General features: G+C 35.9%; 3 protein-coding genes and 4 non-coding genes across 7 annotated transcripts in view; 1 reads left to right on the top strand and 6 right to left on the bottom strand.

Moving 5' to 3' along the window:
• Positions 1-26,044: 26,044 nt before the first annotated feature.
• On the bottom strand, positions 26,045-26,808 carry LOC143545953 (histone H3.3a-like). The gene is made up of 4 exons (XM_077037721.1): positions 26,710-26,808; positions 26,545-26,600; positions 26,268-26,360; positions 26,045-26,204 (listed from the first exon to the last, which is right to left on the bottom strand). The coding sequence occupies exons 1-4, from the start codon at positions 26,806-26,808 to the stop codon at positions 26,045-26,047; spliced, it is 408 nt and encodes a 135-aa protein (XP_076893836.1).
• An 8,655-nt stretch (positions 26,809-35,463) lies between these two features.
• On the bottom strand, positions 35,464-35,546 carry LOC143546658 (small nucleolar RNA R38). The gene has a single exon (XR_013137630.1). It is a non-coding gene; the product is annotated as a small nucleolar RNA R38 (small nucleolar RNA).
• A 96-nt stretch (positions 35,547-35,642) lies between these two features.
• LOC143546630 (small nucleolar RNA R38) lies at positions 35,643-35,726 on the bottom strand. Its single transcript, XR_013137621.1, has one exon. It is a non-coding gene; the product is annotated as a small nucleolar RNA R38 (small nucleolar RNA).
• A 42-nt stretch (positions 35,727-35,768) lies between these two features.
• LOC143546645 (small nucleolar RNA snoR20a) lies at positions 35,769-35,861 on the bottom strand. The gene has a single exon (XR_013137625.1). It is a non-coding gene; the product is annotated as a small nucleolar RNA snoR20a (small nucleolar RNA).
• Positions 35,862-35,939: 78 nt separating this feature from the next.
• LOC143546637 (small nucleolar RNA snoR64a) lies at positions 35,940-36,010 on the bottom strand. Its single transcript, XR_013137624.1, has one exon. It is a non-coding gene; the product is annotated as a small nucleolar RNA snoR64a (small nucleolar RNA).
• A 25,652-nt stretch (positions 36,011-61,662) lies between these two features.
• On the top strand, positions 61,663-63,436 carry LOC143545959 (uncharacterized). Its single transcript, XM_077037726.1, has 3 exons — positions 61,663-61,726; positions 61,806-62,254; positions 63,248-63,436. The coding sequence occupies exons 1-3, from the start codon at positions 61,663-61,665 to the stop codon at positions 63,434-63,436; spliced, it is 702 nt and encodes a 233-aa protein (XP_076893841.1).
• Positions 63,437-68,985: 5,549 nt separating this feature from the next.
• The window catches only part of LOC143545969 (uncharacterized), a 3,980-nt gene continuing 876 nt past the window's right edge, over positions 68,986-72,089 (bottom strand). Inside the window, exons 3-8 of the mRNA XM_077037735.1 lie at positions 71,909-72,089; positions 71,513-71,543; positions 71,260-71,415; positions 71,003-71,169; positions 70,182-70,481; positions 68,986-69,584 (exon numbers count right to left, since the gene is read on the bottom strand). The exon at positions 71,909-72,089 is cut by the window's right edge and continues 65 nt beyond it. Of these exons, the coding sequence (XP_076893850.1) occupies positions 68,986-69,584; positions 70,182-70,481; positions 71,003-71,169; positions 71,260-71,415; positions 71,513-71,543; positions 71,909-72,089 (1,434 nt within the window). The remainder of the gene's footprint in view (positions 69,585-70,181; positions 70,482-71,002; positions 71,170-71,259; positions 71,416-71,512; positions 71,544-71,908) is intronic.

Consider the following 72,089-nt stretch of genomic DNA (forward strand, 5'->3'; position numbering starts at 1 on the left):
ACGCCCAACATTGGTACCTGTTTGTAAATATATCAGAGTTTAGGGTTGTAAAGCGGAAGACTTTAATAAAATATTATTATAGTTAAAAGACGGGATTTTAAAACACCCGTTAATTTATACATAAGTGTTTGGATTACAAAACCATGTTTCACATTATTTTATTTATAAAACATCTATTGAACCATCAGATCGTCTAACGGCTACCCTTCTTCTCCAAACACCTATTCTCCATTACCTGTAAAACAGTTATAAAAATACGTCAGCAACACATGCTGGTGAACACACTGACACAAAACATTTAAGTTACTTAGTTATTCCCTCGGGTATCTTATGACCCGGCCCATCGTGGCTTAGGAAACAACTAAGTTAAATATACTATTATAAACCTCAAGTTATACTTGAAACCTCTCAGCGATACTGCAGCATCGAAGTCTTAGAAACTATTCAATATACATGAGATAATCCCCTCTCGAACATTACTTAGGTCCGACCCAACGTGGCGGAGGTATTAGCAAGTGTGGTGCGGTGTGCCCACCGTCTACCCACATATGTAAGGATCTAGACAAACGTATACAATAGCCTGAGGGCCAGCATTACTTTTGTTTATAAAGTTTTAGGGATATAATCCCATGCAAACATTCAAGACTTTATTTTATAAAAAGTTGGACGTGTTCACCTTTCTTCTTGGTTGGTGTTTCTCACCAATTTGTCTCGTTACCTCGGACCTATAGTACAAGAATAACATTTTATAAGTACTAGATCAACGATCTAGCTTCAGACCTTTAGTCCGATTGCATAACCTTTACCTTGACATTTTATCTCTTTATAAATATAAGGACCTCTAGTCCTTTCTTGTTAATCACTTATAAACCTTTGTTTACAATATAATAATCGGGAAAACCCCTACCTTGAATGGCTTATTACTCGAAATGCTTATACTCTACTTGAACCGCACTTCTATTTGGACCGTACTTCTACTTGGACCGCACTTTGGAAGAAGGTTGAGAGAGTATTTAGGTAGGGTTATGGCACGCATTTCGAAGTAAGACTTGTCGGGATATCACCATATCGGGGTCGTGGCACGCTTATCGAGGTAATGTAGGTGTTTTTGGAGTGCGTTGGATGAGTGACGACCACCCCCATGGCCGGCCTATTTATAGAAATTTTCCTATATCTTCGCGTATCGCGAAGATGCACTAGCTTCGCTGAGTCGCCACGTAGGCTTGCCACGTGTCGCCACGTATCGTTACGGTATCTCCACGTGTCCTGCATCTTCGCGTATCGCGAAGATGTAAAACGTGGATACTTCGCGTATCGCGAAGATGCAAAACTTTGAATCTGTTCATTTTTGGTCCCTGATCTTTTAGTAACTTGTCATATCTTGATTTCGTCTCATCATCCAAAAATACAAAGGCGACTCTTAAGCAGCGATGCGAAGTGCAAAGTGCGCCATCAAAGCGCCACATTACGCTCATCGCCCTTCACCCGAGCCCGTGCCCGTGCGCATGCGCGTCGGGTGCTTCGCACCCTCCGCTAGGACTAGGGAGAGTGGTTGACCACATAAGAACATTTCCATGGAATGTTCTCTCCTTATAAAATGCTTAATTTTTCTTTCTTTCTCCGATATGGGATGGAGTCTCCTTACTCCATTCCTTAACATAAGCTACTTCCATTCTTTGTCTTATTTTTCTCTTTACTTTTGCCATGAATATTTTTAGTCCTTAAGTTTTATTAGTTTGTCAAATTTGAACCAAAATTTTCGTCAGCTGACACATATGAGTCAGTATCTGAATCAGCGATGTCTTCAACAACGGGAATCTCAGTGATGTCTGCAGAGAGTTGCACGTTATTGACCGGGGCTGGTTGATTAGCCACGGGAGGTACATTAAGTACGGGTGCAGGAGCAGCTACATTTACATCTTCAAGACCTTTTAATACAGCTTGTATCAAGATAGATTGATCATCAGCAGGTTGAACTGGTGCAGAAGCAACAGGGGAAACCGTTGGTATTACTAGTGTCACATACATCCCACGAAACTGCTTGAACAGACTTTCATAATCAAACATCCAGTCAGGACCATTGTGTGCATCGGTAGGGTTCAATTCTTGCCAACCAATGTTGAAAGACTCCAAGATCACTCTAGTTTTCTTGTTGTACACCCGATAAGCACTTTTGTCAGCAGAATATCCAACAAAATAGCACTCATCCGCCTTTTCAGCAAACTTGGAATTTGTTCCAGCATTGGTTTGGAGTATGGTACAGGGACATCCAAACGTTCTGAAGAAATTCACCCTTGGCTTCGTTCCATTGAAGACTTCATACGGAGTCTTGTTCAGTCTTTTGTTCAAAAGCACACGATTCTGGGTAAAGCACGCAGCATTGATGGCTTCACCCCAGAAAAGCAATGGAAGTTTGGAGTATGACATCATTGTTAGAGTGGCATCAACCAACGTGCGGTTTCGTCGTTCAGCCACCCCATTTTGTTCGGGAGTGTAAGGTGCGCTGAATTGACGAAGGATTCCCTTGTTGTGGCAGAATTCATTCACGACTTTGTTGCAGAATTCTGTTCCATTGTCACTCCTGATACACTTCACTCTTTTGTCTGTTTGACTTTCAACCAACACAATAAATCTGAGCAGAAATTATGATGTCTCATCCTTGTGCCCTAACAGCAATGTCCAATTGAAACGCGAAAAATCGTCAGTAATAACCAAACAATAGGCTTTTCGACCTATTGCCAATGATTGAATTGGACCAAAGAGGTCCATGTGCAACAGTTGGAGAGTGGAATTTATGGAATTGACAGTCTTGGATCTGTGAGGGAGTTTGTGCTGTTTGCATTTAGAACAAGATAAACATTTTTCAGCACAATGAAAAGATTTTACAGGTAAACCCCTCATGTGGTCACCTTTAACTAACTTATTCAAGTTTTTAAAGTTGACGTGGCCCAATCGTCGATGCAGTAAGGATGAATCGTTCTTCGAGGCCTTGGACATCAAACAAGAAGCAGAACGCATGGAATAATTGCTTCTCATGTCCAGAATGTAGGCATCGTTGTGCCTCGGAGTACGCAACATGATCCACTCTTTAGGGACTTTGAAACCTGGTTTTAATATAAGATACTCATTTTCTGTGAATAGGGTTGAGAATTTCTTATCACAAATTTGGGAGACACTGAGCAGATCGTGGTTGAGCTGTTCCACCAAATTGACATCATCAAAGGTCAAAGTACCATTTGAGATGTTTCCTTGTTTCGTTATCTCTCCTCCTACGTCACCAGCAAAGGAAACATGTCCACCGTCGAATGGTTTGATGTCAAACAACAGGGACTCATCTCCTGTTAAGTGTCGGGTGCAGCCACTGTCTAAGTACCAAATACTATTAACAGGCCTTCCAAGCTGACCCTACACACACGAACAACTAGTTAGTGGAGGGTTTCCCGAGACGCACTTGTCTCGGGAAAATTAAACACAAAATCACCAAGTTTAATTTTATGATATCTAAAAATGTAGTCTATTGGTGAATCGAAATCAGAAGAACAATCCCTCGAGGAACTTGAATTATTATTTCCTCGGTTTTGAGATGGTTTTCTGGATTGTCTTCGTTTTCATTTGGGCTTAACCATAAAATCTTCTTGATTAGCTTTAGTAAAGATCTTTGAAAGGTTCTTGGGTTTTTCAGCTTCAGAACCCTTTGCTAACCTTTTTCTTTCTCTTTGGGTTAGCCAAAATGGTTTTCTTGGTTTTTGCACTTTTCAAATTTTGAATCTGTCTCACTGGAAGATGAATGACTTTGGTGAGTCATTTTCTTAGGTTTAGAATCAACCTTAGGAAATGCCTGACCAAACGCACTTCTTGAATCTCTTTGTTGCTTGTGCCAGTTCTTGCAATGTCTTGCAAGATGAGACGGATTGCCACAAACAAAGCAACATTTTCTTTGGTTGCAGTTATAGATATCTTGATCACTGAGATATGTGGGATAAGGTGATGTAGTCAGGTTAACATGTGTGTAACCTTTATCTGTCTGATAATTATGAACATTTGAAAATTTTGAAGCAAAATAATTTGAATGCCTAGGTTTCTGTTGAGAATAGTAATAGGCATTATCAAACTGATCATAATATTGAGAACTGTTGTTATAATTTGGATTCTAAGAAAATGAGGTTTTCTTAGGTGGCACATATTTACAGGAAGTGCTTGGTTTTTCATTATCAAAATTTGGTTTCTAATTTCTCAAGTTCTCAACATGATGATCAGTTGATGAGCAGCTATGAACACTCTATCCATCAACCTTAGCTTCAATTGTTTCATCAAAAACTGTTTCACATTCTGAATCCGATGAAGAATATTCACTTTTATTACAGACATCTTTACAACTTTCATCACTAGACGTTTCACAAAATACAACTTTTGACCCTGACATCAAACTTCCTAACATTGATTCACACACTTTATTACAAACAGGATTGTTAATTGATTTTGTTAGACCCACACAAGCCTCAAAATGGGGTTCTAACTCTCCATTTGGCTTACAACCATTGTTAACCTTCCTACAATCACCATTGATTACATCACCTGCTTCACAAGACACATTTAAGTTAGATTTATCAAATGATTGAACTGGAGCAGCAGTTGGTGGTACTGCAGGAACAAATTTCACAGGTTTTGGTATTCTGTCTACCCCATATGACATTTCTTCCTCAGGAAAAGTATTATGGCTAAAGTGGGGCAAACTAGTATAATTATCGTTCATCGGTGGGGGTACTGCTGAATAATCATATCCTAGCCCCGCTTTAACTTTAGTACTTCTCTGGGCTCCAATAAGATCATCCAATTTCTCAGATGATGCCTCAAATCTTTCAACTTGTTTTTCTTTTTCCCTTTTATTAGAAGCATCAATTTTCAATTTTTCAATTTCATCCTTAAATCATTAATTATGTTTTTGTAATATATAACGTCATACTCCTTTTGAAAAATTTTAAGTTTAAGATTTGCGACATCATCTTGATGAGTTTGAATCTTTTCAATGTAAATCTTGTCAGCCTTTACATATTCAGCATTTAATTGACAAAGCTTTACATTTTCTTTCAAAACTTCGTCTTGAAGATATCTGTAATATGTAACCTTATTTATGCAAGCTTGAGTGCAAAGATTGTGATTTACCTCATCGATGGGTGATGCTTCGGAACTTGCAGCTGAGGATGTAGACGCTTCATTCTTTGTCGTGAAAGCCATGACTGCCATGTTGAGAGGATTCTGCAGCTCTTGAAATTGATCATCCCAATCCATACCATTTTGGACCTCCATTTGGGAGACAAGGGCTCTTGTGTTTGAGCTTGAACTGCGCTTGTGTGGATGACCTCCAATTCTCGGAGCTGAGTTGTTTAGCTTCTGCACCTCATGCTTCTTTCCAGCAGCTCTACTATTTTCCTCCTCAGTCACCTTAGTCATACGAATATCATTGGCTGGCTTTGACGGATTCGTGCATTCTCGCGAAAAGCGACCCATCTCACCGCAGTTGTAACATCGCAGCTTTGACTTGTCGAAACCGATCCTCTTCCTGTCAGAATCCTTGAAGCTATCTTTCCCATACATCTTCATGAAGTTTGTAGCTATTTGCACTGCCATTGCCATCTGGTACTTGATATCCATCTTGTCTAGATCCTTTTGATTTATGTCTCTCATATCCCCAATCTCAAATTGTGGTGGCAATAGATTTCCTTGCATCAACTCTTCATGACTTGACAAAAATGCATGAACTAGTGAGACATTAGAGTCATTCACCATTGGGAGAACTTCACAATAACTTGAGCTTCTGCTTGGCTGAGGTTTTGAGGATGAGGTGATCCCATGTGCCTTCAATGCTTGTTCAACCGCACTATCGACCACCTTTTGAAATGAACTGGAACCAGATGAAGCAGATTGATTCCCGGTTGAGATAAATGTTGTTTCTTGTGGAATAACAGATGATGAGTACTTTGAAGTAGTCACTGGGTAAACATTTTGCTGAGTTTTGCTAATAAAAGCAGTTGGCATAGAAGATGCAGTACTCATCCCTGCTTGATTCAGAGAACTCAGATGATTGTTCATCCTCATTTGCTCGTCCATTTCAAACGACTTGATAGTGGAAATCAAATCAGTGTTTGGCATGGCATTCAGATTAGTGGTTCTCTTGATTGTAACTATGTTGGTGCTCCAACTGTACGGCAAAGAGTTCATTAACTTGTGATTGACCTCAGAGTTGGTGATGTTGACATTAGCAGCTCTGACTCTTACCATTAGCTTCTCAAACCTTTTAACTAAGTCCAACACAGCTTCACCTTGACGATGGTTGAACATATTGAATTCTTATTTCAAGAGGGCCTTTTTGTTTTCCCTAATCTCAGCATTTCCTTCAACCTTTTCAACAAGAGCATCCCATAAACCCTTGGCACTTCTGTTTTCACGTAAAGTCTCAGTAATCTCATTCGAAAGACAAACGGTTAATATGAGAAATGCTTTCTAGTCTTGTGCTAACAGGTCCCTATCATTTTGATCATAATTCTCAGGAGTCTTTAGTTGTTCCCCTGCTTGTGTAACAGTCATGGGAACATGAGGACCTTGTTCAAAACTTCTCATTAAGTCAGATTCAGTCAACGAGATATAGTTCATGAACCTCCATTTAAAATCGGCAAAGTTATCATCTAAGGTCATGTACTTTGAAGGTTTTGTTGGTGTTCCCACTTGGTTTTCTAGAAACAGATACCCCTTCAACAACTCAGAATCAGTGCTTGTCATGGTCTCAGCAGTCTTAAACACTTAACAATGCTTAAAAAGCTCAAAATTTTAACACAGACAAGAATTTCGCGCGAAAAAGTTTCAAGCGAAGCGAAACTAATTCTGATGAACAGTGATGTGAAGCGAAATCACTTATGCGAAGCGAAAAAAACTAAGCGAATCGAAACAGTGCTATGCGAAGCAAAATGCTATGCGAAGCGAAATGATATGCGAAGCGAAATGATATGCGAAGCGAAAAACTTGTAAGAAGCGAAAAACTCAAATCTTCCAGAAGCAATCTTTCTTGGGATCTGTCCACCTAATCTTGTCAGTTTTGGTCAAAGGTTGTTGCACTGATTTTTAAGTCATGCGAAGCGAAATCTTTAACTTATCATTTTTAACAAATTTTCAAACCCGTAACACCAATTTTAACACTTTTAAACCCAAAACTTTAGATCTGGAACAAGTACACTTGCTGTTTTTCACCAAGAACACATTCTAAAACATTTTATGAACTTTTCAAGCCGAATCTCTTTTTTTTTTTAGTTTTTGTGAATTTTCTTGTCAAGAACACTTCTTTTCTTTTCCCAAGATCAAAACCCAAGGTTGTGATCCAAAAACCCTCAACTAGTGAGCCAAAGCTCTGATACCAATTCTAGGTCCCTTGACGGGTGGATCTAACAACTATCTTTGGATCAACCGAACTTAGTGCTAGCGGAAATCACACTAAGTCACCTAAGTGGTCTCGGATCTTGAGAATGTTTATGTTCGGGTTTAGAGAGAGAGAGAGAGAAAGTAAGTAGTGTGTGTTAGAGAATTTTGGCAAAAGGTTGTTTCTCTCATGGCATGCTCCTTATTTGTAGAGGAGCATGCATGAGAAGTAGTTTTATTTCCAAATGCCTAATAGGCTTGTTTACATATCCCTTGGGCCATTTCCCTTGGGCTTCATACATACAAAAACAAACCTTAAAGCCCAAATACATCTATTCAATACAAAAGACTTTGTTATACAAAAAGGGGCCTAACACCATTTAGTTGAACTTGCAAAGATATTTTGGTTCTTTCCTTTTTGTCAACTATACCAGATCAGTGTTGTTTTTTCTTTAGAGAGGTGATGTTTGATTTTAATTCTAGAAAAAAAAATGAGGATAATCGGTAGGCAAGAAGAAACTTTTTCGTCAAATTTATTTTATTTATAATTGCCATGGCAAGACTTATGCTACCAAATGATGGCCTAAAAATTTCGCATGTGACGTACACGAATGATGGTTTGTTCGTTGGAGTGTGGTCCAAGATGAGGTTGAGGTTGCTTAACTTGCCTAGAATCCGTAAAATTTTTCACTTGATCATGGTTTTAAAGACTAATGTAAGAAAAAGCAAGCTTTTTGGTGTTTGTGTAGACTGTTATTGCTAGCTTGGCTAGTACTCTTAATTGTGAGCTGGCTAGCTTCGATTCCTTTCATGCATGTTCCGTAGCTTGCCTTCGAGAGAAAATATGAATTTAGTAAAGCATTGGATTTTTATAAACCAATCCAAAAACAAGCTAAACACGTGGAAAGAAAATTTCCTTTATTTTGGGGGTAGATTAATTTTACCCAAATTGGTTAGAACAAATTGGGTTTGGTGGGTTAAAAACCTGCTTGCGGTTGTGGAAAAATTGGTTCTAGAAGATCTTGAAAGTTTGGTAAGGTGTTTTAACTACTCGGATGAAAAAGACAGGTGGAAATGGAATAATTGACACTTATGGAGTATTTTCGGTCAAATCATTGAGAAGAATGTTGCATGACGAAGTCTTGAGGGTTTCACAGGTTAAAGGGTCCAATTATTTTAAGCGGATGCTGCTAAAAGTTTCATGCTTTATATGGAGATTATTGCAAGACCGAAGTCCTCTACCTAAGAACTTGTCGCATATAGGCTTCTGCAATCTGCTGGATGCATACTTTGTTCTTCGACTGAGGAAAAAAGTGATCATGTTTTTAGGTTATGCCTAGTTGTCAAAGGAAGAATGGGATTTGGTGGTCCAGTGATGTGGTATTGCAGATTTAACAAGGTGATTTATCGGGCATATTGTGATATGTGGATTGTATCCTGGTGGCGTTTGCTTTGAAAGCTAAGAGCATTCTCATTCCACCCCCTATCTCCAAACCAAAAATTACACTGAAACTCACTTTATTTTCTTTCTCCATTTCAATTAAATAATACTTTTTATACCTTTTATCATTACATTTTCTCTTTTCTTCACCCACAACCACTTTCAAAATATATTAAAAAATTATAGAGAATGAACAGTAACTTTTCAAATATACAGAAAAATCACTACTTTTTCTAAAATATAACTCATAACACCCTAAATCACTCTCTAAATTATAAAAGAACCCCTCACATAATATAAGGGGTTTGATGAGAATGCTCTAAAAGTCAAGCATGACTCTCTATTGCACATACATGCAAGTTGGTCTTTGTCGAAACGACATGGCGGCCAACAGTTTCAAGAAGTCGGGAGACAGTATCTTTGGTGACATCAAACTAGTTACGCTCAACTGGGTAAAGCATAGATCGAAGTGGAAATCCATTCTTAGGGATAAGTGCTGTGAAAACCCGCTTTTATACTTTTTGGTTGGAAGTTTTATTGGGGATGTTATCTTTGTTATTAATTGTGTAATTGGTTGTGTATGCATTTACACTTTTTTAGCAGCTCTTTGCTTATTTATACTTTTATATTCATAGCCATTAAAAATAAAGTAAAATCAAGCAACAAGACAACAGTCAATAGACGTAGACGTTTGGTATTCTCGATTCATGCTTGAGTGTCCGATTGATTGATTCATATCGTTCAAGATTCTAGCGGTTAGTTTCTTTTATGTTTTTGGGTCTGCTATACAACAGTACAACACATATGTTAAATTTTTTGGAGCCTAAAACTCTAGCATTTCTTTAGGCATTTGGGATAAGTGGCTAAATTTGATATTAGTGATTATTTATTAGTTTGTTCTCTCATTTTTTTATTTTTATTTTTGTCACCGCTTCTTGCTGGTTTGTATATATAGAAGTTGTGGTTTAAAAAAATATAAAAGGATAATAGTAGCTTGACAGTTGGATAGAATAAACCAAGACTATAAACGGATCTAACCATGACAGGGAAACAAGGTTTTGTTAAGATGGGAACTCTAATTAAAAGTTAAAACTAAAAAACTTTTAAATAGTAACATATCCTTGTTAGAGTGATTGTTATAGAAAATCCATGATTACAAATAAGGGTTTGGATCCAATACAGATAAAATTAATGTGCTAATTATGAGAATCAAGTAAAGTAATTATATATACAAGTAGAGTATTATGTAATTACATCATAGAGTAATTATGTAATTACGTTATAATTATTTAATTACTCTATGACGTAATTACATAATTAGTCTACTTGTATATATAATTCATGTACTTGATTCTCACAATTAGCACGTTAATTTCATTTGTACATTAACCTTCCCACACAAATAATATCTTAAGAAAATGCCGGTATATTTTTTAGGAAACTAATAATATGTGTGAAGACCAATAGTTATGCAAGATGTTTTATATGAAAAGATACAACTAAACAACATTAATATAATTATTTTCTTTCTTTTTAAAGTTTATATATATTAATGATGATATAGTCATATAGAAAATATAAAATGGAAAATGATCCAAATAGCCCATTTGACAAAATTAATTCCTTGACTAGCACATTAAATGGAAAAACGCTCAAAATGACTATTTTCAAAATGGTAGAATCCACCATAATAGAACTGACACCCGACCGATCTATCTGACACCTTCCGTTTTATAACCAACCACGTCTTGGCACGTATACATTTAAACGGTCAGGCCCGGCCATTTTTAAAAAATCGATCGTTTAGTTTTGGCACCGACCATTTATTAACCAGTCAGGTCGGAAGGTTAAAAACCTTTAAACGGTGGTCCAACGGTTTAATAAACGGTCGGCCAATGGATCTATTCCATCGGGCCTTCATATCTATTCCATCGGGACTTCATACATATTCCGTCGGGCCTTCATATCTACGACGTTGACCAACAGATCTCTTCCGGCGGCCTTCATATCTACTCCGTCGACCAACATATATTTTTTGGTGGCCTTCACATCTAGTCCGTCGGGCTTTCGCATCTATTCCGTCGGGCCTTCATCTCTCGGTTTTGTTTGCATCTTCAACCGCATGGTGTCAACTTGCCATGAAGTGGCGTGATTTAAGAACAAAAACGCCGACAGTTTTAGGTATTTACAACAACATTCTCACAAACGGCTACACTATAACATTTGTCAATTTTCGGACCCAAAAAACCAAATCCTTTAAAAAAATTCTTTTGTTTAATTACTCGAATCTTCGTTATTAAATAAAGAATGATAAATTAGTGTAATTATTTTATTTGGTCATTATATGTTTAGTTCGTTAAGCGAGTAATTATTATTTTAAATGATTTTATAAACTATCTAAGAAGTGCAATTTATACCCTTGTATTTAACTTTTGCAAATCATTGATCAAGCACTTGAACCCCAGGGACCTAATTACAATTTTTTTAAACTTAATTTTATTTTATTCTTTCTCTCCCTCCTCCCACCGTCGGCCTCCATACCCCCCCCCCCCCCCCCCACATTTAATTTTGATCCACAATACAAGTCGAAAATCACGTAATTTGCAATATCTATAAGTTAATTGGTCAAATACGCGTTCAATCACAAGTTTAATCCAGTAATGGATAACAATTGACAACCAACTTTCCTTAAACTCGTCTGCGGCTAACCTAGACCTCATAACACTATAAATACTCGTCCACAATTCAATTGAATCGTCTCACGCCATCCTCTCATCATTTCTAAGCTAAGCCCTAAGTCAATTGTATTTAAGAAACAGTTCTCATATCATTTTGATGTAAGTTCTTGGCCGTGAACCCTAGAGTACCGTTCTCTATGAATTTGTCATCTTAACAGGTAATTAACTTATGTCTCTTGGTTGGAATGGGGAGTCTAACGAAAGCCCTCTAACAATTAACAATGACAGACGCTCAATCTTTATTCAATTTGGGTTTTTTAACGTTAGGGTTTGGGGACGACTTGGAAGATTGTATTAAAATTATCGTTTTCTTTCTTAACTTAGGTGAGCCACTGGCCCAGTTGGCCGGTGCACGTCTTCATAAAAATCAGAACATCCATAGACCCGGGTTCGAGCCCCTAGGTGACCCTTTTTTTTATATTTCTTTAGTTTTAGTTAAATGTTATTATTTAAACTATATATATAATAAAAATTAATATTTATTCAACTCTTACAAAATTAATATAATATGTTTTAACTCCTTATCGATCCCAAATCCGTTATAAATCTTAGTTTCATATCTTGTTTCGTGTATGACGCTAGATAATTCATTTAATTATACTTTAAACAAGGAGAGTTCGTCAGAAATCTTTAAAGGACTAATTAACTAATGTCTTAATGTCACCGTTGTCTTGTCGTCGTGAGTAATCACTCTTTTATCTATTTTGTTTTGGGGGCATTATGCGCACTAGAAACTACTATTATTATATTATTTTACTTAAACACAATTCCATTTATTGCGTATTGGTGCTACTGTTCGATTAATTGTTGATTGCTAAATGATTTATGTGTTTACCACTTTTATGGTTGGTTGATATCTTATCCTCATCCTCGTCTATGATCATATGTCGTCCGAATAGACATGTCCGAATTTAGTGGAATGCTCAAAAAAGACAATTTTCCATAGAGGCATTCTCAAAACAAATCAATGAGAGTATATGGGTTAACTATAAAACAGATCACAGTCATATTTGTAAACATGAATAGATTCATATCCTAACTTAATCTACATCAGCTTCTTCTTAGCTTCATAGTGTGATGTTGGAACTTGATTTTCTTTAGAATGCATACTTTAAAATCTCTAAAAGTTGGTCTAACGAGCTATTCGTCCTTTTGTTGATAACTTTAATATGTATCAACTTTGCTAGAAAGTCTATGGAAGACATCCTACTACAACTAGGATACAACTTGAAACTGAGCTCCTTAGACAATGCATCAAATTCTGAATCTAAATGATTTGCATCCATTTTTTTTATACACCATTTTTTTAAAGAAAGTTAAATTAAATATCTTACCTATAGTGACAACATGTTTCCTCACTATAAGTGAATCGTCCTTTTTAAGTTTTTTAATTTATAAAATCAGTATTTTAATGTAAATCAAAATAAAAATTAATTTACCTATACTGAAAATGTGTGGTCACGATAAGTTAATCGTCCCATTTAAGTTTTTTTTATTTATAAATCACTATAGCGATGAAAAATAACATCAAAATTAATTTACCTATAGTGACAATGTGTCCTCACTACACGTGAATCGTCCTTTTCAAGTTTTTATTGAGAAAAAATAACATCACAATTAATTTACCTATAATAACTTCAAAATTAATTTACAAACAAATTGTTACCAAATCTCTATATTGAGGACATGTTGTCGTTACAAGTTAACTGATAGCGATGACTTCTGTTCTCATTATAGGTGTCCTTGCTATAGGGTAAAATTCTTGTAGTGATATGTCGATTCTATTCTTTGACAAAGACCATATAGAGACTCACCCTTTACTTTTAACTTTCAAAGCAAAAGCCGCCAGGATACAATCCACATATCACAATGTGCCCAATATATAGAACACCTTGTTAAACCTGCAATACCACACCACCGGCCAACTAAACCCCTGACTTCCTTGGCAACTGGGCATGCATAACCTAAACACTTGACCACTCGATTGAAGAATTACTCTTCTATTGATAAAGTTCTTAGCTGGAGGAATTCGGTCTTGCAATAATCTCCATACGAAGCACAAACATTTAATGGTATCCACTTAAACCAATAGAACTCCTAATTAACCTGCATGTGAAGCCCTCAAGCCTTCAAATGGCTTCAATATGTAACATTTATTTTAATGATTTGACTGAAAATACGTCATGAGCGTCCTTGTTCCACTTCCAACTGTCTTCATTATCCAAGTAGATAAAACACCTGACCAAACTTTCAAGATCTTCAAGAACCAATTTTGCCTCAAACACTAAGGTTTTTAACCCTCTAAAAGAAAGGCTATAAAAAAAGCTATGTAAAAAGACAAACTCGTTTTTCTAATAAAATGTTTTTGGTACCTTAAGAAGTGTAACAAGCTATGTAAAAAGATAAAAATGCACGAATTCACACCATTAACTCTATTCCCATGTCTAGTGAGTTTTGGGCCTATGTGAACATTTCGAATCCCCTATTATTTAATCCATGCTCGCATTTACGTTTTTTTGAGTGTTTTCCATAATGTTGCATCTATTTTAGAACTTCTGTTTACAACTTTGCATTGCCTTTTAATTAGATCATAAAACTTGAGTTTGGCATGCAAAGAGGCACTTGGATACCTTTTTGTTAAGCCTTTGTTTCTTTGTTTTTACCCACTTTGTCATTATCAGTTAGTTATAACTACTTTGAGCTTATCCGTTTCAACTGCATTACCCTGTTTGGTGGCAATTTATGTTGGCTTTGATTCTTTCTTCTCAAACCTGTGTGTTGGCTTCTGGTCTTAGTTGGTGTCTAATTCATGTTATGGGGTTTGTTTATTTAAGTTTGTTCTTCTAGCAAAGTATCCACGTAACTTCAGTAGTTTAGTGATAGAGTAGAGATATGTTTGATATAAAAAATTTTATATAAGAGCATTTATAATGGGTTCTTCATATTATGTGAGCGTGTTCTCTATTGTCTAGGGTGTGTTGGAGTGGTTATTAGTGAAGGAAAGAAAAAAAATGTTACTTTTAATGGTTAAATTTGGAGAAACACTATTCACCTTTAAAACTGTTTAAATTTTTTTGAAAGTGTTTGTGAGTGGAGGAAAGAAAATGTAATGATAAAATTATAAAAATTATAATTTAATTGAAAAAAATAAAAAAAAAGTAATTTTTAGTGTAATTTTAAATCTAGAAATATAGAATCGATTGGGGAAAAATGCATGTAATATTTATGATGTTAATAAACTTAATGAAATTATTTCTTGACATCTTGAACTAATAAAAATATTAAAATTCATTAATGTATACATTCTTATTGGTATATAGGAATTTTTAATTTACGATAGAATTATATTTTAGTTAACAATAAACAATAACAAACAAGAAAAGAAACACAAAATTGTTGATCCTAAATGTTTGCAACGAATCAAAGTCCTCCAACAAGATCAAGGGTTGTGATTCCCGTATTACGAGGGTTGTTTTACATTATTCGTTTTTAATATTTATATGTATATATTCCACAATTGTTCAAATTAAAAATCCAATTATCCAAAGGTTTGTTTGCCATTTTCTGAACATACAGTAATACAAAATTTAAAGAACGTAAATACATATAATAATTAAAAAGGCTTCGAATCACTATGAATATATCAAAATTTCTTAGTAATAGCTAATGTCTGCTTGCGTTATTTGGAATAGAGTACTATTACTCATGACCCGCTTATATTTTTTACTATAAAATTGTTTATTAATTATAAATAATATTTTTTTTCTTTTTAAATTGGATATTAAATTTTAGTATATCCCTATTTTATAGGATTTTCATATTAAATAATTGGTAAGATTAATTTTTAATTTAATAAGATGTTATAACCCGTTTAAGAACTATCTGGTTTTGGTAAGACTCATACTCATGAATTTGGGTTAAATCAATGAGAGGACAAGCAATCTGGTGGGTTCCATAAAAAGAGGGAGCGACCACATCACGACACGTAGAATTTTAGGGTCTTCTTTTATATATATTATAGATTCAATATTAGTAAATACTAATAGTACTACACAACAATAAATAAATATAAATACAATATAGATAACAATATAACAAAAGAAACACAACGTGTTCCAAAAGAAAAATAAGAAAATTTTTCTTTTTCATTTTTGAATTTTTATTTTAAAAGAAAAGAAAGAGAATGGAAAGAAAAGTGAAATCTTTTTTCCTCCAAAAGTTTTCTACCAAATATGGCCGGATTGTGAATGAAAGTTTATAGCCCATTATAATATTACTAATTTACTATATTTTAATTCTCTTTTCTATTTGACTATGAGGACATAATTGTAAAGTTATAATTTTTTTTCCTATCTTTGTAATTGTAAACCTTGATTACAAAGACTGTCTCAAAAACCATAACTTGGTTATGAGATCTTATAATAATAATCCTTGCTAACCCTAACTTAGTCAACAAGAAATTACAATTAATATAACCCAATCCATTTAGAATTTGGCCTCATCGGCTTCTTCCCTCGGGCCGACCCCACACGGGCCGTAAACAGAAATTAAACCCAACATAAAATACAAGCATTTAGAAGCAAAGCTATATATTAAACGGTAAACTCATTGACCTTCCAACATCGGTAGAGGCTTCCAACCGATGCATGTGCAAGAAGAATCAAATGCGTAATAGGCAGATTTAGGTTATTTAATAGAGAAGACACGGTCAATTTAGGTTTAAACTCAAGTTTGTATATATTAAAAGTATAGTTAGATTAAGCTTTTATAGACTTTCTATGAAGATTGATAAATTAGAAGGTATATATATACTTTCTAGCTTCCTGGTGTTTAGGTTCACTATGTGTTTTTCTTCATAATCGCGTCGCGTAATAGTAAGATTGAATTTCGTGTTAAAATGCAGTGATGAAGAATTTAAATAAATTACTGGAAAAACAGTGTTATTATTTGTAAAAAAAAGTGCAAGTGGTAAAGTAGTAACACAAGTTAACTGGATTTTACTATTAGTATTATTTGTGTCTTTTAATAAACCAAGACAAGGTTTCAGCTTTCAAGTTTTTTCAAACAGTCGTAATCGATTAAAGTTTCATAATCTGACTCTGATTTGGTTATTTATTTTTCTTTTAAAGGATTCCATCAGAGAACTTACTTTCCTGTCATTGATGCAAGCAGTTGGATCTGTGATGACCAGTGAAGGGTACCCTGGTGCCAGATACTATGGTGGAAATGAGTAAGCGTTTTTCTTTACTGAATCATGGTGTTTGTTAGCCTTTGATGGCTTTAGGTTGGACCCTGCAAAATGGGGAGGGAGTTGCAATTCACTTAAGAATGCATATTGCTAATACCAATTTATATTCACTAAACTTACAAAATGTTTAATTATCATTTATGATGCAGTGGTTGTGCAGCCTCTTTCAGGTTCACCATCTAACTTCCAGGTCTACACTGCGTTGGTCATCTGTCACATGGTTATCAGGTGTTAAAATATTCTTTCATTGTTATCTAGAACAGTGTTCGTTTTACTATAATCTGATTTTCATACTTTCAACAGTTTCAGACTGATACAAAGAAAATATTTGCGGCATCCATATTTTTCGAGACCATGCCTTACAGATTGAACGACAGCACTGGCTTAATTGATTATGACCAGGTACTTTTGACACTGTACCATTTGGATCTCTTCAGAACTCGAAAAAATGAAACTAAACCTAAACGAACCCAAAAATCGAAACATAAACCGGAACCAAAAACAAGAATGAAACAGAAACCAAAAACGAGAACGAATCCGATACCAAAAACCAAAAAACAGAAACTAAACATAAACGAAACCAAAACCTAAAAATAAACCTAAACGAAATATAAAACTGAATAAACTGAAAAATGAAACTAAAACCTAAAGGAAACAAGAAATCGAAACCAAAACCAAAACCAAAACCAAAACCAAAACCCAAACCCAAAAAAATGAAGCTAAACCTAAACGAAACCAAAAATCAAAACATAAACCGAAACCAAAAACAAGAATGAAACCGAAACCAAAAACGGGAACGAATCCGGAACCAAAAACCAAAAAACTCAAATTAAACATAAACAAAACCAAAAATCAAAGCCGAAAACAAAAATTGAAAATAAACCTAAACGAAATATAAAACTGAATAAACTGAAAAAAAAATAGAAACAAAAACCTAAAGGAAACCAAAACTAAAAACGAATACCGAAACCAAAACCCAAAAAAATGAAACTAAACGTAAACGAAACCAAAATCTAAACATAAACCGAAACCAAAAACAAGAATGAAACCGAAACCAAAAACGAGAACGAATCTAAAACCAAATACCAAAAAACTGAAACTAAACATAAACGAAGCCAAAATTCGAAACCGAAACCAAAAACTGAAAATAAACCTAAACAAAATATAAAACTGAATGAACTCAAACCGAACAAAAAACAAAACAAAACTTATAAAACCAAAATCAAACCGAAACCAAAAACATATAGCTGAAACTGAACTTAAACAAATCTAAAAATACCGAATCGTAACAAAAAACCAAACAAACTAAAACCAAAACAAAACCTAAAACACTGAAAGCAATCTACACGAAACCAACAACTGAAAATATCTAACCCACACGAAACCAAAAGTCTTACCAAAAAAAATAATAAACCTAAAACCTAATTATCATCCAAAAAAAAAAAGCAATCTAGCATCAAAAGCTAAACGTGCAAGTTCGGTTATTTGGTTTACTTTATAAAAAATCTTATAATTATTAACAACTCAACAGGATCTTCTTGTGACATTCGACATTTTTTTTTGTTTCAATAAATGTATTTGTTTCTCCATACTTATTAGACGTCAAAGTATTTATTTTGTCTTTCGGTTTTGTCCGTAATGTATTAATAAATCATTAAGGAATCAAGTAATTGCACTTTTGGACCCTAAATTTCAGTTTAATCAATTTCTGGACCCAGCCCAAACCACAAGGACTATATTGCAAAATAACCAAAATCTTTTCCCCACTTTCTTCCCCTCTCCCCGTCGATCTCGCAGCCCGCCCCCCAATGAGTTTTGCTTCATTTAAGCCGATTATCAAGCCAATTAAACGAATCCGTAATCTCTGCGAATCATAATCGTCATTTACATGGTGTAACAGTCCGTCAATCAAGTTAATATAATCAAAATCGCATAAACATAGGCCGCGGATCAGTTTTGATCTTGTTAGCCTATAAATACAAGACTAAATCCAATTCACAAGCACCACACCATCGCCTCACTATCAACAAACTAAGCCCTGTACTAATTGCAATCACTAAATCAGTTCTTGGACTCGTTTGAATTCTTCCTCTGGCCGAAACCCTAACTCGTTGTATCTTGATCAATTATTAACCATTCCAGGTAATTAAGATATCGTTTAAGTTCGGATCTGGGTGATTGTTAAAACCCCTCTGTCAATTTTAATCGACAGAGGGTATAGAATCAGTAATTTGAGGGTTTTGATAATTAGGGTTTATGTTAATTTGGGAACTATTGTGCTTTACTGAATATAAACAATCGAAATCAAACTTATAACAAATATCTGTTTAGTTTAGTTGGCCAGTGCACATTACATATAACACAGGACACGGTCAGGGGAGCAGGTTCGAACCCCACCCCCCGGTTCTGGTTTTGTATTATTTTTATTAGGTGTTTGTTTTTATTAATATAAAAACTATATTTATATTAAACCCATATTTTGTAACACTTGTTTAAACGAACCGAACTCCGATCAGTGTTCTGAACTAAATTTCATATACATATAAATATATAAACACACATAATCATTTATATATATATATATATATTTACATAAAAAATAACAATCATAATAGTAATAATAATAATAATAATAATAATAAGAGAACCATAATAATAATAAATGCGTTTCTTATCTTTCTTTCCTTGATTAACTAAATTGAATCCCGTTAAAAATTATTACATAAAGCATTTTCATATGTCGGTGTATATATAAAGGGTTTTCTTTAATAACCAAATATGACTTATTAATTATTTTCTAATGATTTAAAATTTATAAAATTTAATTACATCTTTATCAATATTCTATGAACTACAACTAATGCATAAACCCCAAATCCGTTGCAAACCCATCTCCTTTTTGTCTTGCCCGTTACCTTAGTTTAAGTAGTTATTTTATTTGTGCTTTAATAATTAGGACAAATTGTCGGAAATTCTCGCGGGACCACTTACTCTAATCTTTACTGAGTTCTCAATACCGTATTCCTCATTCCAAGTGAGTTCTTCATAACCCCATTTTAACGTTTTATAATATTTTGGGGGTAGCACGTCACAAGTTTTCTTCCGTTAGTTATGTGATTGTTTACAAACCGATTCACTTATATTGTACATGTTAATATTATTCGTGTATGTTGTTTATGATTATACGTGAACCTGCTTGCAATGTGTTTATTGTTTTTATGGTGGAAGTTACACAAACGCATGCACATAGAGGGAGGGTCCGACGGGACGTACCCGCGCCGTCTAATGTTACGACTTCGGTTGTTTACGTAAAGTGGTTCTCATTTCCCCGACTTCAACGGCTTCGGCTAAATGAACGGGAGGACGACACTATTTGATTTCATTTACTTTACGCTTGAATACTTATTGCATGACGATTGTTGAATCGCGAGTTTTCTATATATATATATATATACGCAAAAAACTTATAAAAACTCACCAACTTAATTGTTGACAAAATATATTATTTTCAACATGTTACAGGTTGAATCGATGGTGTGCTAAGGACGAAGATCATTAGTATGTCTTAGGATATTGAAATAAAGAACTTGTTTATTTTCCCGATGAAGTGTTATTGTTTTTCTTTTATTTATGAACAATGTGTGCGCTTTTGATGATATGAAATGAATTAATTATAATTAATGTCGCTTTAATAGCGTTACGAGCTTATGAATGATCTGTACGTTACACCCAGGCTTATTCTGCTTAAAGCCGGGGTGTTACACTTCTCCCTCAAATCAAACCGCAGGAGAACAAAAATAAAAATAAGGTTATTTGTTCATTGTGAGTCAAGTTGAAACTAAAGGGCGCATTCGGTAATAATGGAGTTTTTTTTACAACCTCATTATGATCTATTGCAAGATTTAATAGGTCATTTCGGTTCGTTTTGATTCAACGCAATATTTAAGGTTTATAAATGTTTTTATAGGCATGCAGCAAATACATAATTGCATTATTTACATTGAACACCACAAGTGGCAGGTTGCAGAAGTAACTTGTTTAACTTTGATTTCTAGGTGTGGCCATCCCAATATAATTCAGTGTTATTTCTGCTCACTTCAAAACATTTTTTTATGTAACAGCCGACTGGTTGTCTTTGGACAACACAACAGCTTGCAGGCAAACCTGCTGGAATATTTTACAGTATTGGTTCTCATGGTGGCGGCCAAGAAACCACCTCATAAGTACCTTATAGCTCGCGTAGAGGTGTATACATCAGTTAATGAGTTGAAACCGGTACACTTTACTCACGGAGCAGTTTAGTTAGCGACTGGTGAAAACAAATTTGGCCCAAGTCAGTTCGGGTTATAAACCAGTTTAGGAGGAAATATGATTGAACAAACCTATCAAATTGATTTTGTTCGGTTTAAAAACTGGTTTGGGGCAAAAGGGATAAATTTGTAGATTTAATTTATGCAACATTTTCCCTCTTTTCTGTTAGGTTCTCATGTCATATAGTTTGTGCAGTTTGACCAAGTAAAGTAAAACTGCAAGTCAAAATCATTAACAACTCTTTTAGTGAAGGGCAGGCGGCTGGCCAAACATTGGTTTTGGGTTTGGTTGGGTTCGGTTACATGCCGGTTATTTCAGTTCGGTGAAAACTACGGGTTTTACTTGGCCCCATTGGTTACATGTCGGTTATTAATGGGTCCCGGTAAATTTTTCGGTAACAGGTTCTCACAGCTATTTTTATGATTTGGTCTGTGATAAGAGTGAACAAAATGTATGGGAGGATCATCGACCGTATATGGAAAGGTAGTAATGGTGGTGAACTTATTTCCATAAGTGGTTGTAATGATGATAAAACATCTAATACATCTGTAACTTTCCTCTTTGCACACCCTTTATTATTATCGTTATCTTATAATCTATTATTATTGTTATTATATAATTTAAACATAGATGAATGTCGAAAGTGACAAATTATTTGTGGGAGTCAACTCTGTCAAAGATCACATCACAGTGTCCATGAAAATGCCATTCGTAACGCAAGAACCGGAGGTGGCGATAGTGGCAGCCATGTAGTGGTTAATTCTCTCCTTGCTATGTTACTGGCGACAGCCTTGTTGGTTTGGTGTATTAACTAGAGGTGGACTTAGCCTGGTATGCACGTTGTTGGTTGACTTTTGACTTGTTGGTCAACGTTGTCATATACATATTAGAAGAGTTATCAAACCAAACCAATAGCCATATAATGGTGAATGTTATTGTAACTGTGTTGTGAAAAAAGCATGTTCAATGACAAACAAAAATCCCCTTCAATCTTCAAATATTAAATAATACAACTCATTTATGCTCAACTAACTACGCCACAATATTTATATGCTTACAAAAGTTTATTTTTACACTGATCTTCTTGATTATTATAGTTAGGACTTTCAATTATTTATACGTCTTGTAATTGGTTAACATGTTCTTGAACAAATGTTTGATTAAAATACAAAATTTGATACCTTAATGAAACATGAAACACAGTTAAACAAAAATAATTAAATACGTATATTGCTCCTTAAATTATTTTCTTTCAGTGTAATATTGTTTTATAAAATTTCAATTTTTGGTATCGTAAACTATATTACTATACCGAATAAAAATTTTACTATAGCAAATGTCGCTAACAGAACGAGCCGCTACTGACCGAATCACAGTCGTGTCCCCCGTAGCAACGCTCGGGCACTCTTACTAGTATATCTTAAATTAAAAAGAAAAGGTTTAAACCCACCTTTACATGGTTATTATCTCCGATTAAATGAAAACAACGATTTATTGTTAGAATCTATTTGTGTCCATGGATAGATACCTGGTTCTTACAAATACTATAATACATATATGATAAGTACACTTGTCTATTTGGGTGTGGTTTAGTCTTAGTAGAAATTATTTTTATAAATTTAAAACACAGTTTTGTGTGAATCAACAAAAGCTCTTAATATCACTAATAACATCACGCATACACACACACCAGCGGCCGACATCTTACCCCGATAATATCCCTTTAAATGTAAGGTAGCTCTCGCGATCCATGGGGATGAAATAACCACTCTACAACAGTATCAAGGTTAGTGGCCTTTGACCGTGCAATGTATCGTGGGGGGTCATTGATTGAAGTTACTCTCCTAAATATTAGATACATCAATGTTCAATTTATCTTTTATTTGCCCTCGAATTTGTTTTACCGAATAAGCAATGTCTGCTCGAATTGTTAGTCTGATGTGTGATGTTCGGGTATTTTGTATATATATTAGTGTGTTAGTTATGTAGTTTTGTTTAGTATATTGTTAGAACTTTGGTACTTCATACGTGCTTTTGTATTTAAGGTCATTGATTGTTAAAGATGCTAAATTTGAGACTTATATGAGCATGGAATGATATCTAGGGATGACCGGAGCATAACTTGAAGTCTTAGGAAGTGCTAGAAAGATTCAGGAAGAGTTTGGATGAGGAACCTAAAGCCGATGCTAAAACTGAACAAGATGGGTTCACAAAAAGCGACCAGGAAGTAAAACGAGCATATCCTAGGCTAGAAAATGAGTTACGGGACCCATAATATATGAATTTTGGGTTTCTCAACGAGAGGAATCCAAATATAAGGTTATCTTCCATCGCGTAGCGCGATGGAATGGTCATATGGCCATCGCGCTACGCGATTGTCCCCATAGTCGGGAAAGTTAGGGTTTGATGTTTTATTTCGTTTTGACGACCCTAGAGAGGGGAATTCACTTTCTAGGCGATTTTCAGAGCAGCAAGGAGGGCCACCATCACTTCCAATCATCTCAAGGCATCATACATGTTCTACCACATCATAACCGAAGCCCGAGAGATGCCGAGACGCGGCTAGATCCTTCGAGTCATACCCGGGATGTAGAGTATTGTATCTTTCAGTTTTTCTCATGTATTAAGAACGAATTGATTACTATCTTTGATGTTAATCTATGAGTATTGATGTCTAGTATGATTTTGCACAACGTCAGTTTAGGTTTATTTCGATCAGAACGATTAGTGTGCCAGTTGCTATGATAATTGCTTGTAGGATTGTTTTGACCTGTTAATTGCAAGAAAGCATACGTTTGCCCTTAGTTGAGTCACACTGGTAGGGACCGTTTGATAACCAGTGCCGTGTGTTAGCGAGCGTGGATGCCTAAGGTTTAACCGGTTAGTCAGTCTCTAGTTGACACAGGATAGTTTATCTGTTAAGTTGCATGAGTTTGCTGTTAGGTTACGTACTTGGATTCCCGGGTGTGATTTGCTTTGTTTGATTGATTGGATACTTGATTAATTGTTCGTTTATATAAAACACAAACTATTTGCTAGTGTGATCAGCACTTTAATTGAATTACTTCATAATGATAGGAATCGTTTACACTTTACATTGACCACATACTCCCCGTGGTTCGACACCCTACTTACCCTAGCTTGCTTAGGTGATTAGGATACTGATTTACTTGTTTTTGACTAGATAGCGAGAGTCTAGCATCAATGTGTCCTGCAATATCCTTCGGCTTTAGGCATCTGCTGTTGTTTGCTATGAGTGTTCCATAACAATTTTGAGCATCTACCCATCTAGTAATTTTCCAATAATGTTGATTCTTCCTCTTGGATGTCGTGACGTGTCATTCACACGAGAGGGGTGTTTGGACATGAAGAAACACTAGATCAAATTGGATAGTCCGATCTGATGAATCCCCAACTGTGGATATTCTGAAGCGCTATGAGAACAGATCCAAGCTAGTGCCTACAAAATAGAGCACCGTTGAGTCTCGTTACGGGAAGGACAGAGTGGGGGGTCTTCCCGTAACCACCCTCCGGCGTGAGAATAAGTATCGTATTCTGATCAGAATAAAGTAAGATACCGTATGTAATTGCTTGAGGCTTGAGAGTGTGAATGAATACCTTGAAGAGATGATCTTCGTATTTATAGCCGAAGGTGGAGGGAAGGTGATTGGTGGAGTTGTCACTATCGAGTTATTCCCTCTCTACCTGAGTGAACACGCGTCGAACATTTACTGGATGTGACAGCCTGGACCCGTTTATGGTGTAGCCACTATCTGTACACATCATGGTATAGCCATTATGTGTCCAGGTGTCCTCTTTCCGTTGGACGATGTCGTTATCAGGAGGTATTGGGGGAATCTTCTAGAAATAGTTTGTTGCAACCTGTTCTTCCATATCATGTGGGAATCATGCGTTTGATGAGTCCCTTGAATTGTTTGTGGATTCCTTCCGCGGATGATCGCGTGGCAGTCCGCGAGTTGTGGTGGAGATCCACAAAGCGTGTCTTGGATTGTGGATGGCTTTACCAGTCCACGTGTTCCTTGCGCGGATATCTTTCGATGATCCGCGGATTGGATAAGGGATCCGTGGGTGGCGGATGTCTTCTGACGATCCGCGGGTCGGATAAGGGGTCCGTGGGTAGCTTTGCTACCCTCCCTCAGCCTTTTTTTATTTATTTTGCTTTTCTTGTAGCATTTTGCTTTCCATGCTATCCAACACTATTAGTTCCTTGGTGCCTGATATATTCCAATTTCTACAACACTCATCATATCTTCTTTTTTAGCAAAAAAAAAAAAAGAAAACCATGCCCACGCGAATTTCGAGCGAATTTCATTTGCTATAGCATGGTATGTATCTGTGTGATCATCTTCAAAATTAGGAAGCTCATTTTCTATTAATTGGTCATTATTGCAACATCATTGTCACGCCATCGAATCCTTTATAAATACCGGCATTGTATCGTTCCGCTGATGAGGTGAGTATATAACCACTTCTTCATGTTAGTCTTTCGGTAACTTGAGCTTCTTCCGATCTACAATCTCCAGAGTTATCAACTTGAACATGATTGTAAACTATATCAAGAAATTCTGTGTATTGACACTCGATGTTGGATAGTAGTGCTACAGATATGTGTAAATTTAGTGTTTAGTAATCGAGATCACTTTAAACAAGAAGATCTATAAATCTTTAACAAAATACATAAAATAATTATCATTATAAAGATAGCGACAAAGATCACATGCAATTATATAAAACCTCAATCCATTCTTTACCAAACATTAATATAATACAAGCGTTTCCGGACTAGAACTTAAACAAATTGAATAAAAAAAGAAGGGAAGTAAGAAAGAAAAGTTTGAGCATTTAGACGAAATATAAACTTGATTATTAAGATTTGAATTAAGCACGGATCCGAAGGGCCAACTGGATGTCTTTAACCATAATTGTGACTCTCTTGGCATGAATGGCACACAAGTTGGTATCCTCAAACGGACCCATTAGGTAAGCTTCAGCCGCCTCCTGAAGGGCAAACACAGCATGACTTTGGAACCTCAAGTCAGTTACAACCAAACATATATCATCAATTGAGTGCATAGACAATATATATGAAGCAAGTAATAATACCATGTAATCCTGAGCAATTTCACGCACAAGCCTCTGGAATGGCGATTTACTTATTAGGAGCTCGCTGGTTTTCTGATACTTGCGAATTTCACTGTGGGTATTCATTAACATAACCAATAACTTTTAAAGTAATTAAACCAACATCAATCCTCCCATACTAACGGAAAAACTGGTAGGTCAGGTTTTTTATTTCAATTATTACAGTCAATTACATTAAAAATTCTTATAAAATAGCAATTTGAAGTTATAGGGTTCAGGATTAATAAGCAACTGACCGAAGTGCAACAGTTCCCGGACGATAATGATGAGGCTTCTTCAGAGCACTAGCAGCCTGCCATAATTTTAAAACTAGCCATTATAACAATATGCAGCAAAAATGAAACCAAAATCTGAATAATAATTTCAACAAATATTAAACAATAGTAATCGAATAAACTTGCGAGAGAATATCTTCTGCTTCCGCATGAACAGTGGCCCAGATGTCTTTTGGGAGCTTTTTCAAGTGTAGACTTGCGAGCAGTTTGCTTCGTACGAGCCATTGCCTTTCACTTCAGAAGCTGAAAACACGTATATGCATTAGACCTAAAACAGATACTAACAATTAAACCCTAGAAAGTAAAACTTTATTCCATACCTAGATATGGATTTACGTAAGATAATATTGTGTTCTATTATGGAATTAATGTACGTATGCATATATATAGTCGGTTCCGGTTGACTTGGTTTGTGAATATGTAGAGAGATTTTCGATGTGTGTGTTTTTTATGATTGGTTAATTGCTAGTGTTATTGGAAGATTTTGAGTGGTTAAAATCATTTAATGAGGATTATTACACTTTTTGTGTGTTAGTTATAGACTTATAGGTGTTTAGGTTTACTAAAATCAAATCTTATTAAATATTATATATAACAATAACAATTAGAAATTAAAACAATGAATTTTTTATTTTTGAGCATAGTTTGTGTTCATAAACTTTTTAAATACCGCGTTCTATAAAATTCTCACTATGTTATCCCAACGTGTCTCCTATATTTTCTATTGAGCACATTTTGTTTTTCTTATGTAACTCTGACGTGTGTCTAAGTATACATATTTAATTTTCAAATTATCCACTCATTTGTCGTTATTTTGCCTCGAATGTGTTAGGTTGTGGTACGTAATTGCTTGTTTTGTGAATTCGTAGGTAAGCTAGCATGCAAGACACATTGAGTTTGGATCATTAGAGTGGAATTAGAGTGAGAAATGGTTGAAAATCTAAAGATGAAAGATATAAATATGTTCAGGAGACCCATATAGTCCGCTTCGATGATAGCTGCCATGAAATGATGATGTGGAATTCTAGTGACATCTTCAAATGAATGTGTCGTTGACTAATCACTTGTGATTGAAAGAGTCTTACGAAAGAAACTTGTAATCGAAATTGATAAAAGCTAACAGAGTGCTAAAATTAGCCACAAATTCTCTTACTGAAAAGACAAACAGCTTCTAAGCATTTTTACTATTGGGTTCTTAACAAATTAGCCAGGAGCCCAACATGATTATAAATTTATAATGTTTAAACCTTTAAAACAAGTCAGAAACTCTAGCCTAAATTATCAATTATTTACCTAAAATAGCCATCTAACTTCTAACTATACTAATAATTAGAAGAAAATAATAAACATAATGTGATAATCTCACATTCATTCTTGACCTAATCTCTCTTCTCATTCATCTACCTACCTATCCATGGGATATGGGAAAAACCCATTTTGACAAATGGGCTATAATTTCTTTTAATTCTTTAATATTTCATCTCATTCATCCTAGCTATTCATGGGCAATAGGTCAAAACAATTTTGGCAAATGAGTTATAGTTTCTTTTCTAATTCTCTAATTTCTCATCTTATATATCCTACCCATTCATGGGTCATGGGTAAAGGGTCAAAACAATTTTGACAAATGAGTTATAATTTCCCTTCTAATTCTCTAATCTATCATACTTATTATACTTATCCATGGGTAATAGATCAAAACAACTATGGAAAATATTGTATATAAATAGATTTTTTCGAATTTGTAAAATTTGAAACTTTAGATTTCTTATTGTTTGTACTATATATTTTATTTTATTTTTATCTTTAATTTTTTTCGTTTCTTTCAAATAACGAATCTTATTTATTTTTATTATTTGACAAATCTCGTGTAATACACGGGTTCAAAAGCTAGTAAATCTTATAACAAATCCATAGTGCAGCTATGCAAGAGCATCCACAGCTTGTAACTCCAAAAACCTTCACAAAGTGACATTAGAACTCTAAACTCTTCTAGAAACCCTGACTTTTCCCACAATGTACAAGCCTCCACAAACACCACCTTAGCGTCTAACTTTACATTTAATTTAATATATATATCAAACTATTTTTATTAATTTCATGAAAGATCCCTATGGTAGATTAATATTACTAATTATGTTCTATCAGCTTACATAAAAAGTCTCGAAGGTGGATAAGGCTAACTTGATTCATTAAATAATGTGCAAAGCACATGTAAGGTCGTAATGGTAATTTTGTATCTTTTGAACAAAAAAAATCTTTCAAATATTTTATTGTTAAAATTGAACCAAATCAAAATCGCCGCCACTATCTTCGACCGCCTTCAACCTCACCTCACAAACACCATCAAAACACATTAATCAAACCATCATCTTCAAAACAAAATAAACACCACTAAATAGATCCAACCCCCAATTTGAAATACAACAAAGTTTTTAAAATATATAACTTCAATTCAATAGGGGAAAGTGAATACGGTACTGTCACACGCCTAAACTTAGACGAAAAGCTCCTTAAAACTACATCGTTTTGATTAAATACAATTAAAGCCCAATTAAATCCTTCCTTTTAATTAGGTATCGTCTCCATTAAATTTGCAAGTTACATTTCATCTATATATATCTATTAAAACAACATGTTTTGCCCCTTTTCTATTGGTCTATTTGATTAGTTTTCATAAATATAAAGCATTCTTAGAATTTCTTGATAATATAATAATTCAAAAATAAATTTAAAAATCACCAATATCATTTTGAAACTTAATTTGCATTTATGTCTATTAACCATATGTTACTTTGTAATTTTGAATTCATTTTGAAAGCTAATTTGCATTTATGTCTATTAACCATATATTACATTGTAATTTTGAATAAATGAAAAGAAAGGACAACATGGATTTCTATCTATTTAACTTTAATTTTTAAATGTCCTTCAATCAACAGAAAATTTTCAAACGGATTAATCCCAACAAGTAGGTTATATATTTCTTTCTATGTGTGTCTAATTTCATTAACTTAACTCATAGAAATTATTTTCTGTCTTTTTCTTTTACCATATTCAAGGCATTAAATAAACAACTAAGAAAGCTACACGTCTTTTTTCCTCTCATACACAATATACACCAATGCAAACTTCTTTTATTTTATTTTGGCTTTGTTTTCATTTATATTTCTATCATGACTATATGCTAAAAGTTCAACTTTGTATACATATATTTCTAAAAGAATAAAGATGTCTTTCAACTATAATTAGTTAATGTTCTTCAATCTAGATGGAATTTTATAGATAAACTTTATGTAAAATTCAACACTTTATTACATAGGATATTAATTTTTTAATTATTGGTATATGGTTATGTAAGTGCACGGATTTGGTGTCCGCAGCTGTTCGAATAGGATAGGGGTAGTTTAGTCTTTATATTAATGTATAAAGGCACATTCGCCAAGCATGTTTAGCGAATGAAGCCTCATTCGTATAAGACTAGGCTATTCGTTAATGTAAAAGCCCATTCGTTACTACAGTGTAACGAATGGACGCTCAATCGTTAATGTATACCCATTCGCTAAGGGTGTTTAGCGAATGGGGCTATGGAAATAATTATTCGTTAGGAATGTTAACGAATGAGAAGTCTCGTTCGTTACTATAGTGTAACGAATGAGTCCAGCCTATAAATAGGCCTTCCATAGTGTTATTGCATAGAGATCTGTGATTATTTATGTTTATGTGACGTTATGCTGCCGGATTCTCTCCAGGCTTAATATATCAATCTCCATTAACGTATAGAACACGAATTAACATATCGACTTGTGACTAGATCTTGGCTCGTAAACGTTCGTATAACGTTTTCACAATTGGTATCAGAGCCGGAAGTTGCTCGTGATACGTATAATTACGTGTTTATCGTGTTCATCATCTGTTTGATCGGATTTTTGATCGATTCGGGAATGAATGTTGAAATTGATGATAGTTTCGTGTTCATGATGTGATTCCGAGTCTATGTAATGTATTTTGAAGGTTGATTAAGGTGTATTCATGAATCTGCCATGGTTAACCATGGAAAAAGCTTTGAAGTTGCAGTTTATAATTAACATTGTTTAAGTTAATTTGTGATGAAATTGATGATTTCATCAAGTTTATAATGTATTTTCGAGCCTTTATTGAAGATCTGAGTGATAATTTGAAGATATGATGAAGATTTGAGTTTTTCGATGAAGATTAGCGTTTTTCCGGCGACTGTAACTGTTTTTTCCGGCAAAATACGGTTTTCCGGCTACAGTAACCGCTCTAACGGCTCATTCGTTAATTTAAACTCATTCGTTAACGGAGTTTTAACGAATGAGCTCATTCGCTAAAGGGTTTAACGAATGTAACCTTCATTAGTTATGTGCTTATTCGCTACGGAAATGGACTCATTCGCTATCAATACTCATTCGTTATTTTTTTTCTGACATCCGTCAGTTCCATAACGAATATGTATTAACGAATGTGTTCCTATTCGTTCAAGATTTAACGAATGAGGAAGGCTTGTTATTTATAATGAATGTGATTCATTCATTCAAGGGTAACGAATGAGGAGTGTCATTCGTTGATCTTAAAGTATTAAACCTCATTCGTTAACTGTTCAAACGAATGAAGGGTAAAAAAATAGTATTTTCAGAAAATTTTCTTAAACGAAATTTTTTGGGGATATTTTAAATATGCGGGATACTCTTCTGGCAAATTTTGGTGATATATTTTCCGGCCAACTTTTCACGCATATCGAGGGGCCGAGGGGGAGTAACCGACTAAGTTAACGAGAATTTTATTGAAGTATTTCGAAGAATTGTTCAAGACCTTGCCTAATTTGTCAAGAAATGGGGGAGATAAAAATTTCAAAGAGGTTATTCGATTAGTATCTTCCTACGTTTGCAAGGATTTCATGAAAAATTACTGCAATTCGGGTGGTAATTCATGATTGCAAAGCTACGTTTTGAACTGAGTTCGATTGTGGATTGATTTGTTCGAGATTGAAACCTGACTATGTGGGATACGAGTGTCTGTCAGATTACTTCTTTCTAAGGGACTTTGATCCTGACAATGTTGGCTACGAGTATTCGGCGGATTGCTTCTGTTGAAGGGGACAATTATTGAATGGGTTGATCTGATTGAGGAATGTACGGGTCTTGTTATTGGATTGAAAAATTTGATTGTTCAGTGTTGATTAACGAAGGTTGGAACTCTAAATCATATGTCCAAAACAGTAGTGCATCCAAGTGTATTGGTTGCTGAAGAGCTTCAAAGAGTTATATTTTGGGATAGATGTTATCGAGAGAGTGAAAACCGAAGTGAAAGATGTTGAGTGATCGGGTTGTTCATGAAGATGTGTGACGAGGTTGAACGTAAAGACATTTGTACTTTACCGGTGCGACAGATAGCTGTTGACTTGCTGCTAATTGATTTGTTTGATCGAACCATATCATATGCCAGTTGGATGATCGGAATGATCACCTAGAGATGCTGATTTGAGGGGGAGATCTGATACGAGTAGCTACAAGTTGGTGGTTTGCTTACAAAGAGTTATATTTTGTCTAATTACACAAGCCAGAGAATCATCAACCAAGGGGGAGGTTGGCTGTACGGCTGATGATATGCAGTTAAAGTATTCACGGTTAAAGTATTCAACGCTAACGTATTCGACATTAACGTATTGGAGGCTAAAGTATTGAAGACTAAAGTAGTGGAAAACATTCGACAGCTACGGAAAAGGGGGAGTCTGTAAGTGCACGGATTTGGTGTCCGCAGCTGTTCGAATAGGATAGGGGTAGTTTAGTCGTTATATTAATGTATAAAGGCACATTCGCTAAGCATGTTTAACGAATGAAGCCTCATTCGTATAAGACTAGGATATTAGTTAATGTAAAAGCCCATTCATTACTACAGTGTAACGAATGGACGCTCAATCGTTAATGTATACCCATTCGCTAAGGGTGTTTAGCGAATGGGGCTGTGGAAATAATTATTCGTTAGGAATGTTAACGAATGAGAAGTTTCATTCGTTACTACAGTGTAACGAATGCGTCCAACCTATAAATAGGCCTTCCATGGTGTTATTGCATAGAGATCTGTGCTTATTTATGTTTATGTAACATTATGCTGCCAGATTATCTCCAGGCTTAATGTATCAATCTCCATTAACGTATTGAACACGAATTAACGTATCGACTTGCGACTAGATCTTGGCTCGTAAACGTTCGTATAACGTTTTCACAGGTTAAATGCTTTCTAATATGCCAACAATCAAGCAACATCAGAGAAGATGAGGACAGAGTCAAAAAATAAAAATCTTGGTTTATTATTTCAAAAATTAAGAAACTAGACAAGAAAGTTGGATTATATACATCATATATATATTTTTTTTTTGTTCTTTTTTCTTTTCAAAATTATTCAATCACATTATAACTTACTATTTTCCCTTTCTTATTTTTCATAGTAAACTTTGCATTATAACACTAAATATTAGTTTCAAACTTTTCTTGAAACGTGATTTGTGAGTAGCGGTAATGTATATTGAATGTTATTTAAAAGTTCTTTATAAGCATTCTACTATGTTATGTAATCTTTTATAAGTCTATATATTTCAATTTTATGTTTCTGTTTGAATGATTTGCATTTATAAATCATGTTTCCGTCCCAACAAACAAATAAAAAATATATTGTCGTTTGAAATTATATATGTTTAATTGACGATTTTTATATTTCCACCCGTGTAATACACGGGTCAATAACCTAGTTAACCATTCTACAAATCCATTTTAAGGCAACTGTTCTTATAAATGGCAAAAATAAGAATTGATTTTTACGGATTCAACTTAACATAGCAGCTTCTTGCAAATTGATTTAATCATTTATGTGTTATATTAATCACTTTATAACTAAGAACCCTAAAAGTGTAAAATAAAAATACTTTTTTTTATTTTAGCTTGTTGAGAAGTTTTTGAAACCCCTTATTTCTAAGAACATACAAAACAATTTTACTCAAATACATGTTCTTCGAACCTAAAAATTAATCAAACTTAAACGAGTTAAAAATGAAAAAAAAAAATAGGTGAAAGAAGAGGAGATTGCAGTTGTAGATGAAGGAATGATGAAAAGATAACTTCAGAAGAGGAAATTTACAGAACTAGCCGTACATCACAAGTTCAGCAACAACAAAAACCAAAAATCTATTTTTAATTTACTTTTTGTGAATAAGTTTCAGATTTAGGTAGTTAAAATGAATAAAATGAAATAGCGAACAAAAGTTACCTACAAATGGATTTGGAGAAAGATGAAATGTATTCGTGGAATTGATGTCCATAACCCCAAAATAAAATGATCTGCTGGGTTTAAGATGGATTTTAATCAAGACGACATAATTTTGAGGAGATTTTCGTCTAAATTTTGGCGTGTGACAGCACTGTATTTATTTTCCCCATTCAAATATTAAATGTTTCTTTTCTAATGATCATTAATTTTATATCTTTCATGTAGTTATTGGGCGTGGATGAAATAAATGGGCTTGCACTTGGAGTTGGCCAACTGATGATGGGGGGTCTAAAAGTTGGGCTTCCCTTGGAGGTTTATGTGGTTAAAAAAGTTAGTATTTTTTTTTTTTCACATGGTTGGAGACTTGGAGTAGAGGTCTAACTTGGTATTTTCAGAAACTAGATAGGAACCGGTTTCGGCTATGTCAACGAAAGTCAAGATCCGAATCGGGTAGTAACCGGTTCTGGGTATGGTCGGTTATTTAAGTAGGCTTGCCAGGCTTTTTCGAAGGTTTCGGGTCGGGTAGCGGGTCCAGGTCGGTTCCAAAGAGAAACCCAAAACCCGGTTCGTACCTGCGGGTTGGGTAGGGTTCAGGGTAGGAACCACGGAGCCGGAACCCTTTTTTTCGTGCACCTCTTGTAGCATATAAAGAAATTGAGAGACGGTTTTTGGGTGTGCAAGTGTTTTGTTAGTTTTCATCATCAAATAATCTTTTAACATGATGTTCGACTGATTTCATCTTTCAGTCTCCAAAATTAATACCTGTCATGCGATTATATCCGATTAGTGTTGATATTGTTGTGTTCTTAGCTAGCATATCATCTTATTAATGATTGTGTTGTGTATTTCTTTGTATGTACTTGAGAGTGATCAGTATTATTTCATCTGGATTTCCTATTGTAATTAAGCATTCTTATAATTATTCATCTAAGAATAATAAAGGTTAATATGTATTTTGTGACAAAAATCGACCAACACCCTAAGGTTTCTATGATGTTGGTGTTTACCATTGCGAGAGGTCTAAATCGTTGCCAACAAACTGAGTGATATAGTGTGTATGCCTGTTAGTATGATGATGATGATATATAAATAAACCAACTCTATGAAATACATCAAAATTTCTTCGTTAATTTGATTCCAACAATAAACCCCAAGCTACAAAAACTATGAAGCCCAACATATCCAAAAACTAAAATTAAGAAACCTTGATGTACAAAGATTAATTAGCTACTCACATCAATCAATCACTTTGTTAATAAAATACCACGCCAGCAATACTACCGTTGCCAAGCCACACATTTATATCAAAATGAGTCCATGAAATCAGACCACTCGAGCAGACTTGATCATCATAGCTCCAAAATATCCGGAACTCCATGCTTGCCAACTTCATGCCAATGTTATGTGACCAACAAACACCAATATCTTTTGAGAATTATCTTAAATCAAACTAGTACACAACTTGGTGTGTTATTTTAGTTAATATTTGTGATCAAATCTGGAATATCTTAAATTGGTACATCACCAAATAATTTAAAAACAATCAAACAGCCAGCCATCAAAGAGACAAAACAACCATTACCAATGGGTATGCCTGTATGAGTCAGATCATATGCAAACATCAAGAATTATCAGGCAGGGATAACTGTTTTAGACGTAAGTTATCATCATACACATCCCCCATTAAAAAAAATTAAAAACCATTAAAGCTAACAAAAATTCATAACTTTAATATAAAGTATAAACACAAGTCATGCAAATAAAATATAATATGGGTATGAGTCAGATCACTTGTAATACATCAAGACTTATCAGACAGGGATAACTGTATTGAACATATGATGTCATCATACACAACCCACATGACAAAAAAAAACTTTACAAAATCCCAAGTCAGAATAGCCTCAGACCGTCCTAGTTCAAGATTTTCAACAACTTTGCAAGTTGAAAAACTTGCATATCAGTCAACCATTTTTTAAACTGTCATCATTGGCTAACAAATCTTGAAATTTAATAACATTTAACAAAAAGAAAACAAGCTAAGAGTTTTGAAAATTGATTTAAAGTAAAAGGCATCAGATCTTCCTATTCAGAGTTAGAATCATAACACCCACATAGACATGGGTATTCAACTCGATAATAAACACATCATTTGGCCTCTTTTAAAGCAGATTTCAGAATATTAAGGATTAAACTTGTTAAGCAAAAGAAAGGAAAATGAAAAGCCACAAAGTGATGAACATCAGGGAAAACAAGATTAAAACGGCGCTTGGTAGATTAGGGTTTTGAGGTGGATAAAAGGTTTAGAAGTCGTTGGATGTTTTATAGAGGTATATGTTCTTAGGCAATATTTTGATGCGGCCCAGTTAGACTATGGGCTATTTTGCAGGACTTTTATTGGGCTTGTGTAGAGAATGTGTTGACAAAGAAAATATGTTAGTTATTTTTATTTTTTACTAGTATTAATAGTTTTAGAGCCCGTATAACACATGTTACATCCCGCCTCGGCAGAATCACGAGGGGTGACAAACATGGTTGTCAAAGCATATGATTATTGCAAACACAAACACACAATTGGGTACATAATTTAAATTCAGAGTTTACATCCCAAAATCAAGTTTAACTATTAAAACTTTATGAAAAGACATTGTTTCTAAGATTTCACTTATATGACCTAACACGTTGGGTCATGCAAGTAAAATCCTTCAAAATGTGTATCCGACTCTTGTGTGCATGTTTTCCTACGATGTTTTTCACATGTATGGTTGTGCGCTAATTACCTGAAAAACATACTAAAAATGTCAACACGAGGTTGGTGAGTTCACAGGTTTGTAGTCATAATGTAAAGTCGATTTCTCTCAAAAACATTTAAAAGTGTATACGTAGTCTTAATACGAAACCGTTTTCCTTGAAGACATAATGTAAACACGGCCATAATGTGTAATCATTTCCTTGAAAACGTAATATAAACGTGGCCATGTGAGACCGTATCCTTGGAAACTTAATGTAGACCTCATGGTCAACACGAGGTTGGTGAGTTCACAGGTTTGTAGTCATAATGTAAAGTCGATTTCTCTCAAAAACATTTAAAAGTGTATACGTAGTCTTAGTACGAAACCGTTTTCCTTGAAGACATAATGTAAACACAGCCATAATGTGTAATCATTTTCCTTGAAAACGTAATATAAACGTGGCCATAATGTGTGAGACCGTATCCTTGGAAACTTAATGTAGACCTCATGGTCATAAGTGAAAGCGTTTTTCTAATGAAAACCTTTTTAATGAATTTGTGTTCGTGTTAAGCCCTCTTTAATGAAAACGATGATGATAAGCACGATAACCAATACAAGTAGCAATGATCATCCATAGACTAGCTAAATCTAGGAATTAATATGCTGACTCGTGAGCTTATAACCAAGCCTAAACCTGTCAAATGATTTGCCCAACACCGTGCCATCACGGTAAATGTTAGATTACACTGCACCGAGACGACCAACCCTAAGTGGGGAGGTCGGTCCCAATAGTACTATTCACATAATCCTCGGCTAAGTCCATAGTTAATGGTTATAGTATGTGTGTGGTCCAAAACCACCTGAGGGCTGCATTCACTCATGTTCACATAAAGATCAAATGTCTTGTTCTCTAGTTATCGTCTTAATGAGTTCGAGCATGTTAAACAAATACGTTTATCCCAGAGATAGCAAAAATATGTTTTCCTTATAAATGATACTCATTGAGTTGATATGAAAATGTTTCTTGTGAATTCGGTGCATAACATTTTCATAAAGTTTGTCATAAATAAGATTATCACAAAGTCGTTTGGGAACATATATCATGAAGATTTATAAAATGTTTGTCATAATGTTAATATGAAAACATTTATCTTGAAACAAGAGTGAAAAATGTTTAATGGAAATATAAGATTTATCGTTTCGAATATCGAATAATATTTATCATAAAGATGGCATAAATATATTTGAAATCTTATAAGCAATAGGTAGTATGTTTCTCCCCCGAGTTTTATAAGCCATAAAAAGAGTAAAGAAGGGCCGTGAAACTCACCTGAAATGCCCTTAAATAGTATGCTAGACAAAGGAAAGCCCGGTTTGTATGCCGACCTACTCATGCCCTAAAACGCGTAAAGACATGCTAAGGTCTAATGAAATATTTCTAACATGTATGTTGATGTATGCAAAACATTCACCCAACTAGTTAGACAAGAATAAACCATGTGTTGTGTTTCGAACGTTTGACTTGAGGACCGGCTGGTGATATGTTCATTTTTCTTGAGATATATATATATATATATATATATATAATACTAATGATGTAAATATCTTAACTCGTTCTTGTATAAAGAAATCGTGTTCGGGTTTTTAAAATAAGTAGTCGTTCCGACTTTAGTCGTAGCTTGTTTTGTACGGTAAATAAACATATGTGAAGTTATATATTTAATTTGCATAAATACGCCATGAAATGCGTTCTGCATTACATATAGAGACATACAAAAACTTTATATTTTTATGTTTTTGTTATAGGGAATTACTCGTCAATTATCAAACATTTTATGTAAAACGAAACTCAATATATTTCTAAACATATATTCCCAATATTTGTTATAGTATTTTAAGACCATATTTATTTAAGTAGAGCATATACTTGTTATTAAGAATATATATTTTCACCAAAATATATAATGTTATTCGTTTGTCTTTAAAATGTTATATATAACTTATAAAGCATGTATGACTTTTGTAACAAAATACAACTTTTCATGTATATTTTAACTAGAACATGCACCAAGTTTATATTAACCCGAACTTGTTTAAATCACACAGAATCCATATTTTACACATCCATGTGAAATACATACATGTTTAGGTTACTAACTTAAACTTGTCTATTTAAACATAACTACCAGTATAATATTTAAAATTTTATTATGAAATCATTGTAGAAAATTTGTAAGGACCATAAATATTATCAAGTGGGTATTTTAGGAACCACCAAATTTTTTGTTAGGTTCCTATAGTTATAAATTTTTAGGCAGCTAATACTACTCGGGTGAATGATTTATACATCACAACCTTTAAGCGATAAAAAGAAGTTATAAATTTAAAGAAAGAGCACTCACGTAAAGCGAGCAAAGATGAGTCTTTAGAGCTTGATGGTTTTCCGGCTTGGATGGGTCTTGGGTTTCGGTAAGATTATAACCGATCGAGAGAAGAGAAATATTAAGAGAAAGTACAGAATAAAAAGTGCTATGGAGATTATTGTTGGGAGAGGCTACATGCAAAAACAAGAAAGAGTGTGATATGGAGTCTATTTATGGGAGGCTTGTAATAGGTTTTAAAAGAAACTAGAATTTTGATTAAACTAGAAACTTGACTAAGCTTTTGGAATATTGGACTTGATCTGCAAGCTAGTCGGTTTGCACCACAACCAATGGAAGGGAAGAAGAAGACAAAAAAAATGAGTAGGACCAGTTGAGACTTGCATAGAAAGAACATTAGTATGGTCTTTAGATAATATAAATCAAGCACTTGCTCATATGGATAACATGCAAGTCCTTTTGTCTGGTTTTTCTTCTTATTGCTACTGCCGATTTGACAGAAAGTAAAAGGCAAGAAATGTGTTGACCAAGTCTTAAAATGTTGTGTATTCAAATTCACACAACCAAAGCGAGAACAGATTATGCAATAACTAAGACTTGCTTTTATTCTATTTGACTCTTGTTTGGTGGACCCACAAATGCTACTGCTCTCATCTAAACCAAACAGACCCTTTGTTTCTTGTCTTACTGTAGCAACTAGGATGAAAATAAAATCATTTCGATGATAATAGTATACTTTCCCATATATTCAAACAGAGGGGTAAAGGATGGTAGTTTAGAGACTAAGTGCATAGGCATTCGGACTATGAACTGAGGGAAAAGGAAGGATCGGAGTGGGACCGGAGCACTAGTTGGTAGAAGGACAACATAATGAGTATGCATGCAAGATGGAGGTGGTTTAAGTCCATACCAAGCTGCATATAATATTATGGCCGGGTGGTTTAAGTTCACAAAGAGCTGTGGTGGTGTGAATACTTTTGAAGCTTTTGCCATGACATCACATTTGACATGCATATTTAGCAAATTAATGGCAATAACTTGGTTGATGTGGGAGGCACTTCGTGATGTCAAAACCCAACTCGCAACAAAAATATATAATTCTTGTGTTGTCAAAACCCATCTTAAAAAAATTCGTGCACTATAAGTAAACCCAATATGTTTAGCCACCTTCAGAAAATATATCAACTTAGAAGCATTAATTGAGAAACTATTTGTTGATGATTGCCCATTTAACCCCTTGTGTTGTATTTCATTTGCAACTACAATCCAACCAGGTGGATGTTTTGGATTTGTGTGCGTCAAGGACTTCAACAAGAAACTAGCGTTCTTCATATCTAGCCTTTCAGTTGCTATAACACCAATAGCACATATGTAATAGCAAAAATAATGCTTAGTGAAACCAATTATTCTCCTCGATTGTACAATCGAACTGCTTGGCCAACCTGGTTTCCATTCAAATTCTGTGATAACTAGTGAATATGAATTGAATAGACAGTTGTCCGCCCCTTGGAGCAAAATAATCTCAACAACAATATACGTTTTCCAAAACTTCCAAATTGGTTCAAGCAAATCAACATCCCCATAAAAAGGAAGCTGAATAGAGGCTGAAGTATACTGGTAGGGTGGGTCCGAGTCCTTATAAGACTCAAGCGAAGTCGTGATAGGAATAAACATGCTGGTGATAGGAATAGAAGAAGCCGCCTTTATAATAATCGGACCATGATCTAAACTGAAGTTGAAGTTCTTCCCTAACCATGCAGCCCCAAAATTCGAACCATAATCGACAAGAAAATTAATAAAACTACCATTTACAGGGCCTATGTAACAGGGCTTTTTGCAAACAGCTGTAACAATGGTATTGGTGGAAGATACCTGAATAGGGTCTGTTGAAATGCACAGGTTAGGCTCGAGATTGTCGGCATCGGACCGGTTAAGTTGTGGATTTCCCTGTTTAGATGTCAAACTAACAGGCATAGCAGGGAACTCCGAAAGTGAATCCAAATTTGAAATCGGTGATAATGTTGTTGAAGTCTTGACATGAACAGCAATATCAGCAGCATGTAACAGAAGAGAATCAGCTACAGATCCAATTGTTGAGTCAAATAGAACAGGTACCAAGTGTCGGTTTACTTCCAGAAGCCTGTAACGTGCTTCAAGCATATTTAAGTGAAAATCGTGGCAAGGTAGAACCACACCCAAGACAAAAGGAGGTAAACAAGCAGGACCAATGTGAGGCGAACTATCATATCTCACTTTTGTGTCTGCATTTTCCTCTTGGACATTCCTTGCTATTATATGTTGCAGTGTCATGCGAATTGCACAAGTGCTAGGACTGAAAAAACAAAAACATTCTACTATGTTTCTGTTGCTGCATAGTCTGCTTATTCCATAGATTATTCCCTACAATAATAAGATTTATAAAGACAACATTAAGGTGTATGTTAGGTTGCAAAGTTATAGCCGTGACCCATAGAAATGTCGACCGATCGCAGTGGCGATGAACTCAGTCTCGATGTCTCGAAAGCTGTCATGAACCTGAACATGATTTACAGTAAAACCTGGCTTCCATGCAAATGAGTGAATAACTAATGAATCCACATAAGAGTCAATATCACAAGTGGTTTCTCCCCTATCATTCCTCTTAGAATCATTTGCCAAAACTAGATTTAGACCAAGGGTTCCACATGCAAGCACAAAATTATAATCTAATATATCCATTTGAGCATCCGCTACTCCGAGTGACTCATGAACATCAACTATGGAGTCAGTTTGAATTTCTATATGGTTTCATGAACTGCACTGATAGTTTTAGTTTCAACACGATCAGGCATTTCATCAAAAACCTGGAGAGCATTCCTAGAATAACCAAATCGCTGCACAAGAGACTCTATGAAATCTGACCATTCCGTGAAATGATAAAAACTTAACCACATTGCTGCCTCATCGTAGAAATGATTAAGCACATAAGGAAACCGTTCGGTGTTATGAATCATTACCTTTCAGCATACGCGAGCCATTTATTTGGATGTGCACCGGTGAATCGAGGTAAAAGCGGTGCTGGATCATACATACTTAATTCCAGAGCAGATAGCACATCATCTGGTAAATCGTTAAGCTCAATTGAAGGTGGAATCAGAAAATGAGCTAGTTGATTGTAGATCTCCTCAAGCAGAGCATGGCGTTCAATTGCAATTCACCATCCAAAGCCATCTGTGCTTAGGAGCAATGAAAGCACCAATGTTGTGTATTCAAATTCACACAACCAAAGCGAGAACATTATGCAATAACTAGCATGCATTGCTTATAGCCTCCTCACAAACTCTTTTGTTGGGCCTCTAATACTCTTTGTTGGTTACTTTATTAGGCCCACTATGATGAGGTTGCTATTAAATGGCTTAGGCCCAATAGTATCACAACATAAAAGTTTTCGTAAGAACTAGTATAATAATACTACACATGAAAAAATAACACTTGGGTAAACATGCTGCTAAAATGGGTGAAAAAGGGGCTGTGAAAACCACCGGCTTTTGTGTGGAAAGGAGGACAAATATTGAATATGACGAGTAAATTAATTCGTTTGTTGACCATATTGTCTACTTCGTAATATAACTCATTATAATAAGGGAAAATTTCCAAAATAAACATTTGTGAAAACAAAATTCTAGTTTTAGGTATCATATGTAAAAAATTTCAAAAATAGGTATTATAAACTAGTCGTGACGAGTAGTTTGTAGAAACCAATTCGAACTTGCCACGTGTCCTTAAACTAACCGTAACGAGCACGTTCACTAATCAATTACTCTTCACGACTAAATAAGTTTCATGCCTCGTAATCAACGCCCACGAGTAATTCATAAGTCATTTAGTCGTGACGAGTAGATTATAAGGTTAAACTAGTCGCGACGAGTAGATTATAAGGTTAAACTAGTCGCGACGAGTTAACTACTAATAAACTACTCGTGTAGGGAATGTAAACCAGGTAAACTAGTCGTCGCGATTAAAGGATTTATAAATAACTCGTGGGTGTTGATTACGAGGCATAAAACTTATTTAGCCGTGACGAGTAAATGATCAGTGAACGTGCTTGTTACGATTAGTTTCAGGACACGTGGCAACTTTTTATTTGGTTTTAAAACTACTCGCCACAACTAGTTTATAATACCTATTTCTGGAATTTTTTACAAATAATACCTAAAACTAGAACTTTGTTTTCATAAATGCTTATTTTGGGATGTTTCTCTTATAATAAAATGAGATATTAGGAATTTAAATATGTCATGGATTAGATATATATAACAATTAGTTTTGTAGGATTATGGGGACCCGATTTTGAGATTATGATTGGGTCTTGAAGTTAATAAATAAGAGGTTCGGTGGATAAAAATTTAATAAAAACTCAGCTCAGATTCAATCTATATGTTCTAAGATAGTTTATGTAAATGTACACCTTTAGACTTAATAAAATCGTATACAAGTAGTAGTAAATACGTGCCATGTGTATATTTATAAATATATACTTTCGGGTGTGCTCGTAATCTCGAACTCGCTAGAAAAATGCGTCTATTTGTATTAGCGCCAAAAGATTATATAAAATTATGATATATAAAATGAATAGAAATAATCTTATGCAATATATATATATAGAATATATATATATAGGGTTATGTTTGAATAAAAACCCACTTAAGTTGTGAAAACTCTAAAAACTCATTCTCAACCACATGTTTTTAATTAAAGATTAAATCTTGTGGCCCACAATTAAAGTTAATAAAAAATATAAAAGTTTATTTACATTTTCTCTCTCATGAAAACATATATAAAAATTACTAAAAAATGTAAAAAAAATAGTAAAATATTTTTTTTTATGTTTACTATGTTTTGTATTAAATGTAACAACATATATTACATGTAACAAAAAAAAAACGATGTTACATAGAGTTTTCATGGGTTTTCTCAACTCAAGAAGGTTTTCAAACTATACTTCTCCTATATATATATCGCATCTGAAATTCTGACTGTCTTATCACCAATGTTCGTGTTTGTCAAACTAGCCCTTATGTAACTCTGTAATTCCTATAATTACCTAGTAAGTATGATGTGCATGATCGATCTTACTAGATCTATTGTTGATTGACCTGCTTTTTACCTAGCGCAATTAACGTAATCTAATCGTCTTTAAGGATTGTTCCAAATTGTGGCTTGTCACAACACACGAGATGATCTAAATAATAAAGTTATAAATAAAACGAATAAGTACATACTGTACATGAAAAAATGATTACATCTATGCTTATATCTATACTATGTGTACATAAATTGATTTCATTTATATCAGAAAATGATTTTTTCAAACAATAAATTAACTTAACAAAAATAATAATAATAATAATAATAATAATAATGCAAGTGCAAAAACATACCTGAGAACGGTCCATGTATTGGAAATTTGATTCTCAGTATCATATATATATATATATATATAGGGGAGGGATATTTTGAGAACCATGGTGAGTTTTAAGAACTTAAGAACTCAATTCTAAGCCACACATTTAATTAATTTGATTGAAATATGTGGTTGAGATTAAATCTGGCAAAAAAGTCAAAGTATGAGAGAGAATAAAGATGTAAGTGGTTACACTAACTTTTACGTTTTCGAAAAAAAATTGTTACACTGAGTTCTTTCGAGTTCTTAAAACTCAAAGGGGTTCTCATTTGAAATCACACACACACACACACACACACATATATATATATATATATATATATATATAGGGGTGGGATCAAGTGAAAACTCCTCTTAAAGAGAAAACTTAAAAACTCCTAAAAAACTATTTTTAACCTTTTAAAAATATCTTTTTTTAAGTTTCTTTTTTTCCCTCGTCGGTGTAGTGCACATATGTAATAGCGTGCATTGCTATTTATGCAATATCAGACTAATACGCACATCGTATACACATTTGTACGTATGTGTAATACAACATTAACGCACATGTGCACCACATCAACTTTTATTATTTTTTTTTTCATATAATACAATACTACTATACATATACAATACACAAATATTAAATATATGCAATTAAACACTATTAAACTTAGAAATACATAGTAATACACGTGTGTAATACAACGGTATCGCACAGTAATACGTAAGTGCATTATAGCGGATTTTTTTATTTTTTTTTATTTTTTTCGAGCAAAGGGTAAGAAAATATAAGAGTAAAGTGCCAAAATGGTTATTGAGGTTTGCTTAATAATGCGATTTTCATCCAAAAAGTTTATTTTTTGCATATGGACCATCAAAATTTCCCACTTCTTGTCAATTACCTCTAAATCGTTAACTCCATTAATTTACATCATTAACTCAAGGGTAATGTTGTCTTATCACTAAAGTATGACCGGGCATTTTAGTCTTTTTACATAAATATAAATTGATGTTAAAAAGAAATATTATATATGTATACACACACTGCTAGCTACCATGACATATTCACATGTTCCACCTCAGGTTACCACCACCGCTGCATCACCGCCGGCCACCGCCACTGCATCACCGCCGGCCTTCCCCACCACCTACACCATCACAACTCTCTCTCTCTCTCTCTCTCTCTCTGCGTCCTTTACGCTGTGTTTCCGAGTTCATTTATGAAAAGAAAGGGAAGGAAAAGAAAACTTTCTTTTCTTATCTTTTCTTTTGACATCACCTCTTTCTCTTTAATTTTCTTTCCTTCCTAATCTTTCTAATTTGAAAAGATATAATTTTTCTTATTTTACTCTTTATTTTCTCTCCCCTCCCCTCCTTTTCTTTCCTTTAATGAAACTTGGGAACACCCTTTTTATATTTTCCTTCCCTTTTGTAAGTGCACGGATTTGGTGTCCGCAGCTGTTCGAATAGGCTAGGGATAGTTTAGTCTTTACACTTAATGTATAAAGACCCATTCGCTAAGGATGTTTAGCGAATGAGGCCTCATTCGTTAGAGACTAGGCTATTAGTTAATGTAAGAGCCCATTCGTTACTACAATGTAACGAATGATGGCTCAATTCGTTAAGGTATACCCATTCGCTAAGTGTGTTTAGCGAATGGGGCTATGAAAAGACCTTATTCGTTAACCTTGTTAACGAATGGGAGGTCTCATTCGTTACTACAGTTATAACGAATGAGCCTAGCCTATAAATAGGCCTTCCATAGTTAGAATGCAGAGAGATCTGTGCTTATTTATGTTTATGTAACGTTATGCTGTCGGATTCTCTCTAGGCTTAATGTATCGATCTCCATTAACGTATTGAATGAACACGAGTTAACGTATCGATTTGCAACTAGATCCCTGGCTCGTAAACGTTTCTATGACGTTTTTACGACTGGTATAAGAGCCAGAGGTTGCTCGTGATACGCTACAGTTCGTGTTCTTCGTGTTCAGCAAACATTGATCTGAGTTTGGATTAATCAGTGAATAATTGATTGAATTGATGACTGATTCATGTTCCTAATGCAAATCTGAGCATTCGTAATGTATTCTGATGGTTAATTGGTTGTTGGATCGGAATCCACCATGGATGCCATGGTTGACGCTTCGATGTTTCAGAATTAAAATTAACATCAGTTAAGTGTATTTGGAATGAAATTGATGATTTAGTAAATTGATAATGTATTTCCGAGTATTCGTTGAATTTATGGGATGATAATATGAAGATTGGATGAAGATTTGCGTTTTTCCGATGGCTGTAACCATTTTTTCCGGTGATATTCCGTTTTCCGGCTACAGTAACCGTTTAACGACTCATTCGTTAACTTAAGTACTCATTCGTTACAGAAGTTTAGCGAATGAGTGATTCGTTAAAGGTTTAACGAATGTGACCTTCATTCTTTATGTGCTTATTCTCTATGAAGATGGACTCATTAGCTATCAATACTCATTCGTTATTTTTTTCTAATATCCGTCAGTTCCATAACGAATGTGTTCCTATTCGTTCAAGATTTAACGAATGTGGAAGATTTGGGTATTTATAATGAATGTAACTCATTCGTTCAATGGTAACGAATAAGGAGTGCCATTGGGTGTACACTGTTCTAACGAATGAAGACCAGGATAACGTATGAGATTCTTAAAAAAAACAAAGTATTTTCGGAAAATTTTCTTAAACGAAATTTTTTGGGGATATTTTAAATATACGGGATACTCTTCTGGCAAATTTTGGTGATATATTTTCCTGCCGACTTTTTACACATATCGAGGGGCCGAGGGGGAGTAACCGATTAAGTTAACGAGAATTTTATTGAAGATTTTCGAAGAATTGTTCAAGACCTTGCCTAATTTGTCAAGAAAAGGGGGAGATAAAACTTTCAAAGAGCTTATTCGATCATTATCTTTCTACCTTCGCAAGGGTTTCTTGAAAAATTATTGAAAAATTACTGCAATTCAGGTGGTAATGTGTGATTGCAAAGCTGCGTTTGACTGAGTTCAAGACTACAATTGTTCTTCGATCGTGGATTGATTTGTTCAAGATTGAAACCTGACTATGTGGGATACGAGTGTCTGTCCGTTTACTTCTTTCTAAGGGACTTTGATTCTGACTATGTTGGCTACGAGTATTCGACGGATTGCTTCTGTTGAAGGGGATGATTCTTGAATAGGTTGATCTGATTGAGGAATATACGAGTCTTGTCATCTGATTGAAGAATATGATTGTCCGGATTGATTAACGAAGGTTGGAACTCTGAATCATATGCCCAAAACAGTAGTGCATTCAGGTGTATTGGTTGCCGAAGAGCTTCAAAGAGTTATATTTTGGGATGGACGTTATCGAGAGAGTGAAAACCAAAGTGAAAGATGCTGAATGATTTGGTTGTTCATGAAGATGCATGACGAGGTTAAACGTAAAGACATTTTTGCTTTACCAGTGTGACAGATAGCCGATGATTTGTTGCTCATTGATTTGTTTGATCGAACCATATCATATGCCAGTTGGATGATCGGAATGATCACCTGGACATACTTATTTGAGGGGTAGATCTGATACGAGTAGCTAAAAGTGTTGGTTTGCTTACGAAGAGATATATTTTGTCTGTTCGCATAAGCCCGAGAATCATAAGTCAAGGGGGAGGTTGGCTGTATGGCTGATGATATGCAGTTAAAGTATTAGCAGTTAAAGTATTCAACTTTAGCGTATTCAACGCTAAAGTATTCGACGCTAAAGTATTGGATGCTAAAGTATTGGAAAGCATTCGACAGCTACGGACAAAGGGGAGTCTGTAAGTGCATGGATTTGGTGTACGCAGCTGTTCGAATAGGCTAGGGATAGATTAGTCTTTACACTTAATGTATAAAGGCTCATTCGCTAAGGATGTTTAGTGAATGAGGCCTCATTCGTTAGGGACTAGGCTATTCGTTAATGTAAGATCCCATTCGTTACTACAGTGTAACGAATGGTGGCTCAATTCGTTAAGATATACCCATTCGCTAAGGATGTTTAGCGAATGGGGCTATGGAAAGACCTTATTCGTTAACCTTGTTAACGAATGAGAGGTCTCATTCGTTACTAAAGTTATAACGAATGAGCTGTAAGGCCCCGTTACCGGTAACCCTACTTACGTGTTGGATTTACTCATAAACACAGTTCTAAATATCAGAGTTAATTAACACATTTACGCGGAATATAAAACTTTCATAAAACTTTACATAATTCATAACTTGTCTCAAAACATTCATTGTCTTTCACATTAAAGCATTAAAATTAACACATCATAGGTCTTCAGATGCCAGATTCTTGTTCAGTGCCATGTGTCTCCTCAAGCGAGCTGCCTCATCCTACTCACCTACGTGCATACTAAAAGTCAGCTACGCTGAGTGAGTTCTAGATAATCACATAATCATACCATTCACATAACATTATAATCTTTCATTCATACTTTTATACTTTCATACTTTCATACTTTCTTACATTCATACTTTCTTACTTTCATACTTTCTTACTTTCTTTTGTATTAACTTACTTTCATATCTTATGTTATAAAGAGCATTACGCCCTACATTCCTCGAGTATTATTAGGGCTCGGTACCCTCTTTCCTCGAGTATTATTAGGGCTCGGTACCCTCTTTCCTCGAGTATTATTAGGGCTCGGTACCCTCTTTCCTCGAGTATTATTAGGGCTCGGTACCCTTCTTCCTCGAATATTAGTAGGGTTCGGTTCCCTAGTTCTCGAATATTAGTAGGGTTCGATTCCCTCTTCGTTACCATACAACCATACATCATACCTCGAGTATTATTAGAGCTCGGTACCCTTTTCGTAACCATACAACCATACATTATCATTTCTTTCTTCTGTTATCTCTATCATGTTCATACACATAAACATACATAACATACTTACCTTATACATAGCGTTACAACCTGACAGTACGTGCAATATCCGAAGATCGTTCACGTACCATCAAGCAATCATTCATACAATCCACATTATCCACATAAGGCATACACTTATCTCTTAGGATAAGTGTATTAACAAACATGTTGAGTATGCACACAGCCCCGAAAACATAACACATAAATGGGGCTAGAAACTCACCTGAACACGGTTACGTTCTCCGTTGATCGTAATCCCTTTCTTCAGTTGTGCACGGCTGACTGTATAACAAGTATACATATCAATTTAACTATCACTACTTATAACATCTTTCTAGTCTTAATTACTACCCACAACGAACGGGGGTCCGGAGGCAGCGCCCCTGGCAGCAGGGTCTAGGGGCGGCAGCCCCTAGCAGGGTCCAAGGGGCAGAGCCCCTGGCTGGGGTCGAGCTGCCAGGTCAGCTTGAAAAAATTTTATTTCCATTAACTGTCTTAACACATTTTTCATTAGATTTTAAATTTATTTTCTAAACGAACTTGGCTTTAGGCGAAGTTAAACCTCAGGCGAACTTAGCTTTAGTCGAAGTTAAGCCTCAGGCGAACTTAGCTTTAGGCGAAGTTAAACCTCAGGCGAACTTAGCTTTAGGCGAAGTTAAACCTCAGGCGAACTTAGCTTTAGGCGAAGTTAAACCTCAGGCGAACTTATCATCAGGCGAACTTAAACCTCAGGCGAACTTGTCATCAGGCGAACTTAGCTTGCAGGCGAAGTTCATCGCTTGAAGGCGAAGTTGCCCAGATGAAGGCGAAGTTGCCCAGATGAAGGCGAAGTTGCCCAGATGTCCGCTGTTTCGGTTTCTGATCAACATTTCGGGCGATTTTAACACCCTTGTTAAGGTTCAATACTACCCACTACACTTCCCGACCATTTTCGGTCGTTTATATACTAAAAGCTCGGATCTTTAAACTTCCAAGATCAAGAATCATACCTTTTGAGCTTGTTTGGATCTCGTTTATCTTGGTATCACCACTAATCTTTCTCTCTTACCCGGACCTCGCTCGATCCTTCCTTCCTTCTTTCTCGGCCCGGCCGGCGGCGGTTTTGGGTGTGCTTGGTGTGTATGTATGTGTGTGTTTAGGAGAGTGGGGGAAGATGAAGATATTTTGGGATTTTGGGGGTATTTATATCCCTGAAATCCCATTCTCACTTAACCCATCTCAATTAATCCAAGTCCAAGACCCGCTCCTTCCCCGACATTAATCAATTACGCGAAATCACTAAACATAACTTCATTTATTCATCATTAAAATTTTAGGATGTTACATGAGCCCAGCCTATAAATAGGCCTTCCATAGTTAGAATGCAGAGAGATCTGTGCTTATTTATGTTTATGTTAAGTTATGCTGCCGGATTCTCTCTAGGCTTAATGTATCGATCTCCATTAACGTATTGAATGAACACGAGTTAACGTATTGATTTGCGACTAGATCCCTGGCTCGTAAACGTTTCTATAACTTTTTTACAACTTTTCTTCCTTAAATGAAACTCGGGAACACAATAAATTTTTTCCATCCCTCCTTTTCCTTTCATTTCCTCCTTTAAATGAAACTCGAGAACACATTGTTAGAGAATATACCCACCGCTGCCACTCAGTTTCCGGAAATCACACCCCAACAACCTAACCTATCTCAGGCCGAATCCACCACCGTCACTTAACTCCCACCCACCGATGGCGTCTGAAATCTCCATCACTAAAACCTAGGTCTAGCTCAAAAGCGCAAATCGTACCACATGTGATAGTGGTTTCAGACGCCATCATCGGAAAAACGAGCTTGAATCGCACCACTAGTGATGACCAAACTCATTTGCAGGTGAAGAACATAGATGGCTGGATAGTCGAAGGTTTTAATTAGATTATTTGGTTCAATTTGCAGCTTAATAGATTTCTGGAAATGAAGGTTAAGGAAATTTGGGTATTATTAGGGCTCGGTACCCTCTTTCCTCGAGTATTATTAGGGCTCGGTACCCTCTTTCCTCGAGTATTATTAGGGCCCGGTACCCTTCTTCCTCGACTATTAGTAGGGTTCGGTTCCCTAGTTCTCGAATATTAGTAGGGTTCGATTCCCTCTTCGTTACCATACAACCATACATCATACCTCGAGTATTATTAGGGCTCGGTACCCTTTTCGTAACCATACAACCATACATTATCATTTCTTTCTTCTGTTATCTCTATCATGTTCATACACATAAACATACATAACATACTTACCTTATACATAGCGTTACAACCTGACAGTACGTGCAATATCCGAAGATCGTTCACGTACCATCAAGCAATCATTCATACAATCCACATTATCCACATAAGGCATACACTTATCTCTTAGGATAAGTGTATTAACAAACATGTTGAGTATGCACACAGCCCCGAAAACATAACACATAAATGGGGCTAGAAACTCACCTGAACACGGTTACGTTCTCCGTTGATCGTAATCCCTTTCTTCAGTTGTGCACGGCTGACTGTATAACAAGTATACATATCAATTTAACTATCACTACTTATAACATCTTTCTAGTCTTAATTACTACCCACAACGAACGGGGGTCCGGGGGCAGCGCCCCTGGCAGCAGGGTCTAGGGGCGGCAGCCCCTAGCAGGGTCCAAGGGGCAGAGCCCCTGGCTGGGGTCGAGCTGCCAGGTCAGCTTGAAAAAATTTTATTTCCATTAACTGTCTTAACACATTTTTCATTAGATTTTAAATTTATTTTCTAAACGAACTTGGCTTTAGGCGAAGTTAAACCTCAGGCGAACTTAGCTTTAGTCGAAGTTAAGCCTCAGGCGAACTTAGCTTTAGGCGAAGTTAAACCTCAGGCGAACTTAGCTTTAGGCGAAGTTAAACCTCAGGCGAACTTAGCTTTAGGCGAAGTTAAACCTCAGGCGAACTTATCATCAGGCGAACTTAAACCTCAGGCGAACTTGTCATCAGGCGAACTTAGCTTGCAGGCGAAGTTCATCAGGCGAACTTAGCTTGCAGGCGAAGTTCATCGCTTGAAGGCGAAGTTGCCCAGATGAAGGCGAAGTTGCCCAGATGTCCGCTGTTTCGGCTTCTGATCAACATTTCGGGCGATTTTAATACCCTTGTTAAGGTTCAATACTACCCACTACACTTCCCGACCATTTTCGGTCGTTTATATACTAAAAGCTCGGATCTTTAAACTTCCAAGATCAAGAATCATACCTTTTGAGCTTGTTTGGATCTCGTTTATCTTGGTATCACCACTAATCTTTCTCTCTTACCCAGACCTCGCTCGATCCTTCCTTCTTTCTCGGCCCGGCCGGCGGCGGTTTTGGGTGTGCTTGGTGTGTGTGTATGTGTGTGTTTAGGAGAGTGGGGGAAAATGAAGATATTTTGGGATTTTGGTGGTATTTATATCCCTGAAATCCCATTCTCATTTAACCCATCTCAATTAATCCAAGTCCAAGACCCGCTCCTTCCCCGACATTAATCAATTACGCGAAATCACTAAACATAACTTCCTTTATTCATCATTAAAATTTTAGGATGTTACAAGTCTTCCCCCCTTAAAGAGGTTTCGTCCCCGAAACCTAACTATTACATAAACAAACTAGGGTAAAACTTGCGCATCTCATCCTCGGCTTCCCAAGTAGCATCTGATCCCTTGCGGTGTTTCCATATTACTTTTACCAAAGGTATAATCTTGTGACGAAGCTGCTTCTCCTTGCGATCAACGATCTCTATCGGTTGCTCGATGTAGTTCAATTGTTCATCAACCTCAATGTCAATTAATGGCACGTGAGACGTGTCATCAGCTAGACACTTCCTCAGATGAGAAACATGGAAGGTTGAATGAATTCCTTCTAACTCATCGGATAAATCCAGTTTATAAGCTACTTCACCCACACGACCTACAATCTTGAACGGTCCAATGTAACTCGGACTCAACTTTCCTCTTTTCCTAAAACGGATAATTCCTTTCCAAGGCGAGACCTTGAGCATCACATAGTCACCCACGTTAAACTCAATTGGTCGTCGCCGCTTATCTGCATAAGACTTTTGGCTGTCTTGCGCGGCTTTCAATCTTGCTTTGATCTGATCGAGCTTTGAAGACGTTTCTTGAACTACTTCTAGGCTTCCCATTTCTTTCTGACCAATCTCGCCCCAACACACCGGGGTTCTACATCGTCTACCGTAAAGCATCTCAAACGGTGGCATACCAATACTTGAATGGTAACTGTTGTTATAGGAGAACTCTGCCAGATGCAGATGATCATCCCAACTTCCACCAAAATCTAAAACACAAGCACGTAGCATATCCTCAAGGGTTTGGATCGTCCTTTCGGACTGTCCATCAGTTTGAGGATGATACGCCGTACCGATGTTCAACCTCGTCCCCATAGCTTCATGGAATTTCTTCCAGAACCTCGAAGTAAACCGTGTATCTCTATCAGACACGATCGATAACGGTACTCCATGCTTGGTTACAACTTCCTTGATGAACAAGCTTGCTAACATTTCTGACGAGATGGCCTCTCGTATGGGCAGAAAGTGAGCACTCTTGGTCAAACGGTCCACAATCACCCAGATGGTATCATGCTGCTTAGCTGTACGAGGTAGCTTAGTTATGAAATCCATGGTGATGTGTTCCCATTTCCACTCAGGTATCTCTAGCGGTTGCATCTTCCCATAAGGCTTTTGGTGCTCGGCCTTGACTTGTAAGCAAGTTAAGCACTTACTAACATAATCCACTACATCATTCTTCATTCCTGGCCACCAGTAATCTCTTTTCAAGTCTTGGTACATCTTTGTAGCTCCAGGATGGATTGAGTACCTTGACTTATGAGCTTCATCTAAGATTCGACTTCTAAGATCACCATGGCGTGGAATCCATATACGGTAAAATCTAGTTTTAACTCCATGAGTGTTTTCCATCAACTCATCTTGCTGGCCATAAATCCTTTCTTTCTTTACTAACCCTTCGTCTACTAACACTTCTGACTGCACTTTGATGATTTCTTCAAAAAGACTCGGGTTCATGATCAACTTGTATGACTTCACTGTTGCAAGGACTTCCTCATTCTTACAACTTAACGCATCAGCGACCACGTTAGCTTTACCGGGGTAATACCTAATCTCACAGTCGTAATCCTTTATCAATTCTAACCATCTTCTCTGCCTCATGTTCAGTTCTTTCTGTTCGAAGAAGTACTTTAAACTCTTATGATCTGTATAGATAGTACACTTAGTACCGTACAGATAATGCCTCCATATCTTAAGAGCATGCACTACAGCTGCTAACTCCAGATGATGCGTCGGATAAGTACTTTCATGGACCTTCAACTGTCTAGACGCGTAAGCTATCACCTTCCCCCGTTGCATCAACACGCAACCTAACCCTTGATGCGAGGCATCGGCACAAACAACGAAATCCTCGTCGCCATCGGGCAAAGTAAGGATTGGAGCTTGCGTGAGCCTCTTCTTCAATTCTTCAAAGGCTTCTTCCTGAAACTTTCCCCAACTGAATACTATCGACTTTCGGGTCATACCGGTCAGCGGTGCGGCTATCTTGGAGAAACCTTCGATGAATCTCCTATAGTAGCCAGCTAACCCTAGGAAACTTCGTATATCAGTCGGATTCTGCGGAGTCTTCCAATTCGTTATCGCTTCAATCTTAGCTGGGTCCACGGTAATCCCTTCAGGATTAATCACGTGACCTAAAAATTGCACTTCTCTTAACCAGAACGCGCACTTCGAAAACTTGGCATACAACTTCTCTTTCTTCAGAGTCTCAAGTACCTCTCTCAGATGCTCAGCATGTTCAGACTTGCTCTTTGAATAAACCAATATATCATCGATGAAGACGATAACCGACTTATCCAACATCGGTCGACACACCCTATTCATCATGTCCATAAATGCTGCAGGAGCATTGGTTAGACCGAATGACATTACGAGGAACTCGTAGTGTCCATACCACGTTCAGAACGCTGTCTTAGGGATGTCTGCCTCTTTCACCTTCAGCTGATGGTAGCCTGATCTGAGATCTATTCGTGAGAACCAACTTGAACCTTGCAGTTGGTCAAACAGATCATCAATCCTTGGCAACGGATATCTATTCTTTACCGTAAGCTTATTCAACTCACGATAGTCTATGCACATCCTCATACTTCCATCCTTCTTTTTCACGAACAATACTGGTGCGCCCCACGGGGAAACACTCGGTCTTATGAAACCTTTGTCGAGGAGTTCTTGCAGTTGTGACATCAATTCTTTCATCTCGGATGGTTCTAGACGGTAAGGCGCTTTTGCGACAGGTTGGGCTCCTGGTATTAAATCTATCTGAAATTCTATCTCTCGCTCTGGTGGCAACCCCGGAAGATCCTCAGGGAATACTTCTGGGTAGTCGCGCACAATGGGAACATCTTTCATTTCTTTCGTCTCGGCCGTAGCGTTGACGACATACGCCAGGTAGGCACAACACCCTCGCCTTAGCAAACCCTCGGCTTTCATCATCGAAATGACATTAAGCCCAGAACTTTCCTTATCACCATAGACCGTTACCGCGCTACCATCCAATGACTTTAACCTTATAATCCTACTCTTACATACTATCTGAGCCTCAAACTCAGACAACCAATCCATACCCAAAACCACATCGAACCCTCCCAAGGTCATAACGTACAAGGAAATCGGGAACTCATGTCCTTCTAATTCTATCTTACAGTTCTTAACCATTTTTGTTATTTTAACCGAAGTGTCACTGGCGGTTTCTACTACAAAAGTTTCAGACACTCGGCAACATTTCATTTTAGCTAGTTTACTAAATGGTGTGGCTACGAAACTTTTGTTTGCGCCCGAATCAAATAATACAGAAGCGGAAACACCGTTCACTAGAAACGTACCTGTGACAACATCCGGAATCTGCTTGGCTTGTTCTTGGGTCAGCATGTAGGCTCTAGTTCTTGGCCTAGCTTGATCGGCATTTTTCCTTCCACTACCTCCAGCTTCACTCTCGGTACACTCCCTAGCAAAGTGACCTGTCTTACCACACTTGTAGCATGCAGGCTTAGAACTGCACTCATGAGCATAATGACCTGCCTTCCCACACTTGTAGCAAACATTCGACCCAAATTTACATTCTCCGGCATGTATCTTTCCACACTTATGACATGTATCCGAACCCCTTCCCCACCTACACTCACCACTGTGCGCCTTGCCACAAGTCTTGCACGACCTGTTCTCCCAAACTCTCGGCTGCTTGTTCTTAGGGTTCCACATCTGGGTACCGGGTCGTTTAGCAGGAGCGACCCCTTTCCTCTCTTTCTTCTCATCTCCCACCACCACATCATCCGCAACCAAGTCTGCGTAGACCATTTCTGCGAGTTCGACAGCAGAATCGAAAGTAGTAGGTTTACTTGTTCTGACTAACATGCGAACTCTCTGTGGTAATCCCCTCACATAACACTTGATCCTTTTAGCCTCAGTGTTGACCATATCGGGCACCAACCTAGACATTCGATTGAACTCGGTGGTGTACTCACGATGCGTCATTGTCCCAGCTTTCAAATTTAGGAACTTCATCTCCGCCCTTTCAACCTCGGCGTCAGCACAAAACTTCTTCATTACTAACTCCTTCAGGTCGTCCCACTTCATTTCTTTGATCTCTTCACGGGTCTTCCTCTGCTCCACACTCTCCCACCAATACATAGCCTCATCTTCAAATGATTGGGTGGCATAACCGACAGCTTGATCGGGACGGCACTCGCTAATGCGGATAACCTTATCCATGGCGGTTATCCACTGAAGAGTAGCGATTGCGTCTCCTAAACCAGTCAGCTTAGGCGGGTCACAACCTTTGAAGGACTTATAGTTGCAACCGCCTCGGCCCTTCTTCCTATCATCATCTTTCACAGACCTTACCTCACTTGAGTCACCCCTTTCCCTCTCGTCATCCTTTCTACCATTACCACCTGCCCCTTCAACAGTTCTTTCACGGCTTCCAGCAGACCTTCCCGGGGTAATATTCTTCACAGCAGTGGACACAACTTGAACAATAGCTGCTTGAATGGCGGGATCCAGTTGAACTCCTTCATTGTTTTCCGGGTTTCTTCCAGCTGCGCTTCCTTCAGCTTCAGTGTTGGAAGCTGTCTCAACCGAAGGTTGCTGGACACGACGAGGCCTGCCGCATCGTCCAGTGCGACCTCCAGCTCCAACAATGTCTCCAGCTCCAGCCATTGTATTCTAAGGGGAAAACACAAACATCATCACTCAAGGAACTATTCAGTACAAGGATAGCAAGGCTAACAGGTAATAACAGTGGCCAGCTGTGACTAGCTGATCACGTTGCTTTCCATGTCCTATACACTTCCCTTTATGAGTCTATTTGTGCTGGTTCTACTTAAGCAGTTAGTCAAATCAAACAATCAATTATTCCTATCCCTGTCGTTCACATATCTTTTCTTTCTCATTAACATATATCATTTAATCATACAATTTACCTTTACTGATCTTGCTTGAGCGACACATGGCATTCTTGGACTGGCATCTTCTTTCCTTTCTTACTTAAATCCCATTCTCTGTTCGAGTCTAAGCATGTAGGATGCTTAAATCTCTCGAACTTTGCTCTGATACCAACTTGTAAGGCCCCGTTACCGGTAACCCTACTTACGTGTTGGATTTACTCATAAACACAGTTCTAAATATCAGAGTTAATTAAAACATTTACGCGGAATATAAAACTTTCATAAAACTTTACATAATTCATAACTTGTCTCAAAACATTCATTGTCTTTCACATTAAAGCATTAAAATTAACACATCATAGGTCTTCAGATGCCAGATTCTTGTTCAGTGCCATGTGTCTCCTCAAGCGAGCTGCCTCATCCTACTCACCTACGTGCATACTAAAAGTCAGCTACGCTGAGTGAGTTCTAGATAATCACATAATCATACCATTCACATAACATTATAATCTTTCATTCATACTTTTATACTTCCATACTTTCATACTTTCTTACATTCATACTTTCTTACTTTCATACTTTCTTACTTTCTTTTGTATTAACTTACTTTCATATCTTATGTTATAAAGAGCATTACGCCCTACATTCCTCGAGTATTATTAGGGCTCGGTACCCTCTTTCCTCGAGTATTATTAGGGCTCGGTACCCTCTTTCCTCGAGTATTATTAGGGCTCGGTACCCTCTTTCCTCGAGTATTATTAGGGCTCGGTACCCTTCTTCCTCGACTATTAGTAGGGTTCGGTTCCCTAGTTCTCGAATATTAGTAGGGTTCGATTCCCTCTTCGTTACCATACAACCATACATCATACCTCGAGTATTATTAGAGCTCGGTACCCTTTTCGTAACCATACAACCATACATTATCATTTCTTTCTTCTGTTATCTCTATCATGTTCATACACATAAACATACATAACATACTTACCTTATACATAGCGTTACAACCTGACAGTACGTGCAATATCCGAAGATCGTTCACGTACCATCAAGCAATCATTCATACAATCCACATTATCCACATAAGGCATACACTTATCTCTTAGGATAAGTGTATTAACAAACATGTTGAGTATGCACACAGCCCCGAAAACATAACACATAAATGGGGCTAGAAACTCACCTGAACACGGTTACGTTCTCCGTTGATCGTAATCCCTTTCTTCAGTTGTGCACGGCTGACTGTATAACAAGTATACATATCAATTTAACTATCACTACTTATAACATCTTTCTAGTCTTAATTACTACCCACAACGAACGGGGGTCCGGAGGCAGCGCCCCTGGCAGCAGGGTCTAGGGGCGGCAGCCCCTAGCAGGGTCCAAGGGGCAGAGCCCCTGGCTGGGGTCGAGCTGCCAGGTCAGCTTGAAAAAATTTTATTTCCATTAACTGTCTTAACACATTTTTCATTAGATTTTAAATTTATTTTCTAAACGAACTTGGCTTTAGGCGAAGTTAAACCTCAGGCGAACTTAGCTTTAGTCGAAGTTAAGCCTCAGGCGAACTTAGCTTTAGGCGAAGTTAAACCTCAGGCGAACTTAGCTTTAGGCGAAGTTAAACCTCAGGCGAACTTAGCTTTAGGCGAAGTTAAACCTCAGGCGAACTTATCATCAGGCGAACTTAAACCTCAGGCGAACTTGTCATCAGGCGAACTTAGCTTGCAGGCGAAGTTCATCGCTTGAAGGCGAAGTTGCCCAGATGAAGGCGAAGTTGCCCAGATGAAGGCGAAGTTGCCCAGATGTCCGCTGTTTCGGTTTCTGATCAACATTTCGGGCGATTTTAACACCCTTGTTAAGGTTCAATACTACCCACTACACTTCCCGACCATTTTCGGTCGTTTATATACTAAAAGCTCGGATCTTTAAACTTCCAAGATCAAGAATCATACCTTTTGAGCTTGTTTGGATCTCGTTTATCTTGGTATCACCACTAATCTTTCTCTCTTACCCGGACCTCGCTCGATCCTTCCTTCCTTCTTTCTCGGCCCGGCCGGCGGCGGTTTTGGGTGTGCTTGGTGTGTATGTATGTGTGTGTTTAGGAGAGTGGGGGAAGATGAAGATATTTTGGGATTTTGGGGGTATTTATATCCCTGAAATCCCATTCTCATTTAACCCATCTCAATTAATCCAAGTCCAAGACCCGCTCCTTCCCCGACATTAATCAATTACGCGAAATCACTAAACATAACTTCATTTATTCATCATTAAAATTTTAGGATGTTACATGAGCCCAGCCTATAAATAGGCCTTCCATAGTTAGAATGCAGAGAGATCTGTGCTTATTTATGTTTATGTAACGTTATGCTGCCGGATTCTCTCTAGGCTTAATGTATCGATCTCCATTAACGTATTGAATGAACACGAGTTAACGTATTGATTTGCGACTAGATCCCTGGCTCGTAAACGTTTCTATAACTTTTTTACAACTTTTCTTCCTTAAATGAAACTCGGGAACACAATAAATTTTTTCCATCCCTCCTTTTCCTTTCATTTCCTCCTTTAAATGAAACTCGAGAACACATTGTTAGAGAATATACCCACCGCTGCCACTCAGTTTCCGGAAATCACACCCCAACAACCTAACCTATCTCAGGCCGAATCCACCACCGTCACTTAACTCCCACCCACCGATGGCGTCTGAAATCTCCATCACTAAAACCTAGGTCTAGCTCAAAAGCGCAAATCGTACCACTTGTGATAGTGGTTTCAGACGCCATCATCGGAAAAACGAGCTTGAATCGCACCACTAGTGATGACCAAACTCATTTGCAGGTGAAGAACATAGATGGCTGGATAGTCGAAGGTTTTAATTAGATTATTTGGTTCAATTTGCAGCTTAATAGATTTCTGGAAATGAAGGTTAAGGAAATTTGGGGTTGGTGTAAATGATTAGGTGCAAGAGTTTTTGAAAGGTGTCGTTGGAACATAAAGTGAAAGAGGAAAGAGAAAGGTTTAGGGGAAGATGGATGATGAAATAAAGATGGCCCACCACATCACTTAAAATAAATGAAAAAAAATATATGTACAATGACAACTTTATCCTTGAGTTAATGAGAAAAGTTAACAGTGTTAACGATTTGGACATAATTGGCAATAAGGCTAGTTGCTATGGGCGCCGTGGAGGGGAGAGAAGGGCGCGGTGGGGCTACGCACACCGCCGAGGGGCGTGGTGGGGTGGGGCGCGGTGGGGTGATCGGTGAAGGGGAAGGCGGGCGCGGAAGGTGGGGATGATGGGTCCCCCCCCCAACGGATATATTCCCGTTAAAAAAAATCAACGTTAAATAATATAAATACACACACACACACACATATATATATACACCATTCACCCCATCTCTACAAACATCCCATTCTCCTATTTAAACTTTATAAAACTTTCTCCCCAAATATGTCTTCCGACTCATCTTTGACACCCGACTTCCAGCCCTATATCGACGATATTTCCAATTCGAATTCAGAGGATGAAGCGATATTTAGTGCCGTCAACTCGTAGTCCAGCATTGCGAAAGCTTACAACCACTAAAAAGACGGCCTCATCTTCAACGGGATCGCGTAGGTGCGCATGACCGATTGATGAAAGATTATTTTTCGCCGGACGCGACTTTTGATTCAGAACGATTTCGGCGCCGTTTTCGGAAGAGTCGCCAACTATTTTTACGAATAGTTGGTGATTTAGAACACGTTTATGCATTCTTCCAACAATGGCCAGACGCAAGAGGTAAACCGGGATATTCACCTACGCAAAAATGCACGGCGGCAATTCGTCAACTATTGTACGGGACTACGAGCGATGCCATGGAAGAGAATTTACAGATGTCGGAGACAGTGCCTCGTGAGGTGCTTCACACATTCTGCGAATGTGAGTATTATTGTTCTAATTATTTATTTCAAAACCGTAACATTTTGAGTATGAATTTTATAAAATTTGTTAAACTTAGGTATTCCCCAACTATATCATAAAAAATATTTGAGGAAGCCGACGCAAAGCGACGTACAAAAAATATACGTGGTGCATCAACAAAGACTCGGTTTTCCCAGGATGCTTGGTAGCCTCGATTGCACGCACTGGGAATGGGAAGCCGGTCCTGTTGCTTGGCAAGGTCAATATCATCGGGGTGATCATGATGGCCCAACAGTTATTCTTGAGGCGGTTGCATCATTTGATCTTTGGATATGGCATGCGTTTTTTGGGACTCCCGGTGCAAACAATGATGTAGCTGTGATTAATGTGTCCCCTATTTTTGACCGCCTCACAGACGGAGTCTCACCCGACACCTCATTTTCCACGAACGATGTCAACTACGAATACGGATATTATCTAGTCAACGGTATTTATCCGGAGTGGGCCACTTTGGTCTTAGCTTTACGTGCCCGACTGACGAAAAATGTTAGTATTTTAAGAAAAAGCATGAGTCGGCAAGAAAAGACATCGAAAGGGCATTCGGTGTATTAAAGAAACGTTGGTCTATCATTAGACAACCGGCTCGTTTTCTACAAATGGATAAGTTAAGAAACATTAGGCTTGTTCACGAGCCGAGCATAGCCCGAGCCAAGGCTAGCTTGAGCTCGAGCTCGATATTTAATCGAGCTGGCTCGGCTCGAGCTCGATATTCAATCGAGCTGAAAACATGAGCTCAAGCTCCGCTTGGTTTTAAATCGAGCCGGCTCGGCACTGCTCGATTTAGCTCGACTTTACCAGTTTATGTGATTGATAGCAACTAATTAAGCGACAGCCGATTTATGTGATTGATTATTGACAGCAACAACAAACAAATTAAGCATCAAAATAGAGAAGTGGTGACCTGTTGATTGATAGCAAAAACTGAGATATTGGTGATGAAATGGACGGTGGCGGAAAAAGCAGATAAGCATAGTAGCGTGCAGCGGCCGATCATCGGAATAAGTAGATGGCGTGGCGGCCGGTCATTCGAATAAGCAGAGCACCGTGCGGTGATTATTGTGCGTGCGTTGCGTGAGATGAGAGAGAGATATTAGGGTTGAAAGAATGTAATGGTGAACTGGTGATAGGTTGTGAACTTGTGGGTATTGTTTATTGGATTAGGCTGAGAAAGGAAGCCCATATGCTAAATAAATGGGCTAGATAATTATATGCATGTATACACACACACATATATATATATGAATAATTAAAATAAAATAGTTCGAGCCTATCAAGCGAGCTCGAGTCGAGCCGGGGCTAGCTCAGGCTCAGCTCGTTTAGAAATCGAGTCGAGCTCGGCTTGGCTCAATTATAATCGAGCCGATTTCGAGCGAGCTTTCTCCGAGATTTTTTCGAGCGAGCTTCGAGCCACGGGCTTTTTGATTAGCCCTAAGAAACATAATGTACACTTTTATTATCTTGCATAATATGATATTGTAGGACTCGGGTAGAGCAATTTGCCAAGGCGAGTACAACGATGAGCCAGAGCCGATCTGTACACTAAACGAAGACGAGAAACTTGCTAATTTATTAAAATCACGAAAAAGGGAAACGAATTTCAGCCTTCGATCGGATTTGGTTGAATATCTTTGGAGTAATAAGCAAGATGACGGCGAGTACGACGACTAAAAATAGCTTTTTAATTTTTTATATGTTTTTTTATTTAATTTATTTTGTATTTTAGTATTATTGTATTTTTTTATTATTGTATTATATATTATTGTATTGGTTTTTTTGTTTTATAAAAAAAAAAGAAAAAAGGTTAGGCTTCGAAGCCCCCTCACCATAGAGGGGCATTATGCTCTATGCTTCGATGCCCCCAGTGCTCACGTGGCGTTGACGTGGCACTGTGGAGGGGCTTCGAAGCCCCCCACCATAGCACACAGCCTAAGTAGGAAACCTCGACGGTCTAGATGCAAAAAATAAAGTTTTCGGACGAAAATCGCATTATTAAACAAACCCCAAGGACGATTTTAGCACTTTACTCAAAATATAAGAATAATGGCAAAAACAGAAATTTGAAAATATTTTTTTATTTTTAATTAAAAATAATTCTTTAGAAGCTTTTAATATATATATAGGGAGAGGATCAAAAGAAAACTCACCTTTAGAGAGAAAACTTAAAAACTCCTAAAAACTTTTAAAGAATTATTTTTAATTAAAAATAAAAAAATATTTTCAAAATTCTGTTTTAGCCATTATTCTTATATTTTCTTATATTTCAACCGAAAAATATAAAAAAAACCGCTGTAATGCACATACGTATTACTGTGCGATACCGTTGTATTACACATGTGTATTACTATGTATTTTTGAGTTTAATAGTGTTTTATTGCATATATTCAATATTTGTGTATTGTATATGTGTAGTAGTGTTGTATTATTTGAAAAAATAATAATAATAAAATAAAAGTCGATGTGGTGCACATGTGCGTTAATGTTGTATTACACATACGTACTAATGTGTATTCGATGTGTGTATTAGTCTTATATTACATATATACAATAGTGTGTATCAAATATGTGCAATAGTGTAGTATTCTATGCAATATAAACACTTTTGCATATATGCAATACACATTATTACACATGCGCACTATACAGACGAGGTTACCGACAAGTTTTTTTTTAACCAATAACAACATACACGAATAATGGAAAAAAAAGAAACTTAAAAAAAAAATTTTTAAAAGTTAAAAATAGTTTTTTAGAAGTTTTTAAGGGTTTTTAAGTTTTCTCTTTAAAAGTAGTTTTCACTAGAACCCACCCCTATATATATATATATATATATATATATAGAGAGAGAGAGAGAGAGAGAGAGAGAGGATCAAGAGAAAACTCACCTTTAAAGAGAAAACTAAAAAACTCCAAAAAATTATTTTTAATTAAAAATAAAAAAATATTTTCAAAATTCAGTTTTAGTCATTATTCTTATATTTTCTTATATTTCACTCGAAAAATATAAAAAAAAATAAAAATAAATAAAAAAAATAAAAAAACCCGCTGTAATGCACATACGTATTACTGTGCGATACCGTTGTATTACACATGTGTATTACTATGTATTTTTGAGTTTAATAGTGTTTTATTGCATATATTCAATATTTGTGTATTGTATATGTGTAGTAGTGTTGTATTATATGGAAAAAAAATAATAATAAAATAAAAGTCGATATGGTGCACATGTGCGTTAATATTGTATTACACATACGTACTAATGTGTATTCGATGTGTGTATTAGTTTTATATTGCATATATACAATAGTGTGTATCAAATATGTGCAATAGTGTAGTATTCTATGCAATACAAACGCTTTTGCATATATGCAATACACATTATTACACATTCGCACTATATCGACGAAGTTACCGACAAGTTTTTTTTTTTAACCAATAACAACATATAAGAATAATGGGAAAAAAAGAAACTTCAAATAAAATTTTTTTTTTTAAGTTAAAAATAGTTTTTTAGAAGTTTTTAGGAGTTTTTAAGTTTTCTCTTTAAGAGGAGTTTTCTCTTGATCCTCTCCCTATATATATATATATATATATATATATAGGGAGAGGATCAAGAGAAAACTCACCTTTAGAGAGAAAACTAAAAAACTCCTAAAGAGTTATTTTTAATTAAAAATAAAAAATATTTTCAAAATTCAGTTTTAGCCATTATTCTTATATTTTCTTATATTTCACTCGAAAAATATAAAAAAATTAAAAAACATAAAAAAAACCCGCTGCAATGCACATACGTATTACTGTGCGATACCGTTATATTACACAAGTGTATTATTATGTATTTTTGAGTTTAATAGTGTTTTATTGCATATATTCAATATTTGTGTATTGTATATGTGTAGTAGTGTTGTATTATATGGAAAAAAATAATAATAAAATAAAAGTCGATGTGGTGCACATGTGCGTTAATGTTGTATTACACATACGTATTAATGTGTATTCGATGTGTGTATTAGTCTAAATTGCATATATACAATAGTGTGTATTAAATATGTGCAATAGTGTTGTATTTTATGCATTACAAACACTTTTACATATATGCAATGCACACTATTACACATGCGCACTATACCGACGAGGTTACCGACAAGTTTTTTTTTTTTTTTTTTTTAACCAATAACAACATATAAGAATAATGGGAAAAAAAGAAACTTAAAAAAAAAATTTAAAGTTAAAAATAGTTTTTTAGAAGTTTTTAGGAGTTTTTAAGTTTTCTTTTTAAGAGGAGTTTTCACTAGAACCCACCCCTATATATATATATATATATATATATATATATATATATATATAGGGTTACGTTAGAATAAAAACCCACTTGAGTTTTGAAAACTCTAGAAACTCATTCTCAACCACGTGTTTTTAATTAAAGATTAAATCTTATGGTCCACAAATAAAGTTAATAAAAAATGTTAAGGTTAATTTACACTTTCTCTCTCATGAAAATATAAATAAAAATTAGTAAAAAAATATAAAAAAAATAGCAAAACATTTTTTTTATGTTTTCGATGGTTTGTGTTAACTGTAACAACATATATTACATGTATAAAAAAAACCGTGTTACATAGAGTTTTCACGGGTTTTCACAACTTAAGTGGGTTTTCATTTTATACTTTGCCTATATATATATATATATATGTATGTATATATATATATATGACTGAAAAAATTTTCGTTATGAATCAATTTCAAAAAAGACTTTTCATACAATAATAGTTTTGAGCTACACTATGAAAACGATTTTTATAATTTTGAGGGGGCTTCTCGATTTTGCTATAATGACAACACATAAAACTAACACGTTAGCCTGTTCAATTTTGTGAATGTTTTGCCTCACTTGAGCATAATTTTGTGTGATATGTTTCACACACTACATTTTAATCACCATTAAAGGAAAAATTAATACTGACACAAATGTTTCATACTTGATAAAAGTTAGAAGCATTGATAGGCCTGGAGGTAGCATGTCTAGAGTGCTTGCCGTCTTTTTCTTAATTTTAATAGTTGTGGGAAAAATATTAGCCAAATCCCGAATTTTTTCATTATTTCCAAAAATGTCATTGAAAATAAATTCAAAACCTAAATCACGTTTAAAATTCTAACTTTCATTTGTTTGACATTTTCAAGTCAAAACTTTGAACCCGTAACAAATTTAATGATAAATCTACTTGCAATCTCAAACTTTTAACAATACTCATATTACCCCATTTTGACCCGAACAAATTTTGAGCCAAACGTAGTTAACTTGTACCACACAGTCTATTTACTAATTTTTGACCCGTAACAATCAAATTTAAGTTCCACAAAAAACTTGAAGCAATCATTGATAAAAAAAACCGAGAAACTTACTATGATAAACTTTATTATATATGAAAGTGAATAGTATATATTATAACATTTTAACATAGATATAGTTTAGTAAATTAAATGTAAAAATAAATGGATAGATTTAAAGCATATATTTATAAGAGTAAAGCGTCAAAATCGTCCTTGTGGTTTGATCAATTATGCGACTTTCGTCCAAAAAGTTTGTTTTGTGCGACAGGACCATTGAGGTTTGTTTTTTATTGCCAATTACATCCAAATTGCTAACTTGGTTAGATTTTTTTTGTTAAGTCAGGGGTAAAGCGGTCTTTTTAGTATACTTTAGTATTTTTAATTATTTTGTAATCATTTAATTTAATATTTAAACATCTATTTATTAAATTTTAAAGTGAGACCCACCACCCCTAATAATCCATCCTCTTCACCCCACCTGCTGAGACGACCTCGTCTCTGGCCACCTTTTCTGGCACCTTCATGTCAAGCCACTTTAATTTATCACTCTTACTCGCTCTCTCTGTTTGCATCGGCAACATAAACCAACCGTTCACTACCACCATCTGAGAATCGAGAACCTAGAGCTGGCCGACACCACTATCTCCATCGATTTTCGGCAAAGCAACCATCGTAAACCTAAAAAATTGCCCCTGTGTGTGTTCCCATTTTCTCTGCGAAATGGAGTGAATATGAAAACTCGTGTTCAAATACAGATTGCCTCTTCCCTTTCTTAGCCTCATCAAAGCTATGCTCTCTAACCTCCTCCGTCAGAACTTCCATCAGCGCCTGATTCTAGGTGAAATTTCCGCCACCGACAGATTCGCCCTCAGTGAAATTTTCAGAGGTGGTGGTTTTATCAGGCTCTGGGTGCTCCATTCTCATATGGTGGTGTTGCTTTACGTCACCGGCTTTAACAGACAGAGCGAGCAAGAGTGAGAAAAATGAAGGTGGCTTGCTAGAAGATGCTGGAGAAAGTGGCCGTAGATGAAGGTCACCGGAGATTTCTATCATGAATATAAGAAGGAATCTTCATAATACTTGAATGATTAACCAAATACAATAGGTTTGATTACAATACTAAACCATAAAGAAAACAAGTTCAAGAGATGAAAGAACTTGAGAGAAAATTGTGACTACTAAATTTCCCTCCAGATCCATATCTAGATATTATATCACAGCATTTACAAAATAATGGGCCATATACGGGCCTGCTCCTTATCCACTTTGTTAAGTCCAAAACTTCAGCCTACTACTTCAAGAAATGTCCACACGATGTTTATAAGCAGGTCCGGCACTCACAAAAATATGCAAATAAACATAAAACCATATTAGAAAAAAATAACTAACACTTTAATATCGAGAGTATGAATTGTATGTAGTTAAATGTTACCTTTTAACACCCCCCACAATTCATTACTCAAACATGTCAAACATGCCCAACTTTTGACATAAATAGTCATGTTGAACCGGGAATAATCCCTTTGTAAATATATAAGCAAGTTGACTTGCAGATTTAGCTTTGACAACTTGAATAACACCAGCTGAGATCCTTTCACGCAAATAGAAAAAATCCACCTCAAAATGTTTAGTCCGATCATGAAAAACTGGATTAGCAGCAATGGAAATCGCTGCTGAATTATCACAAAACATTTTCACAGGCAAAGTAACCGACACTTTCAACTCAGCCAATAAATTCACTAGCTAAATAATTTCGCCGGCAGCAGCACACATTGATCTGTACTCTGCTTCAGCAGAGGATCTCAAAACAGTTAATTGTTTATTGCTTTTCCAAGAAACAAGTGAGTTTTCTATTAAAATACAGAAACCTGTAACAGACCTTCTGCTACTCAAGCATTTGCCCAATCTGAATCGGCATAAGCCTTAAGTTCATAACCTCCCTCTTTACATATCTTAATACCACGACCAGGAGATTTCTTAAGATACCTTAAAAGCCTTAATGCTAGCTTTAAGTGAGAACTCGTAGGACTATGCATAAATTGACTTAAAAACTGAATAGAATAAGAGATATCTGGTCTGGTATGAGATAAGTAAATAAGTTTTCCAACCAATTTTTGATAACCAGTGATATTTTCTAAAAGTGTACTATCTTTTTCACAAAAGGAAGTAACAATGTGATTTTGTTCAATTGGGGTATTTACTGGTTTACTAGCAGTCAACCCAAACTCCGCAAGAAGTTCAACACAATATTTTCTTTGATTTAAACAAACACCACTTGATGAATATAAAACTTCAATTCCCAAAAAATATTTTAGAATACCAAGATCCTTAATCAAAAACTTGTTTCTTAAAAGACCTTTTATTTTTCCAATTTCTTCTACATTATTTCCAGTGATGACAATGTCATCAACATAGACAAGTAACACAATCAACACATTATCAATGGACTTAATAAACAAGGAATAGTCAGACTTACTTTGAACAAACCCTATACCAAGTAAAACACTTACCAACTTATCATTCCACATCCTTGGAGTTTGTTTAAAACCGTACAAGGACTTGATAAGTTTACACACTTTAGTTTTAGACTTAGAAAAATAACCCTCAGGTAAAGTCATGTAAACATCTTCATACAAATCACCATACAAAAAAAGCATTATTTATATCAAGTTGATACAAAGACCAATAGTTTTTAAAAGCAAGAGATATTACTGTCCTAACAGTAATCATTTTAACTACTGGTGAAAACGTTTCACCAAAATCTATTCATTCTCTTTGATTAAAACCTTTTGCTACTAATCTAGCCTTATATCTTTCAATTTCACCTGTAAACCTATACTTAATCTTATAAACCCACTTACATCCTATTGGTTTTCTACCAATAGGAAGATCAACTAATTCCCAGGTTTGATTTTTATTTAAACAGTCATCTCCTCATTCATGGCATCTATCCAAATTTGATTTGATGATGCTTCTTTATAAGTTCTAGGTTCAAGTGATTTATTTAATACAGAAGTAAAGCACAAATTTTCATTAGACAGCGTAGAGTAGTTCAACACTTTTTCTAACCTATATTTAACCTTACCTTCAACAACATAATCATGCAAATTTTTCGGCAATCTAGACTCCCTAGATGATCTCCTCATGTTTGTTTGACCAATAGGATCGACATTACCCTCAGGAGAGTTACTCTCATCATTTGTACCACCACTAGAAACTCCCTCACTAGGACTAGAATCAAGATTGTTATGCTGCTCATTCTCAACAAACTGTTGATCCTCAACCCCGCCTTCAATATGATTGTTAGTACTAGGAGGCTGTTCACTAGGGTTAGTATGTCTAGGCTCCCTCTCCTCATCATCGGGATTTGTCCTACTTGAGATAACTTCGGTATTATCACAAAAAAGATCAAAAAAATTTAAAGGATTTAAAAAAGAATCAATAGTTTTATCAATTATTTTCATACTATTACTATCTTTAAATGGATAAACAGTTTCATAAAACTTGACATCAGGATAAAAGAAAACTTGTTTAGTTTCAATATTCCACAATTTGTACCCCTTTTTTTGAAAAGAATATCCCAAAAAAACACACTTATCAGCTCTTTTAGCAAACTTATTTGTATTATTTAAAATAGTACTAAAACACAAACAACCGAAATTTCTCAAGTGGTTAAGAGAGGGTTTAAAGCCAAACAAACACTCATATGGAGATTTACCATCTAAAACCGAAGAGGGAGTCATGTTAATTAAATAAGTAGTAGTTAGAACACATTCAGACCAAAATTCAAAAGAACACCACTCTCAAACAACAAAGACCTAGCAACATTCAACAAATGCCTATGCTTTCTTTCAACTATGCCGTTCTGTTGAGGTGTATGTATGCAAGAAGTTTGATGAATTATACCATTATTATTGACAAACATTTGCATTTGAGTGTTAACAAATTCAGTTCCATTATCACTCCTAAAAGCTTTAATGGTTTTTCCAAACTGAGTTTTTATCATATTAAAGAAACTTACAAGATTAAGATAGACTTCATTCTTAGTATTTAGCAAATACACCCAAACAGCCCTAGTAAAATCATCAACAACAGTCAAAAAAGACTTATATCCTTCCTTACTGTTAACCCTATAAGGACCTCATACATCTAAATGTATTAACTCTCCAATTTCAGATGTTTTATGTTCACTTAAGGGAAATGGCTCCCTATGTTGTTTTGCCAAGTGACAAACTTCACAAGGATTAGAACTATTTTGCACTTTAAGTTTTAAATCATTTTTCAAAACATCTAGAACTTGGAAAACAGGATGCCCTAGCCTAGTATGCCACAAATTTACTTGATCAACACTATTATAACACACCTTAACAGGTTTAGTAGCATCACCACATAAGTACAAACCATCAATTTAATTACCAGTCACTAGGATTCTCTTTGTGAGTGACTCCTGAATATAACAAGTATGTTCATTAAATATAACAGATAATTTGTTATCACATGCAAGTTTATATACAGACAACAAGTTGACGCTATATTCTGGAATAACAAACACATCGTTCAAAATCACATTGTTGTTTAGTTTTATATTACCAATCTTTGTAACCAATGCATTGGATCCATTTGGATGTTTAATTTTAATGTCAAAATCAGTTACATCAATTTCATTAAACACATTTTTATCACTCATAACCATGTGTTGGTTGGCTCCAGAATCAACAACCCAATTTGACTCAAACTGAGAAGAAATCCTGCTTGAAAAACAAAATATTTTTTTGCTAAACAAATTTTGAGAAAAATTACCGAAAAATTTACCTCCAACATTTGGAGTTTGATTGTTGTCATCATTCTTATCTCCAAGTAAACCTAATAGCAAACCTAATAGCCTTGAAATTTGATCAGGAGTAAGAGAAACATTGGTGGAGTTGGATGATGTACTAGCCTTACCAGAGTTAGAACTATTTGAATTACTTTGAAGAGATTTTGCACCTTGATT

The sequence above is a fragment of the Bidens hawaiensis genome, unplaced genomic scaffold, assembly GCF_021521415.1.
Source record: "Bidens hawaiensis isolate Kalapana, Puna unplaced genomic scaffold, B.hawaiensis_p1.1 tig00000904_1, whole genome shotgun sequence".
Taxonomy (NCBI): Eukaryota; Viridiplantae; Streptophyta; class Magnoliopsida; order Asterales; family Asteraceae; genus Bidens; species Bidens hawaiensis.

Coding starts and splice junctions, on each gene's coding strand:
- LOC143545953 (XM_077037721.1), bottom strand. CDS start 26,808: ATGGCTCGTACGAAGCAAACTGCTCGCAAGTCTACACTTGAAAAAGCT. Junction 26,361..26,544: donor CCGGGAACTGTTGCACTTCG/GTCAGTTGCTTA, acceptor GAATACCCACAG/TGAAATTCGCAAGTATCAGA. Junction 26,205..26,267: donor ATTGCTCAGGATTACATGGT/ATTATTACTTGC, acceptor TTTGGTTGTAAC/TGACTTGAGGTTCCAAAGTC.
- LOC143545959 (XM_077037726.1), top strand. CDS start 61,663: ATGGAAGAGAATTTACAGATGTCGGAGACAGTGCCTCGTGAGGTGCTT. Junction 61,727..61,805: donor GCTTCACACATTCTGCGAAT/GTGAGTATTATT, acceptor TGTTAAACTTAG/GTATTCCCCAACTATATCAT. Junction 62,255..63,247: donor GTGCCCGACTGACGAAAAAT/GTTAGTATTTTA, acceptor ATGATATTGTAG/GACTCGGGTAGAGCAATTTG.